Raw genomic sequence first — 60948 nt, 5'->3', positions numbered from 1 at the left:
TCCGCCTGCAGTGCCAGCATCCCATAAGGGCACCGGTCCAAGTCCTGGCTGCACCACTTCCAATCCAGCTCTCTGCTATGGCCTGGGAAAGCAGAAGATGACCCAAGTGCTTGGACCCCTGCACCCATGTGGGAGACCCAGAAGAAGCTCCTGGCTCCTGGCTTTGGATTGAGTCAGCTCTGGCTGTTGCAGCCATTGGGGAGTGAACCAGCGGATGGAATACCCCGTCCGCGCCTCTCTGTGTAACTCTGACTTTCAAATAAGGAAATAAATGTTAAAAAAAAGATGCATTTCAGAAATTGCAGAGCATCCTTTCTGCTGAGTTCCACTCATCCAACAGCTAAGGCTGGCCCAGATTCAGGGGCGGGGCGTAGACGGCTGCTAACGCCTGGAAGTGACGGTGATTGCCCCGGGAGCCTCTGAGCCATAGCGTGCTCACCTCCTGCCCGAGACTCCCGGGCTGTCTCCTCTCATGAAGGCGTCAGCGAAGCCCAGGAGCTTTGTGCCCCGGGCAGGTGCAGACGTGACCAAGGCTCCCCAGGTGCTGAGCCCTCAGTCTGGCTCCTTGGCTCCCAGAGGCCTCTGGGGAACACATCACCATCTGAAGGTGATACAGAGCCTGTAACCGCAGTGAACACTGCTTGCCACGGGTGTGTGTGTGTGTGTGTGTGTGTATGGGAGGCGCCACTGGGCATTATCCGAAACCACTCTGAGTCCAGACACGTGTCACCGGAGTCCCTGCCAGGCCTAGCACTGCTCTCCGTAAATGACGTGTCTTGGCTGTTGGCTTCACGTTGTGAGCTGAGTCTTCCTTTTCCATAAGAAATGACTATGTTTATAGCTAAGCTTTCTTAGCCTGTTGCCTGCCCAAAGAAAGGTGAAGTCCCTGGGGCCGGCACCGTGGTATAGTGGGTAAAGCTGTTGCCTGCAGTGCTGGCATCCTAGATGGGTGCCGGTTCAAGACTCGGCTGCTCCACTTCTGATCCAGCTCTCTGCTGTGGCCTGGGAAAGCAGTGGAGCATGGTCCAAGTCCTTGGGCTCCTGCACCTGTGTAGGAGACCTGGAAGAAGCTCCTGGATTTGGGTCAGCCCAGCTCCGGCCGTTGTGACCTTTTGGGGAGTTAACCAGTGGATGGAAGACCTTTCTTTCTCTCTCTGCCTCTGTCTCTCTGTACTCTATCTTTCAAATAAACTAAATAAATCTTCAAAAAAAAAAAAAAAAAAAAAAAAAGAAAAGAAAAGAAAGAAAGAAAAAAGAAAGTTGAAGCCCCAACAGCTTCTTTTTGATTTGAGCTACCTCTGTCCCTTTAAAGATGATTTGTTTAAAATGTCATGTGAGTGTGTGTGTGTGTGTGTGTGTGTGTGATGGGCATTTGGCACAGTGTTCAGGACACCACCTCTGACATCTGCACCCCACACTGGGGATGCCTGGTTCAAGCTCTGATCCTGCAAATGTGCATCCTGGGAGGCAGCTGGGGATGGCTCCAGTGCTTGGGTCTCTGACTTCCATGTGGGACAACCAGACTGAGCTGCAGGGCCTGGTTTCAGTCTGGCCCCGTCCTGACTTACTGTGGGCATTAGGGGAGTGAATCAGTAGACGGGAGATTGTGTGTGTGAAATAAATAAATAAATAAATATGAGAAAAAGGAAAGATCTGAGTCAGTTTTAATATTTTTTTTAAATGCTGAGGTCTTCTATTTGCTCACTCAATGAGACAAAAGCGGCATCCACAAATCCCCTTGAGGCTGCAGACTGAGAGCCAGGGTGCTGTGAGAAAGCCCTTAAGATTCTGAAAGCTGGGGGCTGGCGCTGTGGTGCAGCGGATTGAAGCCCTGGCCTAAAAGCGCAGGCATCCCATATGGGCGCTGGTTCTGGTCCTGGCTGCTCCTCTTCCGATCCAGCTCTCTGCTATGATCTGGGAAAGCAGTAGAAGATGGCCCAAGTCCTTGGGCCCCTACACCCATGTGGGAGACCCGAAGGAAGCTCCTGGCTCCTGGCTTCGGATCAGTGCAGCTCCGGCTATTGCAGCCATCTGGGGAGTGAACCAGCGGATGGAAGACCTCTCTCTCTGTCTCTACTGCTCTGTGTAACTCTGTCTTTCAAGTAAAAAAAATAAATCTTTAAAAAAAAAGATTCTAAAAGCCATTTGTCCCGAAGGGTCTGTTTCTTTGAAAGGCAGAGTTACTAAGAGATAAAGAGAGAGGTCTTCCATCCACTAGTTCATTCCTCAATTGGTAGCAAACGGCCTGGGTGGGGTCAGGCCAAAGCCAGGAGCCAGGAGTTTCATCTGGGTCTCTGATGTGGGTGCAGGGGCCCAAGCACTTGGACTGTCCTCTGCTGCTTTCCCAGGTGCATTAGCAGAGAGCTGGATCGGAAGTGGAGCAGCCGGGACTGGAACCGGTGCCCACATGGGATGCTGGCACTGCATTCGGCAGCTTTACCCTGCACCACAGCGCTGGCCCCCAAGAGGTGTCCTTCCAAGGCCATTGGAGCCGTGCAGTTTATCTGAGCTCCCTGGAGCTTGCCCTGCCTTCCGAAAGGGTCTTCCTTCCAACGTCCTCCTTAACCCTAGACCCCTTCCCCTGCAGGGCCTGGGCTGCGCTTTGCCAGGGGCCGTTTATTACGCTGGGAGACTTCGTGGCCGGACAGATCATACTGGGCCTGCTAAATTCTACTGCAAAACAAAGCAGTTTTTCCTTTAGTTCAACTTTACCTTCTCATATTAATTTTTTTTTTAAATTTGAGAGAGAGAGAGAGAGAGAGAGAGAGAGAGATCCTATCTACTGGTTCACCGCCCAAATGTCCACAACTCAGGAGGGGAGCGGGACCCAAAGCTGAGTCAGCAACTCAACCCGAGTCTCCCACGTGAGCGGTAAGAAACCAACTACTGAGTCATCACCACTGCCCCCGGGGGCTGCTTGAGCAGGAGGCTGGAGTCAGCAGCCAGAGCTGGGGACTGAACTCCGGCACTCTGGTATGGGCCTGGTGTTCTCACTGGGCTTTTAAGCACAAGTCCAAACACTTGTGCCCTTGTCTCATAGTTCATCCTAGGCAGCCCGAGGAAGCCGACTGGCACACTCACTCCCTAGGCAGATCCGGAAACTCACTGACAACACTATTTTCCTTATTATTATTTTAAATAAAGATCTATTTATTTATTTGAAAGGCAGAGTTACAGAGAGAGAGGGAGAGACAGAGAGAGAGAGAGAGACAGAGACAGAGAGACAGAGAGATCTTCCATCCACTGTTTCCCTCCCCAGATGGCTGCAGCCGCTGGGCTGGGCCAGGCTGAAGCCAGGAGCCAGGAGCTTCATCTGGGTCTCCCACATGGGTGCAGGGGCTCAATCACTCGGGCCATCCTCTGCTGCTTTCCCAGGCACATTAACAGGGAGCTGGATTGGAAGTGGAACAGCCGGGACTTGAACCAGTGTCCATATAGCTCAATCTGTTGTGCCACAGTGCCAGCCCCAGGAGCGCTATTTTCTACATTACCGCAGGCACCAGTGTCACCACACATCTCATTGCCTTAAATGAGGTCTCTCTGTCTCCAGTCTCCAGGAACCAATTCCTCACTGTCCTTCAAGTCGCTGCTAACAAGCTTCTCGAGGTCCTTCGGTCTCACTGATTGCCTGGCCTGAAAGCCAATGACACCTGCTCTAGTTGTTTTTTTTTTTTAATTTATTTTTTATTTTTTAATTTTTTTAACACCGCATTCTGCTCTTGCAGGGTTTTGGTGCTAGTGCAGGGAGCCAGCTCATGCTGACGTTCTAGACTTGCCCTGCCACCCCCTCGCTCACTCTACCCAGGTTTCCATTTGGTCTCCATCCCGAGATAGGCCAGGGGGTGGTTTGACCAAATCTCTTGTCACCCCAACAAGGGTCCCAGCCTGCACCCACCGGCTCCGCACAGCTCACTGCCTGCCTCCCCCTACTTAGCCAAGTCCACATTTTGGCTTCTTTCACTTGGGGACTGTGCTTTAGGACCAGATTCCCTGAGCCGGGGCTTTGCTCAGCTATCAGTTGCAGAAAACCTGCCTAATGCAGTGGTTTGTCTTCCACAGGGAGTCTGGCGGTGGCGGCTCAGGCTTGTTTCAGGAGCCCAGAGACGCCTCCTGAGTCCTGGTGCCTTTTGATTCATTTGCTTTTTTTTTTTTTTTTTTTTGACAGGCAGAGTGGACAGTGAGAGAGACAGAGACAGAGAAAGGTCTTCCTTTGCCATTGGTTCACCCTCCAATTGCTGCCGCGGCCAGCACGCTGCGGCCGGCACACCATGCTGATCCAAAGCCAGGAGCCAGGTGCTTCCTCCTGGTCTCCCATGGGATGCAGGGCCCAAGCACTTGGGCCATCCTCCACTGCACTCCCGGGCCACAGCAGAGAGCTGGCCTGGAAGAGGGGCAACGGGGACAGAATCTGGCGCCCCGACCAGGACTAGAACCCGGTGTGCCGGCGCCGCAGGCTAGGATTAGCCTATTGAGCCGCGGTGCCGGCCTCATTTGCTTTTTAATCTGCAGTGAATACCCTCCCCTTGCCACCCCCAACTCTCCATGTATATTGCTTCATGAACACAAATGGCTGCCACAGCTCCAGACCTCACCGTTGATCTTCCAGGCTGGAAGGCAGAGGAAGGGTGAGGTGCCAAGAGCTTTTTCCTTGGAAGCCTTTGTCTTTCCACTGTGACAGAAGTGTACTCCCCTTCCACCCATGTCTTTTTGGCCTTAACTATGTAATATGGTTACTCCTGGTGGTAATCAAGTGGTTCAAGCTGGAAATGTTGACAACTTGAAGGTAAAAAGAAATGAGGGTGGGCACTGTGGTGCCATGAGTGAAGCCACCGATTGCGGCACCAGCATCCCGTATCCGAGTGGCTGTTCCAGGCCTGGCCACTCTGCTTCTGCTCCAGCTCCCTGCCAAAGTGCCTGGGAGGTGGCAGATGGTGGCTGAGGTGCCAGCTGGGTGTGAACCTTGGACTGAATTCCTGGTCCTGGTCCTGGTTATTGTAGGTGTTTGGGGGAGAAACTCAGTGGATGGAAGCCCTCTCTCTGTCTCTCTGCCTTTCAAATTAAAAAAAAAAAATCATAAAAAAAAAGAGGGGGTGGGAGTGCACAGGTAACAGGCAGTGTTTTCTTGTTCCCTGGGGGACTCAGGTGCTTGGGAATCACAGAGCGGTGGAGATGGAGTCCCCGGGCGGGCGGACGTGGGAGGGCCCCGGGCGCCCTGCTGGCTCCTGCCTACCCATCTGCCTTAATCTCTTCTCACAGCGGTGACAAGAGAAGCAAACCTCCCAACCCCAGCCGCAGAGGGAGCCGGTAGTGCCGGCAGGGAGTGGTGGCGGTGGGAATGAACACCTCCGCGGCAGGTCTCCGGGCGCGCATTGTCTCGGCCTCCCCGCCACCGCCAAGTGGCCGCGGGTCCTGCTCGCAGAAGAGGATGAGCGTGTGGTTAGCTGCTGCTCTTCATACGTGCGGGATTGGACGCGGGGGACGCGGGGGTCGCAGTCTGGGCCTCCGCCCCTCCCGCGGACAGAGGGGAGCCTGACCGAGCTGAGTTCGGCTGCCCCTGGCCGCGTGGCTGCATCAGTGCAGGCCGATCGCTTTGGGGCCTCAGGCTCACGGTGGGGCCCGGCTTCTCTTGGGCTCAGTTCCAAGGGCCTGGGCTGCTGTGGGCCCTGGGGAGACCGGCCTCCGCGGCTGCCTCTGGGGCTGCCCCCAGCTCGGGCGCTAACTTCCTTGCTCCTTGGGCGTTTGACAAAGTCGCCAGCACCAGACTTCCCTAGCAGTCCCAGCCATCTGCCTTCGGCCCCTCACGGTCTCCGGCAGACAGGAGGCGGCTCTGCACACAGCACTGCCGGCTTCCCTCCCTTCCCCCGGGAACACACCTCTCTCCTCCCACCCCGGGCTGTCCTCACGCTGGCCTTGGGTTTTTGGGTCGCCCACTGGCTGTCTATCAGCGGCAGGTTCTTAGACAAAGGAGTGACTCACATAGGGCGCCCGGGCTCTTGTCATTGGGCCACTGGGTCTCCACACTGACTCAGTGCTCTGATCTGTGAAATGGGCCCGCACAGCCATTGTCTTGGCTGTCAAAAGAAGTAGTAGGTCCAAAGCCCGCAGGCTGTCAGGTGCTGTTCCACCTGCTGCCCCCACTGTAGCAAAGGCTCCCCTGCCGTAGTCCCAGCCCCAATGGCCAAACGCTCCCTCCCATAATTTCTTCCTGTCCCTGGGCCCAGGCCCTTTTGGCACAAGCACAGGGAATGTGCAGGGCCCACAACGTTCATCTTATCTCTCCCTAGGGGCAGAGCCAGAGCCGACCTCCAGGTAGTTGATGGAGGCGACAGTGGAGGGCAGAAGGAGACTCTGTCCTGTAAGAAGCCCTGGCAGTCAGGGTAGCGGCTGCTCTCCTGCGGCGCCAGCCCCATGCTGCTCCAGGGACGGGCACTGCCCAGTGGTCAGCTCCACATCTGCCAAGGTGGGAGGTCACCTGCCGGGCAGGCCCACGGCCTGGGGATTGAGTGTGTGGATGGTGGAGGGGGAGAAGGAAGGAGGCTGGCCTCCATCCGGCCCAGGGGCTTGCATTTGGAGCCACTGCAGGAAACAGGGACTTGGGAGGGACCTGCAGCTGGGCAAGAGGACTCTGGTCCCTCCACGGAGAGTTTAGGCAAGGCGGCAAGAGAAGCTACGCTCCATCTACACGGAGGCAGGAGGCTGGACGAGATGACCCGGTGAGGAGGGGCTGCCCCTCCACCTGCACCAGGTGACTCAGCAGGGGTTGTCCATTCCAGCTCAGAGACCGCAGCATGGACACAACAGCAAGTGGCACAAAGCACTTTCACGCGGGGTTCTTAGGGGGAGGCATCTCCCAAATCCTTTTGGAGACGAGGAATTGAAGGCGCTAGCAAGGTTGAGGATGGAACGTGCCGAGCGAGGCTGGGTGGTGGGGGATGGGAGGCTTGGAGGGAGGGTCCAGGTAAGGGGTCAACACACAGTGCCTGGAGCCAGACCTTTCTGTTTCTCCACCTGTCACTCAGGGGTCATCTCCTCCAGCTCTCCCAGTGGACAAAGGTGCTATTCCAGGGAGGTGCAGCTGCTCTCAGGAATGTGGAATCCGGTGGGTAGGGATGTGGGCTCAACGGCTGGGCTGTACGGCTCTTTCCCGACTAGCCACATCACATGCCCCCTTGGCCAGCACCGTGGTGCAGCAGGTTAAGCCGCTGCTTGGGACGCCGGCATCCCATATAGGAGTGTCAGTTCGAGTCCTGGCTGCTCTGCTTCTAATCCAGCTCCCTGCTAATGTGCCTGAGAAGGCAGCGAAATATGGCCCCAGTGTTTGGGCCTCTGCACCCTTGTGGGAAGCCCAAATAGCATTCCCGGCTCCTGGCTTTGGCCTGGACCAGCCCCAGCCACTGTGGCCATTTGGGGAGTGAACCAGGGGATGGAAGATTCTCTCCCTCTGTAAATCTGCCTTTCAAATAAATAAATAAATAAATAAATCCTTTAAAAAGGTGTCCCCTCTCCAAAATATTTTTCTTTCTTTTTTTTTCCCGGACAGGCAGAGTTAGACAGTGAGAGAGAGAGAGACAGAAAGAAAGGTCTTCCTTTTTCCATTGGTTCACCCCCCAAATGGCTGCCACGGCTGTCATGCTGTGCTGATCCGAACCCAGGAGCCAGGTACTTCCTCCTGGTCTCCCACGGGGTGCAGGGCCCAAGCACTTGGGCCATCCTTCACTGCCTTCCTGGGCCACAGCAGAGAGCTGGACTGGAAGAGGAGCAACCGGGACAGAATCCGGTGCCCCAACAGGGACTAGAACCTGGTGTGCTGGCGCCACAGGCGGAGGATTAGCCTAGTGAGCAGTGGCGTTGGCCCCAAAATAATTTTCTTTTTCTCAGCTCTGCCTTATTGTTCTTTGTAGCATTTACGTTACCACCTGTTAACCCTGGACTTGCTCTTGTCTGTTTCCCCTGCTAGATGGTCATGTGTGCAGAGCAGGGCCTCTCTCTGTTTATGGCCAGGCTCCCCATGCCTGGTAGCTGTCCCCTCTGGTCATGGGAAGCATGAGTGGCTGCTGGGCCTGCCACTCACCAGTTCCATGGGCAAGTTGCCCACCTCGGAGCTCATTCCGTGAACAGGTGAGAAGTCACCCATTCAAGCCCCACAGCAGCCCTGCGGGGAGTTACTACTATTATCCTCCACTCTTGGCAGGTGAGGAAAATGGAGCCGGAGAGGCCAGGTGACCTGCTTAAGGGAGGTGGCAGCGCCAGGTTGGCATGGGTGGGGAGCAGTGGTTGCCCTGGAACTGAGTTAATTGCTGGTCTGCGGTGGCCCCTACTTCTGCTGCATCACTGTCCTCTGTTCTCTGCCCCCCACTCCTTGCCTATAAAACAGGGCTAATCACAGCTCTTCCTTCCTCTCCTGCATCCAGAGCCCGCTCCCCTCCCCAGCAGGGGCTGAGTCTGTGAGTGGGTGACAGCCCGGGCACAGCGGGTGCTGGGTGCCGAGCACGAGGTCAGGGTATCATTAGCAGCCTGGCTGCCTCCGTGGCACCAGGCCCCCCCCCACACTACTGGCCTGGGAGTCAGAATTTCCTCCCCACCCCACCCCACCCCACCCCACAGTCTTCTGGGTCTTGGGTTCTCTTTCTGTGGAATGGGGAGGGGTCCCTCAGGCTTAGGGAAGAGGGAGAGAAGAGAGGAGAGGCGTGACGTGAAGGGTTTCCCACTTCTGGTCGTGTGGTGGTCTCTGTCTGCGCCAGTTAAAAACAACCACAAATTCTGGGCAGCACTCAAAACCCCTTTCTTGGTGACCCCAAGAAAGCGTAGTAGATTACGCCGCCACCTGCAGCGCTGGCATCCATTGAGCACGGGCTCCAGTTCTGGCTGCTCCGCTTCCCTTCCAGCTCCCTGCTAACGCACCTGGGAGAGAAGCAGACGATGGCCCAGATACTCGGGCCCTGCAATCCACGGGGGAGATGGGAAGAATCTCCTGGCTCTTGGCTTCGATCTGGCCCAGCCCCAACTGTTGTGGCCATCTGGGGCGTGAACCAGCAGGTGGAAGACCTCTTTCTCTTTCTTCCTCCCTTTCTCTGTCTCTCCCTTTCAAATAAATAATAAAATAAATCTTGAAAAGAGAGGCTTTTCAAAGCACCAAAGAGCTGCCCGTGGTAGGGGTGAGCAGGGTCAGAAGCTGAGCGGGAGCTGAGTCTGGGAGGGGAGCCCCGCGCCCGCAGGGTGTTGGCCACGCCAAGCTCAACCTCAGCGTCGGCTTTGATGGTGTGACGAGTGAGGAAGACAGAAACGGAAGCCCAGTGCTTCCCTGAGGAGGGCACTAGAGTGGGGGACACCCCCGCACCTTGTGATGCGGGGCCCCCCAGCCAGAGGAAACTGCCCCCACCCCGCAAACAGCCAAGACAGTTCCCTTGGTGCTGAACAGGGCGGGGGAAAAAGAAAAACCCAAACATTTTCCAAAGAACTCCAGCTCTCACTCGAATCTGTAGCTCACAGTCTCTGACATCACTTGGAGCGCGGGGTGGGAAAACCCACCTTGCTGGGCACCGCTCCCCCGACAGCACGCGCCCCAGAGAAGCAAGCAGCTCACAGCCCAGAGCCACGGAGCACCCGAGTGACTTGGCAGTAAGGCTCGGAGGGTGCCCGTGAGCCTCAGATGCTCTCCAAGGTCCCTCCACCCAGACCCCGCACAGGGACCCTCAGGGGTGCAGCCTAAGTGAGGCTGAAGTGCGTCCCCCCACTGAGTCTCCTGGGCGCCTCTCAGAGTGAAGAGCTGGGCAGAGGGATAGGGTAGCTTAGCCCAGCAGGAGGCAGGGGGGGATGCCTGGGTAGTGGTGTCTGAGGCCCAGCCTCGCCTTTGATGTGTGCGTGGGTAGGTGGGCGGGGGGTGGGGGGGCTGTTGAGGGAAGGAGGTAGACAGCCCCAGGGCACCCTCAGCAGTGACCTACTTGGGTTCCCATAATTGCTGCCCTCCTGCCTTGGGAGGCTACATATAGGGATGGCCCGGTGCTGGGCTCCCACAGCTGGACGCCGACACCAGCGGTGAGTGCCAGCTGCTCGGCTCCTGCCTGGGTTGGGGTCCCTGTCCCAGCAGGGACTGGCCGGGTCAGGGACGTCAGGAGCGGTGGCCTTGGGGTTCTCGGGTTCTCTTGTGCGGGGGACGCCTGTCTAGGAGCTTGGGCTAGGGGGAGTGAAGCGCTGAGGTCTGGTCCCCAGGTGGGGACAGTGGCTGGAAGTTCTCGGGCTGCCTTGGTCGGCCCCTCCTCCTCGCCTCCCTCCACACTTCATTCTTGGGGACAGGTTGAGACAGGCCAAGGCAGCAGGGAAGAGAGGATTCCCACCCGTCTCCAGCCTGGACAGAGGTGGCGCCAGGCAGGCCGGTAGGAGCACCTTCAGGGATAGAACCCTCTATTGTCTGGGAACACAAATGCCTTGCTCCAGGTCTGTCCCAAAGACTTAGATAGGCCCCAGGCAGTGCTTTGTCACCCTGCCCCCTCCCCGACCCCACCCCACCACCATTGGCTCCCTGCAGAGGTCCCAGAGGAGGGGAGGTGCCAGGGAGCCCTGTGGCAGGCCTCCCTCCCTGGGGGTGGGGGATGAGGGGGCAGGAGTGAGTCACTGGGCTCACATGGAAATTCTTGCTTTCCGGGCTGCCTGCCGAGGGTTTCCCCATGCCAGAGCTGTGTCCCAGAAGAGCATGGAAGGGGGCGGTGGGATTTAGGGGAGGCGGGAGACTCTGGGAAGGGCTCCCCCCCGCTGACAGACAGGGCTCAGAAGGAGGGCGCCAGCCTGGGGCAGGGCCCTGGTGGTTAACCCCTGAGCTGGCTCGCTCTCAGGACTCCACAGGGCCTGAGCCCAGAGCAGGCCTGTGAGGGGGTGAACCGGATAAGGCCCCGGGGACTCAGAGAGGGTGAAAGGCCCACTCAGGGTTGCACAGCCAGCGAGGCACAGAGCAGATCCCAGTGTTCCTCCTGCTGCAACATCCTTGGGTTGAGGGCAGCAGGCATGGTGAGACGGCGGCGCTCCTCTGACACCTGGGCTCCTCCGCTCACGCCCAGCTTCTCCCAGGGCCTGAGGGTGAGGAAGCGCTGAGCAGGGATCCCCGGCCTTCCTCCAGCACCCCCCTCCTCCATACAAGTCCCTGCAGGAAGGGACAACGGGATCCTGGAGGGAAGGAGGTTTCTAGGTTCAGGAGGCTGCAGATGACGAGACAGCCTCTGTGGGCGTGGGCTAAGGTGGGGCAGAGTCAGGCGCCCCACTGTGGGGCGTGCAGGTGGAGTGGGGGGTACCTCTCCCCGAGAACTTGGCAGTGACGCTGGGGAAATGAGACCTCTGTCCAAGAAAATACGACGAGGAGAGCAGGGAGTGAACCAGGAGGGGCTGGTGCCCGCAGGGAGAGCTGCTTGCATGGGGACACCTCTGAGGCCTGAAGCCAGGCTAAGGCGGGTCTGGGAAAAGCCCCTCAAGGGCACGGGAGAGCAGGGGGCTGGCTGGGGCCTCTGTGGGTCACACCCTCGTCTGTGGCAGGGAGGATGGCCAGGCCCCTGGAGCAAGCAGTAGCTGCCATCGTGTGCACCTTCCAGGAGTACGCAGGGCGCTGCGGGGACAAGCACAAGCTCTGCCAGTCGGAGCTCAAGGAGCTGCTGCAGAAGGAGCTGCCCACCTGGACCCCGGTGAGCACCTGGGCGCTGGGCCTTCCCCTTCCCGCGGGGAGACACTGCTGGGCCTCTACAGAGACCTGGGACAGCAACAGGGGCCGAGGCTCGCGTGCAGCGGGGGGTGGGGGTGGGGGGACAGCAGGAACACAGTTCTCATCACACCTGCTGCCGGGTAGACCTGCGGGGAGGCTTGAGGGAGAGCCCTGGGAAGAATGCCCAGCACACAGTAGGCCCTCAGCGGCACATAGTAGGTGCTCAACAAATGATCTGGGGTGGGGGAGTTGGGAGGAGGCTTGAGATGGGTGCCTTGTCAGGACAGGAAGGTTGCGGGCTGGGCTGGGGCCACTCAGGAGCAGAGGGAGGGCCAGGAGCGAAGCTGTCCTGCCTGCTGCATCCTGCCTCTCCCCCCACCTCCCTGCACAGACCGAGTTTCGGGAGTGTGACTACAACAAATTCATGAGCGTCCTGGACACCAACAAAGACTGCGAGGTGGACTTCGCGGAGTACGTGCGCTCGCTGGCCTGCCTCTGTCTCTACTGCCACGAGTACTTCAAAGACTGCCCTCCCCCAGAGCCCCCCTGCTCCCAGTAGCCTGTGCTGTAGTAGGGGGGGGGGAGCGCCCCGGCAGGGCAGGGTCTGCCCCAGGCCGTGCCATCTCTGCCCCCGGGTGGTCCTGGCTGTGCCTCCCACACCCCCTTCCCTTGGCCCTGTGCCCCCTGCAATGTGGAATCGTGCAGATCAGCCCTGCTGGAGGACCAGGGTGCCCAGCCAGTGAGGCAGCTCCCGCCCTCTTGTCTGTGCAGCGGACGGAGGAGGCGGGGATGTGCGGTGGGCCCTGGAGGCCCAGCACGGTGCGTGCCAGCAAGACCAGGACGGGATGGGCCTTTCCGCTCCTAATAAAGAACTGGTGTCCGTGTGGCGTGGTTTGGTTCTTCTGAGAGGCACAGGGCCTCGGGACACAGCCCTGTTGATAGCTTTGCTCTCCTCTGGTCTTTTCCACTGGGGAGCAAGGCTGAGGGCAGGAGCCAGAGCTCCCATGGGCCCTGGGAGCAGTTTCAGAGCCCGCAGAAACGCAATGGTTACAGCACAGGAACTCCCGTTCTGTCCATCTGTCTCTCAGGTCTTTGAAGGGGGGTGCTGTCAAGGAGGGCAAGAGGGCAGCCCGAGGTCCCAGGGGCGAGGGAGCTGCAGCTCGGGCCTCGTGACCGGATGCGCTGAGGAGGAGGGTAGGGTGGGGCGCTTGTTCCCTGCCCCGGGCTGTGGCAGCCCAGAGAGCAGCACTAATGGGATTAGGGTGTCTCAGGGGTTTGCTGCCAGCTGGGGAGGGGTCCTGTACTGGAGGCGGAAGGGGAGGGGGACAGCTTGAAGTGAGCCCCATCCCTGAAGCCACAACCCCCTGAGGCCCTTAAGCCCCCTCGGCTGCCCCTCACTCACTCCTGGACCCCCTGTGCCCTACCCTGAGGGGGTCAGCCCTGAACCTGACTCCCCCGTGTTGTGCCATTTCACCTCTACCTCTGCACCCCAAACTGGAATCTTCATCCCTGACACCCCCCTCAACCCCACACACCCCCTCCTGCCCACTCTGTGAGTCACAAGCCATACTGAGCCCCACACCTCACTCCCACCCCCGCTCCACCAGGACCTCGCCCCTTGATGTACCTGGGCCACTTGCCACCAGCCACCTGCCACCCCTGCCTCTCCTTTTCTCAAGGCCACTGGGACTACTTCCTCTGCAGCCCCCAGCCCCAGGCACTGCCCTCCCTCCCCGGCTCCCTGAAACTCTTGCTGGGCTGTGTGCACTGGGTGGTGCCCGCTCCATCAGCTCCCTGCTGGTGCCCACTGGGGCTGGCCCACTGCCCACGGGGGCCTGGCCGGGTCAGGATGCCCGGCTGCCGGCTGAGGCCGTGGAGGGGCTGTCCTGCTCACCACATCAGCCCACAGCAGGAGGGCAGTGTGCGCTCCCCCATTCCCTTGCCAGGGGCAGGGCCTGGCTGGGGTATAAATAGTCAGACCGCTGGGCTCTCCCCACTCTTCCTCTCGCCCCAGCCCTCCTCCTCTGTGCTTCCTCTCTCGGCTTGGTGAGTTCTGTGGGCCTGACTGGCACGCGAGGGTGTCACGGGCTGAGGCTGGGTGGGGGAAGGACAGGCTGGTGGGGGCCAGATGTGCTGAATGGACCCAGATGCACAGGCTCTGGGGTGCATGGAAGAGAGAAAAGGCAAGAAGAAAAGTGTGCAGCAGCTGGGTTTGAGCGCCCCCTCCCTGCCTCAGCCCTTCTGAGAAACTGGGGCTTGTGCGTGGTGTGGTGCGGTATGTGCCCGAGCCGGGGATGTGCACCCTGCTGCGGGGTTGCTGGGCTGCACCTGTGCACCCTCGGGTGCAGGAAGAAAGCAAAGGCAACTGAGGGCTTCCTTCTGCTCCCGCCCTGCGAGCCCCCGCTCTGCACCCAGCAGCTCAGCCCAGGAGAGCCTGGCCTCCCACCCAGCCCTGGCACCCCTGCCTCCGCCACCTCACCGGCCCCTCCCAACGACGGGCTGGGTGCCAGGCTGCCGGTTTTTTCCGCTGCAGGCCCCCTTGCAGGCCTCCAGCTGCCGCGCCCAGCGCTGGGAGGGAGAAGAATGGGCTGGGGCGGCCGTTGTGGCTGAGCTGTGGGAGTGGACGGGTGAGGGAGGGGTGGAAGAACGCTGTTGTTGGGACGAGGCCTGCAGCCGCCTCCGGAGCTTGGTGCCTGGCTCCCTGGAGCCCGTGCCATGGGCCCCACAAAAGTCCACGGTCCCAAGCATGCATTCCCCCCCCCGCCCACCCCCTCCTCACCAAGAGCTGTGCCTGCCTCTCTGGGTGTCCCCAAGGGCCAGAGAAGTGTCACCAAGGGTCTCTTGAGGGATGGGAGTGCAGGCAGGCATTCGGAACACATGGCTGGGGAGCAGGGTAGGATAAGGGTGCCCGTGCCTCCCGCCCTCAGATCCTGACCGCTGCCATGGCGTGCCCCCTGGAGAAAGCCCTGGACGTGATGGTGGCCACCTTCCACAAGTACTCGGGGAAAGAGGGTGACAAGTTCAAGCTCAACAAGTCGGAGCTAAAGGAGCTGCTGACCCGGGAGCTTCCCAGCTTCTTGGGGGTGAGTGGGTCCCCTGGGAGCAAGCACCCTCCCCCACCCCCACCCTCCAGCCCCCGGCAGGGGAGGCGCAGGCTCTGTGAGGCTGCAGGCTTTTTGTGGAATATCAGCTAAAGCTGGTGTTTCTGACTGCGTGGGGAAACTGGGGAGCAGAGAGCCTGCTTGGGGTGCAAACACGGCCCCAGCAGAAAGAAGGCTGAGAAAGATCAGGGAGGTTAGGGGCCCGACCCTCTGCCAGGTGCTCTGCACATCTTAAGTGGAAGGGAAAAAAAACAAAAACAAAAACCTCAGAGTTAAGTATTTCCCAAAGTAGTGCATGTACAAAACTGGTCTGGACCAAGACCGCCGACTGGCCATTCTTCACTCCAACAGTGAAGGGCTGGAGTTTCCATTTGGCTCGTAGATGTGAAGACACAGGTATAGAGACTCAACACACCTAAAGTGTTCCCCCCAACAACAGCGTCTACACCTGCATCTAGCAGTCCACTGTTTACAAGAGGGTATTGCAAAAGTTCATGGAAAGTAGTATGAAAAAGCAAGTTTATTTTGGTGCAAAATTTTGAAATCTATAGTTTTAAAAATAATACTCATTTTTCATGAACCCTTTGGAGAGTCTTGGGAAGCATGGGTTTCAAACATTTTTGTACCAAAATAAACTTATTTTTAAATTCTATTTCCGGGGCTGGGCATGGTGGTACAGTAGGTTAAACTTCCGCCTGCAAGGCTGGCATTCCATATGGGCACCGGTTCAAGTCCCTGGTGCTTTGCTTCCAATCCAGCTCCCTGTTAATGTGCCAGGAAAGTGGCAGAAGTTGGCCCAGGTACGTGGTCCCTTGTCACCCATGTGAAAGACCCAGATGGAGTTCCAGGCTCCTGACTGTGGCCTGTCCCAGCCTTGGCAGTTGAAGCCATTTGGGGAGTAAGCCGGCAGATGGAAGAGCTCTCTGTGTCTCTCCCTCTATAACTATGCCTTTCAAAAAAAAAAAAAAATTCTGTTTCCACACACTTTCTGCAGTAGCCTGGCATATGCTGTCATGATCATTACCTCACTGGATCATGAGGACAACCTCTAGGGAAGGTGTGTGGTCACTTCGTTTTGCACCTGCACCAGGTCCTCAGATGTCCCCATCCAAGGAGTACTCCCGTTGGCGCTGGCGTGGCCCTGAGGGTTGGGGTCCGAGGCTGGGCCCCCCACAGGAGAGCTGCAGGTGCCGAGCTGGTCCAGCCCGGGCTCTGCCCCCGCGGCTTCTGCTTTCTCCCTCCAGAAAAGGACGGACGAAGCCGCGTTCCAGAAGCTGATGAGCAACTTGGACAGCAACAAGGACAACGAGGTGGACTTCCAGGAGTACTGTGTCTTCCTGTCCTGCATCGCCATGATGTGCAATGAGTTCTTCGAAGGTTTCCCCGATAAGCAGCCCCGGAAGAAATGAAGGCTCCTCAGATGCCGCTGGGGGGCCCGCCCGCTGGGGTCTTCCCTGTCTGCAGTGGGCACAGCACCTTAGTCCCGCCCCTTGAGACATGTGCACCACGCTGAGCAACCTTAATAAAGAGTCTTAACACCTATGAGGCGCTCAGGCTGTGACTCTGGGGGCGGGCAGGGTTGGGTGCTGAGGGATGAGTGTGTGGTGGGTGGGGGGTAGGGCTGGGGGTGCTGGGACTTGAGCTGCAGGGTTGCAGAGCCCAGGAGTGAAGGCTGGGAGGGATGAGGAGTGACTGAGGGTGTGTGTGTGTGTGTGCAGGCATGCGTGTGACACAGAGGACAGGGGTGGGGCCCAGGCTGGGAAGGAGACCACCAGGGCTTGGAGGGCGGGGCTGTGGCACTGAGCCAGTCCACTCACCCTTTCCAGCTCCCACCAACCTTGACTCTGGCCGGCCCCTGAACCGAGGCTAGATGGGAAGGTCACATCTGTTCCTAGTTGGGGTCTGGAGAGAAGAGAACGGAGCTGAGTCAGGCAGAGGGAGTAGCCAGGCCAGAGGAGCAGGGGGAGGGGGCTAGCGCTCAGCCCCGACATTTGCAGCCCACGCCTGCCTGTCCTGCCTCCCCTTCTAGCTCATTGGCTTCACACCACGGGGCGGGTTCATCCTGGCCTGTGCCGGGTCGGTCGGATCTGCAAGGGCAGGATGGAGGGGCAGCGCACGGCCTCCAGCGCCCGGGATGTCTCTGGGGCTCTCCGACCCGCGATCCCTGCCCCCAGGGGTGGGGCTGGGGCAAAGACAAAAGGCCGGACTTGAGAAGAGGGGACCCTAGGCTGCCTCGGCTTAGAGTCTTGGGCTGACTGAGGCTGTGCCCGAAGCGAGTGGGCGTCAGGCCCCGAGGCCCGGGCGTTTGCTCCCCCTCTCCTCTCACCCCACTGAGCTGTCCCCTCAAGTTTCAGGGGAGGGGGCGGTGACTCATATGCTGCCCCCACCCCAGTGGGACTGCAGCAACCTGGGTAGGACCTCGGCGCTCCTCCTCCCAGCCTGCCCGCCTCCCGCCTCCGCACAGTCCTCCCGGGGCAGCCTCCCGCGCGGCTCTCTTCGGAAACTCCTGCTGCCTAGCGACCGACCGAGGTGGGCACTCACCCTCAGAGCAACACCTGAGTGTCCCCCAGGATACGACCCCACCCCATCCGTGACTGCGCCCTGAACCCAAGCCCCAGCTCCATCCCATCCTGGGGTCCCCGTGTGTCTACCTCCCCTCCTTAGTTCCTAGCTCTCAGCCGTCTGTGACAAGACTCCAGCAAGTCCCCATGAGACAACCATTTATTTAAAGCTTTGTAAAAACCACACTGGCTGATGGATGACCTTGCCCTTGACAAGGAACTATCTTCCTTCCGGGGATCCCCACCTCCAGGTGGTCTTCTCTGCTCCGGAGGTGGGTGGGAAGGTCTCCAAGAGGAGAGTGGCGGGGGTGGGGGGGTGGGGGGGGACGACGACGACGACATGGGGCACATCCGGTGTGTGGCTCTAGGCTTCCTGTGGTTCAATCAGACTGTGAATTCTGCTTTTTGGTTGAGAGTGGAGTGTGTGCAGATGAGCTCAGTGTGCCCCACACCCCTGTTTGTAAACAAGGAAAGGGAAATTGGCAGAGGGGTTTCTCCTGGCCCATCCCTGGAGATTCTGACCGGGGCCTCCTGATGTCCCTGGCCCCTTTTCATTGGCCCTTTCTCTCCCGTGGGCTCCTGGGGACTGGGAACAAGGAATAAAGTGAGAGCAGGGGGTGGGAGGCTGCTTCTGCTTTCAGTGGAGTCTCTGGGCTGGCGCTCTCCTGGGTGGGTCCTTCCTTCTTTCTCCCCGCCCGGCTCTGGTGGCCGTGCCGAGTGACTAGCCGGTGGGTGACAAGCTGTGGTGACCTCTGCAAGGAAGGCCTGGCCCCTCGGGTGCTCAGGGAGGACAGGGCAGTCTCTGGAACGGTACTTGTCTGCATCTCCTGGGAAAATGGCTCCGAGGTGGAGCTGGGGTCGGACCCAGCCAGGATGCTCTGCAGGCCCCTCGAGGCCCTCACCCTTCCACGGTGGTCCTGGCTGGGTTTCCTCGAGGTGGGAGAAGCTGAGGTTTCTGGGTAGTGGGAGATGAACAACAGGTGCAGTTCAAGAATGGCAGGGTGGGATTTGGGCTGGAGGGGAGAGCTGGAGACTTCTTTCCCCCAGCTAAGGACTCTCTGTAGGACTCACCTGCGGCTGAAGTCTGGGTGTTGCCATCTTCCTCCCTGGGGGAGGGAAGTGGTTTTCAAGCCTGAGTCACGCGAGCTCCAGCAGCCTCTTCCCTCTGTGGAGGTGGCTGTCCTGATGGCTCGGGGTCTCAGGGTGATTCCATCCCCAGCCCCTGGCCAGTCTGCAGGTGCACAGTTCTCAGCCTAGCCAGGCAAATCCAATCGCCTCCCTTCTGCTTCCTCTTGGGGATCTTATCTCCCAGCTGCAGCCCCAGCCTCTGGCCCTGGACTCTCTCTTTGCCCTGTCCCCCACTTTCACAACAGGCACTCCTTGAGAGCAGGAGATTCATGCGCCCGGGCCAAGGAGGGTGACTAAGGTGGGAGCTGCCTCTGGTGAACCAGTGCCCAGGCTGGAGGGGCACTGTTCCCCGCCTGCCACCAGTTCTTTGGTGTTTTGGCATCGTCTTGTCCTCCCTCCGTCCCCCTGTTAACAAATCCTAAGCAGGAGAGGCTGCTGTCTCCTTTGGGGGCTGGCTGGTCTCACAGCACAGGTCCTCTGCTTGGTGGGTTGTGGTCTTGTCCTGGGTTCCAGCCCCTGGACCTTTGAGCGAGGGGCCTTGGAGGTGGGCGGTGCTGGCAGCGGGGAGCTCAGGCCCCCCGAGGAACGTGATGCTCCGCTCTCCCAGCTCTAGAGCTGCATTGTGATGGAGACCCCTCTGGAAAAGGCCCTGACCACGATGGTCACCACTTTCCACAAGTATTCGGGGAGAGAGGGCAGCAAACTGACCCTGAGCAGGAAGGAACTGAAGGAGCTGATCAAGGAGGAGCTGCATCTTGGGGAGGTAGGAGACGCTTCCCTCACCCCCACCCCAACGCCCTTACACAGAAGGACGAGCGTGGCCATCTTGGGCCAAGAGAGCCCTAGACCCCGTGCTGGGGGCCCCGCCAAGGTCTCCCTGGGAAGGAGGAGGCTGAGCCTGGGGGTGGATCTCAGACTCTCTGAGGGTTAGAGCCTTCCGTGGCAGGGCCAGGCTCTTGCAGTAGTGGCAGAACCCATGCAAGGGATCTCAGGGGACCAAGGGGTCCAGGGCTCTGCTGTGCACTGCTCGAGGGCAGGGACCCCTCCTGCTTCTTGTCCCCGTGCCCGCACAGCCAGGGCTCTCAGACTGCCCTGGCGCATGAACCACAAGGTTAATCTGTGAACGTGGGTGGGAAGGGGGCAGAACCGACAGGTGGAGATGGGGCGAGGGAGCTGACCGGCAGAAAGCCCAGGAAGGAGGGCATTCTGTCCTTTTACAGGTAAGCAAAGCGGGGCTCACCTGCATTCTGGGACTTGTGCAGTGACACCAGCTGCTGAGAGGCTATGCTGGACCCCAGGCCAGGCCCGGGTCTCACCCAGACTTTGCCCTTGGACAGTCAGCTCGAGGGCCGTGGCCATCACCATGAACCCTGGCGGGCCTCCCAGGCAGAGGGTGAAGCAGGGGAGGGTGTCCCCAGGCATGCTCTCTGCCCTTCCTGCCAACCAATGCTTCCTGGAGTTAATGAGGCCAGAGGGAGGGGCTGTGGCTCCAGCAGGGGTTAATTACACTGGGACACAAGCCCAGGGGAAGGCCTGCCTATAATAGAAGCTCCAACTGGGGACCAGGATCACGTCACAGAGAGGCAGTTTCCATCTCATAGGTCCCAGCATCCGTCTCCTCTGAAAACCTGCACCTGAGGGCGGGATCTGCCTGTCTGAGTTTCCCTCCTGTTCTGCCCCAAGGCCCTGCTGTCTCCTGCTGGTAGAGCCAGGCCAGGAGGGCAGGAGGGAGCTGGATCAGGGCCAGGCACCAGGCTGGGCCTGGGCTCTCCCGGCAGGGGAGCCACGCACACTGGCTTCTTGCAGCCAACGCCCCCTTCTCAGGGGAGATAAATGGCCTGAATCCTTTCCGGCTGGCCCTGCAGAGTAAATCAGAGACGCAGATGAAGCGCGGTGCCACACGTTATTATTTTCTTTTTGTTTCTTAATTTGAGAGGTAGAGAGACACAGAGAGCTCCCATCCTCCATGCACTCCCCAGATGCCCAGCTGCAGCAGGGGGCTCAGTGCAGACCTTGGTGACAGGGACCCAGCTGCCTGAGCTGTCCGTCACCTGCTGAGTCAGAGGGCCTGCATTAAGAGGAATCTGGAATTGGGAGCAGAGCTGAGGACTTGCACCCTGACGCTTGGATGTAGGATGGGGTGTCCTAACCGACAGCCTGACCACCACGCCAAATGTCTGCCTCCCCAGCCAGCTTTGCTAGGTTCTGGTGTAAAGTCTGAGTCATTATTTCTTTTCTTTTTTTTTTTTTTAAAGATTATTTATTTATTTATTTGAGAGGTAGAGTTACAGACAGTGAGAGGGAGAGACAGAGAAAGGTCTTCTGTCCGTTGGTTCACTCCCCAAATGGCCGCAACGGCCAGCACTGTGCCAATCCGAAGCCAGGAGCCTGGAGCTTCTTCTTGGTCTCCCACGTGGGTGCAGGGGCCCAAGGACTTGGGCCATCCTCCACTGCCTTCCCAGGCCATAGCAGAGAGCTGGACTGGAAGAGGAGCAGCCAGGACTAGAACCGGCACCCATATGGGTTGCTGGCGCTGCAGGCAGGGGATTAACCCACTGCGCCACAGCGTCAGCCCCTGGGTCATTATTACTTAGGATGTGGGAAGGTGTGTGTGGGGGGGGGGGGGAGGAAAGGAAGGCGAGTCTCATTTTCCTGTGTAAGTTACTAGTGCCAGGCTCTGCTAAGTGTGGGCCGGGGGCAGATCTGGGGTCCAGACGTACACAGTGGTGGCATAGAGGTTGACATCACCCTCAGGCTGCTGGGGCGGGGCGGGGCAGGGCGGGGCGGGGGGGCAGTGGTGGGGCAGGGCCTGCAGGTGAGCTGCTCCTGCCTCTGGGCCCTTGCAGAAGATGAAGGAGAGCAGCATCGACCACCTGATGAGGAGCCTGGACAAGAACAGCGACCAGGAGATCGACTTCAAGGAGTACTCGGTGTTCCTGAGCACGCTGTGCATGGCCTACAATGACTTCTTCCTGGAGGACAGCAAGTGACCCGGGGCTCCCCTCTGCCCGCACCGTCGGCTCCTGCCCCCCGACAGGCCCCCTTGGCCCCTTACCCTGCACTTCCTCCCACACAGGAAATAAAGATTTTTCCTGCCAGGTGTTTTGAAGGCGTCTTGTGCACCTTGGTGGGAGAGGGAGGTCCTGAGACAGCCCGTGGGTGTGAGGGACCTGGGGCTCCCACCCCACTTCCTGTCCTCCAGTGCCCATGTCCTGGAGCTTTGTGCTGACTCCCCTGCTCCCCGGGAGATGGGGGAGTTGGGCCAGGCGTCTGCCCAGATGCATGGCAAGCTAAGGGAAGGGCCCCGGGAGCCAGGGTGCAGGGTTGTGGATGTGGCTCCCAGTGGTGGTCTCACCCCGGGGGCAGTGTGGCCTTCAGGCCAGCCCTTCGCTGCCCTCCATGTCCCCCCAGCACCTCCACTCCCCAAATCGGTTTTGGGGGCCCCTGCTTTTTTCTCTTCTCTCTCCCTGTCAAAATCTCTCTGGCGGTAATCTGGAAACTTTCCACTCTAGTGTGAACAACTAATGATGCTTCCTGGGCTTGGCTCCCGCGTGTGGGCACAGTAACTGGCAGAGGCTCCAGCGCCATTCCTGGCAGTGGGGGAAGGGATTCGCTGTTGGTGGGGGGAGGTGCACCTGCAGATCACCTGCCGCTCTGCCTCCTTCCTCCAGGCAAGGCCGGCGCTGTACACACCTGGGGGGGGGGGCACCTGCACACTGTGAGATTCTCCACCTTCGACCCTCCCCACCAGGGACCCTGCCTCTGGGGACACCTTCATGCTTTGGTGCTTAGGTGGCTAAGGAAGAAGCAGGACTGACCAGGGGCTTTTTCCTCTTCCTCCTCTCCCCTCCCCCACGCTGTGTCACGTGTCACGAAAAGCACACCGAGCTACAAAAATTAGGGAAACTCCCCATCACCGCTTGCAGTGGTCCCCACTAGGCCCCCCATACTTCCCCAAAGTATCCGGCTACCGGTCCCAACTAGGAGCAGAAGGCGCGAGGAGCCGTGGCGGGGGGGGGGGGGGGGGGCGGGCGGGGGCGGGTTGTGCAAGTCCGGGCGCAGGGTGGGGCTCGGGGCGGGCCGTGGGCCCTGCGGTGGGTCCCGCCCCGCCGGCCTCCCCGACGCCTGCCGCTATAAGGCCGCCCGGCCTCGGCCCAGCCTAGGTCCTGACCGTTCCCTCCGCGCCGCGCAGCCTGCAGTACCGTGAGTCCTCCCTCCCCTGGGCGGCCCCGGACCTTCTCCCTGCCCCGGCCCGCGGGCGGTAGGCGTTTACGTCCGTACCGGGCGCGTCTGTCTGTGGAGCTCCTGGGCAGGAGCGTCTGGACCACGCCAGGCAGGCCCCGGGCTAAGGCATCCGCTGGCTCCCGGTAGAGTGCTCTCCGGGCGCGGGAGGGTGTGTCCCGGGCGTGTCACTACCGCGGTGTGTGGCCCGGCCGGCTGTGCCAGAGGCCGAGTGTGCTGCCGCCCTCCGTCCTAGCCCAGCCACACTCCGCGGCCTCCCCTGGAAGCCCTGGAGGGTAATTCACAATTCCCCACCTGGGGGCACCTGCTCCCTGGTCCAGGCCTCCCCTCACCCCCTTCCCCTAATGCTACCCCAAGTGGCCAAGGCTGGGTGTTGGGGCAGGCAGCGTGGGGAGTGCAGAGTCTGCTGCCCTGGCACTGACCAGCCCCTCTGCTGCCAGTCCCTGACCAGTTGAAACCATGGCAAGCCCCCTGGACCAGGCCATTGGCCTCCTGATCGGCATCTTCCACAAGTACTCCGGCAAGGAGGGTGACAAGCACACCCTGAGCAAGAAGGAACTGAAGGAACTAATCCAAAAGGAGCTCACCATCGGCTCTGTGAGTAGCTGTCCCCAGGCCCCGCCCGTTTGCACCTGGTAGGAACAGGGTTCTGAAGGTGTGTCAGGTGCACCTGACTCCCACGTGGCCACATCCCAGGGTCCTGGTCCATATGCTTTACTGAGCCTTGGTCCCACTCTCCTGCGCGGGCGGGGCAGGGGGTGCTCTCAGCCTGGTATTCACGCGGCTGAGTGAGGAGCAGGAGCCTAGAAGTCAGGTGGCTGCTGTCCCTGGTGATAAGTGGGCAGGGAACCCTTGAGGGCCGCCCGGGAAGGGAGCGAGTGGGGGTCCTCCTCACCACTGAGCGGCGTGTCCCCTCTGCCTCCTCAGAAGCTGCAGGATGCTGAGATTGTCAAGCTGATGGACGACCTGGACCGCAATAAGGACCAGGAGGTGAACTTCCAGGAATACATCACCTTCCTGGGGGCCTTGGCCATGATCTACAATGAAGCTCTCAAGGGCTGAAGACAGACTGGGGAAGGTGGAGGCACCCCTCAGGGGCCTGTCTGGGTCACACCCAGTGTGGGTGATTGTAAGATAAATATATTTTTGTTGTTGTTAACCTACCCTGTGTCCTGGCTTCCCAGTGATTTCTGACTCCTCCTGGGCCTGGTGATGCGCCAGCTGGCAGAAGCACTTGGGCACGGTCAGCCTCTGAGAGTGACTCCTGCACCCACCAGGCCCGAGGAGCCCCCCACCCCCTCCCAAGGCTGCTGCTCGCTCCTAGGGGGCCTTTGGGCAAAGCCATCTTCAGGAAAGGCTCTGGGATGAGCTTGGAGGAGAGGGAGCCGGGCTGGGCTGGGCTGGGCTGGGCTGGGCTGTGATGGGCTGAGGTCTTCCCGAGTGGGACAGAGAGCCTCGCGGGCTCCCGGAAGTGTTCCGGGTACCGGGAGAGGGGAGGGGCTGGCCAGGCCCTGGGTGGGGCCCATTCACTTTCTCTCCACCGCGAGCCTGGGCTGTCTGAGCCTGTCCACTTTCTACCGCGAGCCCGGGCTGTCCGAGCCAGGCTTGACCGTTCCACGATCATGGAGGCCACAGTGTGAAAGGGGTGACTGTGGCTGCCCGTGTCCCGGGTGCGGAGAGCTCTTAGTTGGGGGTGGTGGTCGGAGGAGCTGGCAGCACCATGGAAACGTGGATCAGAGGGTGCGCCCAAACAGGGCGGGATGAAAAGAACAAACAAATAGAATACAAAAAGTAACAAAACCCCAACAAAACCAAATAGGGCCGGTGGAGGTCGCTGGGGCTGGGCCGAACGAACGCAGCTTCCAGGCCTGCAGTCAATATTGACCCAGCCGGTCCCCAGCAGAATGAATCACCGGGTTCCTCGGGAGCCAAGCCCCGCCTCCGGCCCCGTGCAAGAAGGCGGAGGGCGACCCAGCCGCAGTGCGCCGCCGCGTTCGCTCTGCCAGCGGCGGGGTGCGGGAGGGGGCGAGCGTGGCTCCCCTGCCCGTGCGGGCCCGTGCCAGCCGCGTGAGGCCCCTCCAAGTCAGCGCGGAAGATGGAGACCACGGGCCTCCCCGCTCCGACTCGCCGCCCCCCGTCCCAGGGGCCCAACGGGGTGGAATTAAGTTGTCTTCTTTTCCCATTGGGTGTGGCCTGGCAAACAGCGGGCAGCCACACCTTCTGGAGCCTCGCCCCCTCTGGGTGCCGCTCCTGCGCCGCAGGGACTGGGAGTCACCCGGCTGGGCCTGGGGAAGCCACCCGGGACCCGGGCTCCCCGCTGCACCGCCGCGACCGGGCCTCGGCTTCCCTCTTGGAAAAGTACCGCTCCGCCCGCCCGGTGCCTGCCGCTGCCCAGCGGCGCGCGGTCTGGGGCGCCGAGCCAGCGCCCTCGCGTGGGCAGAGCGCGGGACGCTGCGGGGGAGAATCGGCTCTGGGCCGCAGCCTCCGCCCAGGGGATGTCAGGGTCGGGGGGCATCTTGTGGCTCCCAGGAATCGACTTCATCTGAGACGCGCGTGCCAAGAGCAAGCCCAACAGGGGAAAAGCTGAGCACCGCAGTCGTAGGCGAGGGCCCGGGAGCTGTTTTGGTGCGGGGGCCAGGCCCTAGCCTCGTTATTTCCTGGGGGCTCTGCCCAGAGCTGGCAGAAAAGAGAGGCGCACCGTCCCGCTGCTGAGTGCACAGGGCTTTGCCCCTGCGTCTGCACAGCAGTGCGGGGGAAGCAGCAGCGTGGACGTTGAATAAAGCAACGAAGAGCAAACAGCGAATCGTTTGTTTTCGGGGTGCACTGTGTGTACAATGTGTGTGTTTGGAGGGGAGGGCAAGGAAGCAGACTTTACCATGGAATCCAAGGGTGCGGCCGTCAAGGCGTGGGGTGGCCAGGTGCACACCGGCTGTTTTATTGCTCTAATTGACTCAAGTCGGAACGGAACCTTCTGAGCACGACCTGGGCTTCGAGGGGAAGGGGGTGAGCAGCTGTGGTTTGTGAGGGTGGCGCTGCGCCCCCTGCCCTCCCCTTCTGCGTAGCTGAGGTTAACCCTGCAGTCTAGTTACCCGGATGCCCCAGAAGCTAACAGCAGCCACACAGCCGGTTCTGTAAGCTGGGGCGGGCCCAGGTAACAGGAGCTTAGGACTGAGTCAGGGGCTAGACCTCTGCTCTCTGCCAAGCAAACGTGAACTAGAACACCACCGTTTTCATTTGTGCTGCGTTTTATTTTATTATTATTTATTTATTTGGAAGGCAGATAGAAGCCTGGGGCCCCTTCCAGGTCTCCCAGAGGGAGTGGCAGGAGCCCAAGCACTCAGGCCGTCTGCTGCCTTAGGCGGCTGGATCTAGAGCCGCGAAGCCAGGACTCACCCTGGTGTCCTGATACGTGAGCTGGCGCTGCAGATGGCGGCTTAGGCTGCAGTGCCACGGCGCCAGCCCGGCACCTTATTTTTATAAGACATATCTGGCCCATTTTCTCTTGTCATAGGCAGAATTCCATGTAGTATGTACTACCAACCAGCGAGAAGGCTGAGTCACAGGGACGTCAGAGCCTGCACCCAGGTGGATCTGTCAGTTCAGAAGCAGCTGCAGGGGGCGGGTGGGGCGGGGCACGGCGGCTGTGGCAGTGGGTTGACTCCACCTTCCACACCGGCTTCCCATCTGGACTCTATTCGAGTCCTGGCTGCTCCACACAGGATCCAGCTCCCTGCTAATGACCTGAGAAAGCAGTAGAAGATAGCCCAAGTCCTTGGGCCTCTGCACCCTCGTGGGAGACCTGGAGGAAGCTCCTGGCTCCTGGCTTCGAATCAGCCCAGCTCTGGCTGTTGCAGTCATTTGGGGAGCGAGCCAATGGATGGAAGACCTCTCTCTCTGTCGCTCCCTCTTTGTGTGACTCTGACTTTCAAATAAATAAAATAAATCTCAAGAAAAAGGAAGAAAAATTGAAAGATAAGTTAATTTTGGTGCAAGAAATATGAAATCCGTGCAAATATTTTTGTAATATGCATTTCCATGAACTTTTTTAAGACCCCTCATGTATGAATAACACAAACCCCATTCAATTTAAAAAATGAGTAGGGCTGTTGTAGCTCAGCGGGTTAACCTATCACATGCAGCGCATGCATCCCATATGGGTGCCAGTTGGAGTCCCAGCTGCTCCACTTCCAATCCAAGCCCCTGCTAATGCTCCTGGAAAAACAGCAGAGGATGGCGAGTCCTTGGGCCCCTGAAACCCACGTGGAGACCCAGATGGAGCTGCTACTCCTGGCTTTGGCCTGGCACAGCCCCAGGCGTTTTTGGGGAGTGAACCAGTGGAAGGGAGATCTCTCCTTCTCTGTCTGTCTCTCCCTGTCTGTAACTCTGCGTTTCAAATAAATAAATACATCTTAAAAAGAAAAATGGACGTTAGCATTACCTTTCACCCCCTGGCTTTCGGTCCTGGCCATTGCGTGTATCACTTCCTTTCTTAATTTTTACGACATACATTTTCGGCTCTAAATGCTCTGTGGGTTTGTATGCATTGTGAGCTTTGCATAAATGGAAGAATATTGCATGCATTCTTGCGGTGGTGGCTTCTTTTCACTCCACATCTTTGACACTGACCCAGGGTATCTGGTGTAGCTCTAATTCATGAAGGGTTACTGCTCTACAAGAGCTCATCCTGTGACTATAATCTACTTTATCCTGCCTACTGCTGAATGTCATTTTGGGTTATTTCTGTTTTGCCCAGTTGCAAACTGCTTCTGTGGGCATTCGTCTGTTTGCCTCCTAGGACGCGTGAGTCAGTTGCTCAGATTTATAGCTCTGAGCAGGATTGCTGAGCTATGAAGTTTTTATACCTTCAGTTCTACTAAAAAGTGCCAATTTTTATTTATTTATTTATTTGAAAGAGAGAGGGGGAGAGACACAGAAAGGCCATTAGCAGGAGCTGGATTGGAAGGAGAGTGGCTGGGACGCAAACCCTGTGCCACAATGCCAGGCTCTCTCTTTTTAGCTGAAAAGTGTATTTACTTATTTATACAAGAAGAGGGACAGAGAAGAGAGTGTTTCCATTTGCTGGTTAAGTCCCCGCAAAAATGTCTGCAGTGCCTGGGGCCGGGCCAGGCCAGAGCTGGGAGCCAGGAACCTAATCCAGGGCTCCCCCATGTGTGGCAGGAACCCAATTACTGCAGCGGTCCCCACTGCCTCCCAGGATCTGCGTGAGCAGGAAGCTGGGATTGGAGGTGGAACTGGGGCTCAAACTCAGGCATTCTGATAAAGATGCTGGTGTCTCAACTGCTGTCCTAGCCACTAGGCCACGTACCCACCCTGCCAACTTGTTTTTGTCTGAATTTATACTCTCTCCAGCATGGCATTAATGTCCTAGTTACTCTGCATTCCCCCTTTTGTTTTGTTGTGATAATGTTGTTGCCAATCTAGTGGTACAAATGTTGGCAGAGTGTTTAAGTTTGTGTTTTTCTCATTACTGATGATGCTGAACATCTTTTCACATGTTTGTTGGCTATACATTTCTCTTTCTGTGAGGTTTCTGCCTTTTTTTTTTTTTTTTTTGAGATTTATTTCTTTTTTTGAAAGGCAGTGTTAGAGTCAGAGAGAGAGGTCCTCCATCCACTGGTTCACTCCCCAAATGGCTACAACAGCTGGAGCTGTGCTGATCCAAAGCCAGGAGCCAGGAGCTTCTTCCAGGTCTCCCACACTTTCATCTACTGCTTTCCCAGGCCATAGCAGAGAGCTGGATCGCAGTGGAGCAACCGGGACTTGAACCGGGGCCCACATGGGATGCTGGGGCTTTACCCGCTACACCACAGTGCCAGCCCCAGTTTCTGATTTAGATTCCTGCTCTCATCCTTACATGTGTTGCAAATACCTTTCCTAGTTTGTGGCTAGTTTTTCCATTCTCACTGAGGGTTGAGAATAGAGAAAGCCTTAATTTAAATGTAATTAACTTAAATGTGATTAAATTTGGCATTCTTTTCTTGCTTTGTGCTGTTTGTATACTACTTGGGAAATATTTTCCTATCGTAATACAATGTTTTCCTATAATATCCTTTTTTTCCCCCTAAAAATGATTTATTTATTTATTTGAAAGGCAGAGTTAGAGGCAGAGGCAGAGGCTGAGAAAGAGAGAAGTCTTCATCTGCTAGTTCACTTCCCAAATGGCCAAAACCAGCCAGGACTGGATCAGGCTGAAGCCTGAAGCCAGGGATTTCTTCCAGGTCTCCCACGTGGGTGCAGGGGCACAAGGACTTGGACCATTTTCCATTGCTTTCCCAGGTGCATTAGCAGGGAGTTGGATTGGAAGTGGATCAGCTGGGATTTGAACTGGCACCCATATGGGATGCTGGCACTGCAGGCTGTGGCTTAACCTGCTACACCATAGCACTGGACCCTCCTATGTTACCTTTTTAAAAATATTTATTTATTTATTTGAAAGAGTTACACAGAGAGAGGAGAGGCAGAGAGGCAGGGAGAGAGAGAGAGAGAGAGAGAGAGAGAGAGAGAGAGAGACAGAGAGAGGTCTTCCATTCACTGGTTCACTCCCCAACTGGTTACAACAGCCAGAACTGCACCGATCTGAAGCCAGGGGCCAGGAGCTTCTTCTGGGTCTCCCACTCAGGTGCAGGGGCCCAAGGACTTGGGCCATCTTCTACTGGTTTCCCAGGCCATAGCGGAGAGCAAGATCAGAAGTGGAGCAGCCAGGACTGGAACTGGCATCCATATGGGATGCTGGCATGCAGGCAATGGCTTTACCTGCTACAGCACAGTGCTGGCTCCAGTCAAATATCTTTTTAAAAAAATTTATTACACACACACACAGATCCTCCATCCCCTGGTTCACTCTCTAGATGGCTGCAACAGCTGGAACCCGATCAGGCTGAAGCCAGGAGCCAGGGGTGGCATTCAGGTCTCCCAGGTGGCTGGCAGGGGTCTAAGCACTTGGGTCATCTTCTGCTGCTTTTCCCAGGCCATTAACGTGGAGCCGGATCAGAAGCAGAGAAGCCAGGCATGAGCCAGCACTCATACTGGGTGCCAGCCTTGCAGGTGGGGGCTTTGCCAGAAATGCCACAATGCTGCCCCCCAAAGTCAAATTTAACTATTTTCCACACAGGTAAGCAATTATTCCAGAAAGATGTGTTGAAAAGTCCCTCCTTGTGTTGCTTTGTGGCAGCACCGGAGGAGGAAGATGGCGGCCACCTTAGTAGCCGCTCGGGGAGCAGGTCCGGCACTGGCCTGGGGGCCAGAGGCCCTAGCAAAAAAAAAAAAAAAAAAAAAAAAAAAAAAAAAAGTCCCTCCTTTTTTACCACTCTGCAATGCCAGTTGTATAATAAATGTATGTGTGGATGTTAGAGTAAAAAAAAAAAAAAAAAAAAACCAGTGTTTTTCCTTTCCTTTAAAAAAAAGATTTTATTTATTTATTTAAGAGGCAGAGTTACAGAGAGAGGGAGAGACAGAGAGAAAGGTTTTCCATCTGCTGGTTCACTCCCCAGTTGGCTGTAGTGGCCGGAGCTGGGCTGATCTGAAGCCAGAAGCCAGGAGCTTCTTCCAAGTGGTGCAGGGGCCCAAGCCCTTTGGCCATTCTCCAGTGCTTTTCCAGGCCATTGGCAGGGAGCTGGATCAGAAGTGGAGCAGATGGGTCTCGAACCGGCCCCCATACGGGATGCCGGCACTGCACGTGGAGGCTTAACCTACCACGCCATGGCACAAGCCCCCTCTTTTCCTTTTTTAATTTTTTTTGTTAAAGTTTATTTAATTTTATTTATTTGAAAGGTAAAGTGCCAGAGAGCAAGAGAGATCTTCCATCTGCTGGTTCACTCCCCAAATGCTGGCAACAGTTAGGGCTGGATCAGGCTGAAGCCAGGAGCCAGGAACTCCACCCGGAACTCCCATGTGGGAGGCAGGGACCCAAGTACGCGAACCATCATTGCTGCCTCCTAGGATGCACATTAGCAGGAAGCTGGATGAGAAGCGGAGGCCGGATTCCCTCCCCGGTGCTCTGACGTGGGATGTGGGCGTCCCGAGTGGTGGCTTAACCACTTGTGCACGTTGCCTGCCTGCTTTCCCTTTCTACTCTCGAAGTTGTTTTCCCCTTCTCACACAGCAGTCCACACGGACGACTTCTGGGACCTCAGCATGTGGGGTTTTCCACACACACACACACAGCCAAGCAACTGTGCAGCGGACACCAGCCGGCATCCTGTAATTCGATCTGATTCTGGCACTGCCTCCAGGTGGAGAGAGGCAGCTCCCACACGCTGAGGGCACCGTGCACAGGTGGAGACCTGTACTTCTGGGTTGTAAATAGGAGTTTCCCAGGCCGCGGCCTTGGGTTTGGTTATTGCACAACAGTGGCTCATAGAGCTCACTGGTGTTTGCTGGTGTTTCATAAAGAATATTACAAAGGGTATGGATGAGTAGCCAGATGGAAGCGATGCACCGGGTGAGTGTGCGGGAAGGGGCGTGGGGCTTCCGCGGCCTCTCTGGGTGCCGCCCTCCAGCACCACCACGCACTGGGTCATCCACCCGGAAGTTCTCTGAACCCAGTCTTCTCCTGTGTCCTTATGGGGGCTTCCTTATGTTGGTGCGATTGATTCCACCCCTGGCTGCTAGTGATCAACTCAACTTCAGCTCCCCTCCTCTCCTGAGGTGGGGTGGGACAGAAAGCTCCAGCTCTTGAACCCCACCTTGGTCTTTCTGGGGAGCAGCCCCATCCCAAAGGTCTCCAGTGACCCCCATGACCCTCTCACCAGTCCTCTCATTAGCTTACCAAAGACACTCACCACTGGGATTCCAAGGGTTTAGGGGCTATCTGTCCAGAAAAGGGGATGAAGACCAAAGGTGCATTTCACAGGCAGGGGTTGTGGTACAGGGGCCACGTTGCTGCTGGTGATGCCAGTATCCCATACGGGAACGCTGGTTTGAGTCCCAGCTGCTCCACTTCCTATCCAGCTTCCTGCTAATGCACCTGGGAAGGCAGTAGAAGATGGCCCAGTGCTTGGACCCCTGCCTCCACATAGGAGGCCCAGATGGAGTTTTAGGCTCCTGGCTTCAGCCTAGACCAGCTCTGGCTGTTGTGGCCATTAGGAGAGTGAGCCAGAGGATGGAAGTTCTCTTTTTCCCTCTCTCTCTCTTTCAAATAAATTAATACCTTTTTAAAAAGATACATTTCACAATCATCACAGTGGGTGTGTTTCTGAGCTTCCTTTTCTGTTCCACTGATCTGTTTCTTTGCCAATACAATGCCATCCTCATTGTTATACTTTAATAATCGTCCTTGATTTCTGCTAAGGCCAACCTCCCACTCGCTCTCCTTTTTTTCAGGAATATCTCGGCTGTTGCTGACCCTTTACTTCGAAATACACACTCTGTGGGTGATGTTTGTTGTGGTTAAGATCCCATGTGGGGTGTCCACAACCTACATCAGAGGGCCTGGGTTAGACTTCGAGCGCCAACCCCAATTCCAGCTTCCTGCTAATGTGCACCCCCGGAGGCAGCAGTTTTATTTTATTTTAAAATTTTTATTTGAAAGGCAGAGTTAGAGAGAGAGAGAGAGAGAGAGAGAAACAGAGAGACAGAGAGAGATATCTTCTATCCACTGGTTCACTTCCCAAATGGTCACAATGGCCAGGGCTGGGCCAGGCTGAAGCCAGGTGCCAGGAGCTTCATCTGGGTCTCCCACGTGGGTGCAGGGGGCCCAAGCACTTGGGCCATTCTCCACTGTTTTCTCAGGTACCTTAGCAGGGAGCTGGATCAGAAGTGGAGGCCCCAGGACCTGAACTGGTGCCCACGTGGGATGCCGGCACCTCGGGCAGTGATTTAACCTGCTGTGCCGCTGCGTCAGTCCCATGAGCTTTATTTTAAAATCATGACACAATAATGATTTTTTCAAATGTCCCTCCCTCCTTTCCTCCCTTCCTTCCTCCCTCCCTCCCTCCCTCCCTCCCTTCCTTCCTTCCTTCCTTCCTTCCTTCCTTCCTTCCTTCCTTCCAAGATTTAAAGGCAGAATTACAGAGAGGCAGAGGCAGAGAGAGAAAGGTCTTCCACCCACTGGTTCACTCCCCAAATGGCAGCAATGGCTGGAGCTTCACCGATCCAAATCTGGGAGCCAGGAGCTTCCTCCAGGTCTCCCACACAGGTGCAGGGGCCCAAGGATTTGGGCCATCCTCCACTGCCTTCCCAGGCCACAGCAGAGAGCTAGATCCAAAGCAGAGCCTCTGGAACTCAAACCAGTGCCCATATGGGAACCGGCACTGCAGGTGGCGGCTTCACCTGCTATGCCACAGCGCCAATCCCAAATGTATTTTATTTATTAAGATGATTTTAATTTTTCTGTCTTTAATTTATTAAATGAAATAAAATTTTATTTTCTAATGTTAAACCAGACTTACAAATCTGAGATAAGCCCAGCTGGTCATGGTATATGTGTTTTTATATTTTTATTTCAGATTTTTAGATCTGTATTCTTGACTAAGATGGTTTTATAGTTTTTCTTTCTTGTATTGTCACTGTCAGATTTGTATATGAGGGTTATATGGGTCTCATAAAATGAGTTAGGGAGATTCTTTTTTTAAAAATTTTATTTATCTATTTGACAGGTAGAGTTACAGAGAGAGAGAGAGAGAGAGAGAGAGAGAGAAAGGTCTTCCTTCTGTTGGTTCACCCCCAAAATGGCCTCTACGGCCGGCACTGCACCATTCTGAAGCCAGGAGCCAGGTGCTTCCCCGGTCTCCCACGCAGGTGGGAGCACTTGGGCCATCCTCCACTGCCTTTCCGAGCCACAGCAGAGAGCTGGACTGGAAGAGGAGCAACCAGGACTAGAACCAGGTGCCCATATGGGATGCTGGCGCTTCAGGCGGGGGATTAACTAAGTGAGCCACAGGCGCTGGGCCCTTGGGGAGATTCTTCTCCACTTCTAAAGCTGGATGAATTTTGTAAACAGCAGAAACTGTCTGTTCCTTGAATGCCTCTTGTTTCATGGGTAACATTTGCCCAGGCCATTAACAAGGAGCTGGATCAGTAGTGGAGCAGCTGGGACTCCAACTGATGCCCATATGGGATGCTGGCAGTTTAACCTGCTGTATCACAATGCCAGCTTCCAAAGCTGTTCTTACATCTTGGGAGCCCTGTTTTTATTTACCGAATTGTTCACTGGTGCACTTTAGAAAGGATTTTCATGCTTTGTGCGGCATTGTGAGCTGTTCCGGTTGGCCAAGTTCCCTATATGCCATTATTTATTTTTCTAGTCAATAAATATGAGCTCAGGGAGTGTCTTCAGTGTGCTGTGCCAGGAACCACCTGCATTGCTGGCTGCTCTGAGGGATGAGTTGCAGCTTCTGCCCTAAGGGAATCCCCTGCCCGCTGTAACACAGAGGAACTCATTTCCGTCTACTTCGCTACTTTGAGTTAATGGGTTTCATAGCTGCACTAAGATCTCCCCTGGGAACACACAGCCCAACCGCCATGTCCAGGAGCTGGCCTGCAGGCTTGCAGGAGCGTGGAGCCCCAGTGCTCTGTGGGCGGCTCGGTCTGGGTATTCAAGCCGTGCTCCCTGGAGCTACCCTAGGCAGCGCTGCTGAGAGCAGTCGTGCAACGTGTGCGCTACAGAGAGGCCCTGGGGGCTGATAGGCAGCCTGCGCTGAGCTTTCTAAGCCACCACCCAGGTGCTTGGCTGCATGTATCTGGAGGCTGAGGCATGTTTTCCTCTTTTGCCCGTAGGTGGCGTATAGGTGATGTCATGTAGCTAAGGGAGTTAGGGGGATACCTGGGAGCCAGAGCTCTGGGACCTCTTCCTAGTCAGCCCAGCCATGATCAAGGCAAACTCCATCTTCAGCAACCACGGGAAGCCGTGCCTCTCCAAGTTCTACCAGTCCCACAGTAAAGACACCCACCAGCAAATCATCAGGGAGAAAGGGGAAAAATAGTACACTGGATGTTCCATGAGTTTCTTTGCATTGTTTTTTATTTAAGAGACAGAGAGAGCTCCCGCGTGCTGGCACGTTCCCAAAATGCCCACAACAGCTGGGGCTGACCTGGAGCTGGTGTCAGGAGCCAAGAATGCAGTCCAGGTCCCCTGTGAGCAGGGGCCAGAGTGGCCTCAGGATCTCGCTGGCTCCACTCTGTGGCAACCATTTCTACATGCGTAGGTCAGCAGTGTTCAGCACATTCACAACCAATCCCAGAACTCATTTCGTTTTGCAAAGCTGGAAGCAAAGCTATACGCATTAATTAACAACTCCCCATTTTCCCTTTCCTCCAGCTCCTGGCAACCACCATTCCGTGAAGGTACAACAATTAGGATGACAGCAATTCAGAAAGTGCCTTTCAAAGCGGGAGTGAGGAGGCCATCAGGAAATAAAACTTTCGCACAGTTCCGGCTGCAGCCTGGAATGTAAGTGCTGCTTCCATCCCCTAGTGCAGGGTGCCCGGGGAGAACAGAGGGCTGGACAATCACCCTGTGCCCACAGGCGCAAGAGGCGCATGGAGGGGTCATCTGGACATTGCTTTAGGGACAGCTCCCATCCATCATGCATCCGTTTCTTGATCTTCCGTCTGCCACACCGCTGATGTTCCTTGTAGGAGCACAAGCTCCTATAGTTCCTGCATACTTGGAATACTGATCCAGAGCTGCCTGCACCTGTGTCTCCCGAGTGGCCGTTCCTCAGATCTCCAATCAAGTTCTTTTGCTTTTGCAGTTTTGGAGTTTGGATCGTGGGTTCCACTCTGCCTCTGAGTCTGATTTCTCTGGGTACCTAAGTGAGTGGGGCCACAGGGGGTTTGCACTCCGTGGGTGGCCTGTCTCACTCCGGGGCCTCAAGGTGCAGCCACGCTGGAGCAGGTGTCAGAATTCCCATCCTTTTGGGCCGGTGCCAAGGCTCAGTAGGCTAATCCTCTGCCTTGCGGCGCCAGCACACCAGGTTCTAGTCCCGGTCGGGGCGCCGGATTCTGTCCCGGTTGCCCCTCTTCCAGGCCAGCTCTCTGCTGTGGCCAGGGAGTGCAGTGGAGGATGGCCCAAGTGCTTGGGCCCTGCACCCACATGGGAGACCAGGAGAAGCACCTGGCTCCTGCCTTCGGATCAGCGTGATGCACCGGCCGCGGCGGCCATTTGGGGGGTGAACCAACGGCAAAGGAAGACCTTTCTCTCTGTCTCCCTCTCTCACTATCCACTCTGCCTGTCAAAAAAAAAAAAAAAATTTCCCATCCTTTTATAAGCCAGCGTTCCTTCCCTTTTCTTACTTCCTTCTCTGTCTCTGTCTTGTGTTCTTTTCCATTTATCTGCTCCTCTGCTTCTCCTGAGCATGGGGTTTTAAATGTTCTTCTAGTAATTTTAGCCTGGATGCACACATGAGGTGTTCTGGACAAACTTCCTATTAACCAGCTCACAGTAACCAGTCAGGTGTCAGGGTGCACCCCTGCCAGGGGCTTAACCTGGGACAATAAGGGATGAGCCAGGTCCTGTGTGGAGACCAGACACTCAAAACAAGAAATGACTTTTCCCAACTCACAGAGGGACAGAGGCCAGTTGTATTTCTCTTCTTTCGAAATCGTTTCCTTGGAAATGTCTCCAGCCTGCATCCCAGCACAGATGCTTCGGGACGTAATCAGATGTGCCCAGGAGCCAGGTCTCCCCTGGCTTTTCCATCCTGAGCGCCAGAGTGTGAGTGCTTCCAGTATCCCAGGGCTGCGGGGCTTAACCGAGGGACCCACTCCAGATGACCACCCCAGACCCTTTCCTGAGAATCAGAGAGGGGGTTAGCACTGTAGTGTAGTGGGTAAAGCCGCCGCCTGCAGCGCCGGCATCCCATATGGGTGCTGTTTCGAATCCTGGTTGCTCCACGTCCAATCCAACTCTCTGCTATGACCTGGAAGGCAGTGGAAGATGGCCCAAGTCCTTGGGCCCCTGCACCCGCGTGGGAGACCAGGGGGAAGCACCTGGCTCCTGGCTTCAGATTGGTGCAGCGCCGGTCGTAGCGGCCATTTGGGGAGTGAGCCATCGGATGGAAGACCTCCCTCTCTCTGCCTCTCCTCTCTGTGTAACTCTGTCAAATAAATAAATAAATAAATCTTTTAAAAAAAATCCCTTCAAGTCAGGCCGTAGAGCTGGAGCTAAGCCCTTCTCCTTGATGGTTGCATGTTATTCCAAGAGAGGAAAGCACCACAATTTCTCAGACCATTTCCTTTAACCTAGGGATGGGCCTTTCCGCTTCAATTTTTTTTATTGGTGTCTTTAAAAAAAAAAAAAAGATGAACGTATTTATTTGAGAGAGGGAGAGGGAAATCTTCCATCTACTGGTTTACTCCCCAAATGACTGCAACAACCAAGTCTGGGCCAGGCCAGAAACCAGCAATTGGAACTCCATCTGGGTCTCCCGTGTGGGTGGCGGGGACTCAAGTACCTGATTCTTCGTCTGCAGCTTTCTCAGGTGCATTAGCAGGGAGCTGGATCGGAAATTCGGTGCCAGGACTTGAGCCAGTGCTCTGATATGGGATGGATGCCAGCATCAGTGCTACAGAGACCTAGGGTGGGAAAACTCCCTTTGTTCAAACATGCACCAGCAATGGAAGATCCAGGGTAGTTCATTAACACCCGAGGACCCAGCTGGACTCATTTCCTGAGACTGAGCGGCAAACCCAAGTCTCTTGTGGTATATACAGCCTCATCAGCATCAGACTTCAACCTTTCGGCATCCGTGGGTTTCAGTTGTAATCCACGTGACATGAGACCACACTTCCAATGGTCAGTGGGCCCGGTGTGTTTATAAGAGAGCTACCCGGGGCCCATTTATGACTGCAGTTACGGAAAGCAGCGCCCAGGACATCTTCCCTCCCTAGACAGGATACCTGCGGGCAGCTGCATCACCGGATAATGGCAAGCAGCCACTTCTCAAGGTTAGCACGGGGGGGCGGGGGGGGCGCCTTATTTCCTCTACAAGCGGTGGCTCAGCCTGCTGTGCCCCGATGCCTGTCCCCTCTGCTCTAATTTCTTCCCCCTGTAAGCAAGAATCGCACTGCTGAACACACACTTAGGGACTGAGGCTTTTATGAGGAGGGAGGGAAGCCGCTGAGCTGCCGGGCATATGTATATTTGATTTAAATAGCTATTGCTGCATTCCTTTCCAAAAACCGGCAGTGACAACTCACCCTCCCCATTAGCTACAAAATCGTGAGCAGCTGAGCCTGCTGGTAGGCGCCAGTGGAGTTTGGACTACGGAGCCAGGGTGGATCCTCAGGACGGGGGTGGGGTAGGGGGGTGGGGCTGGGGCGGGGGTGGGGGGTGGGGAGGGTGGGGCGGTTCGGCTGGGGGTCTCCTGGCCCCTGTCCGGTTTCAGGCAGAGCCCTGCATTCTTCACACTTTTCCCCCCAATGCCCTTAAGGAAGGGTCCTAGGGACAAGGGTGGTTTGAAAGCCCCTTCCGTGGGCTGGAGAGGGAATCAGTGGGCAGGATTTGAACAGGGTGTTGCTCCGCGGAACGCCGGGGCTTGAAGGAGGCTGGAGCCCTGAGGAGGCCCAAGGAGGAGGAGCAGAAGCCTGGAGCGGAGGCCGAGGACCTGCCCCCCAGGGCCGGCAGCATGAGGGTGGTCACGCGCCCAGAGAAGGCCCAGGGTTTGTTGGGTCTGAGGGACAGGGGCGGTGGCGGGGGGATGGAGGCCAGGGGGCTCCTGGGTGTCAGGTGCGGACCTCGTGCAGGGGTGGGCAGGAGCGAGCCAGAGGGCCCGGGGTAGAGCAGGCTCAGGGAGGGGCTCTGGCCGTTGCGCAGGGGGATGTCCGAGGAGACCTTGCCCTGTCCGCTCGGTGCCCAGCGGCCTTGCCTGTGTCCTCGGAGTCCAGGGCAGTGCGGCCCGGCCTCTGTCCCGGGAAGGAGGAAGGGAGCCGGCGGCCTGAGTGAGCCCCTTCCCAGCCTCCCTACAGGAAGGCAGGAGCCTCCTCCTCTGCGGACGCGCTCCTCCCTCGGGTGCCCCACGGTGCTCCTCACCTGGGGAGCGCAGGCCCTGGGCCCTCGGCTGGTCAGCGTGCGCATGCGCTTTCCCCCAGGGCTCTGCCCGCCTGAGGGCCTCTGGGGAGGTGGCTCCTGGACCTCAGGGCTCAATGCTGAGTCTTCACTGTGGGAGGCCGGATTTCCTGGAACGACAGGAGCAAGGCAACTTTTGCCTCTGCAGGCCCTTTCCTCCATAGACAGACACCAGGCACTCATTTGTGATTGCGTTGGTGTAGACAGAAGCCCAGACAGGTTCGTCATTACAGAGTCATTATTACCACTTTAAAAATGTTTGTTTTCATCTACTTGAAAGCAGAATGACAGGGAGAGAGAGTGAGGGGGTGAGAGAGAGAGATTTTCTATCCACTGGTTCACTCCCCAAATGCCCATGATAGCCGGGGCTGGGCCAGGCCAAAGCCAGGGTCCTGGGACTCTCTCTGGGTCTCCCATGAGGGTGGCAGGGCCACAAGCACTTGAGTCACCATCTGGTGCCTCCCAGGGTGCATTAGCAGGGAGCTGGACCAGAAGCAGGGTAGTTGAGGCCTGAACTGGCGCTCCCATATGAGATCTGGGTTTCCCAAGTGTGCTGCAGTGCGTGTTCCAGATTCATTGTTACAATATTCAAACTTCTTCTGCTTTTGAACAGACATGAAAGTTAGGACATTTTCGTGGGTCCTTGGTGTTGGGTGTCCAGTGACTAACGGGTGTTCACTCCCCTGGAGGCCTTTGCACACCACAGGGAGGGTTTTCTTCTGGAGAAAAAATAGCCCATCTTTTCCTAGAAAAAAAAAAATAAAAGAACAGAAAAGCTTTATTGGGATATAATTCACTTACTACAGAACTGACCCTTCTTAAGCGTATGGTTTGATGGTTCATAGTATGTCCAGAGTTGTAAAACCGTCACTACCGTCTCCTTTAGAACATTTTCATCATCCTCTAAAGATGCCTGGTGCCCATTAATAGCCACTTCCCATCCCTTCCTCCTCCTGGCCTCTGGCAGCCACTAATCTTTCTGTGTCTGCGAATTCTGGGCGTTTCATGGAAATCATGCAATAGGTGACCTCTGTGACTCCTTCCCCTTAGCATTCTGTTTTCAAGGTTCAGCCTCCAAGTGTGTGTCAGTACTTCACCCCCTGCCTCCTTTTGTGTTAAAGGCAGAGTTATAGGGAGAGAGAAGAGAGACAGAGATGGGGAGAGGGATAGAGAGAGAGAGAGGGAGAGGGAGAAAGAGAGGCTCTTGCCATTGTGGTGGGCATTTAGGGAGTGACCAGTGAATAGGATTTCTGCCTCATATGTGTGTCCCTCTGCCTTTCAAAAAACCAAACCAAATCAGCCAGCAGAGGACAAACTCCCAGTTCCTCTCTGAGCCATTGCTGGAGGCATGACTGGGCAGGCTCCTTAGGCAGTCTAGGTCCCTGCTTTGTCCCTGTAAATACTTCCCTGTTGGAGATGCTGTGAGACTGAAATGAAATCATGTATTTACCACACTGGGCGCAGGATGATAGTGATAATAATGGTAATAACTATTAGCACAGTAAAAATAAATAGTAATTAATAGCTTAGTAAATACTTATTAGGTAGTGATAAGAGTCTGCTGAAAGAGGAGACAGACATCTTTGCATTACCCAAATCCTTCTGAGGCCGAGGGTGTGGGCAGCGAGCAACCAGGCACCCGTGACCTCCGCAGGGGCGGGGTGGAGGGAGCCCTGGCTGGCGGCCTCCAGGGCTGGGGTGAGGATAGGGCCTGGGACAGAAAGTGAGCGGTGGACTTGCTGAGAGAGATCAGCTCTGGGAAGCAGGACTAGCGAGCAGCATTATAAAGTGCTTGAATTCTTTGTTTTTAAAACTAAACATCCATTTGTCAAAACAGTAACAACAGCACAGAGCCCACGGATTAACAGGGGAATGAAAGTAGTAGCAACGAGGGCACTAAGGTAAAAACAGAAGTTTTTTTTTTTTTAAAGATTTATTTGTTTATTTGAAAGTCAGAGTTATATAAAGAGAAGAGAGAGAGGGAGAGAGAGAGAGAGAGAGAGAGAGAGAATCTTCCATCTGCTGGTTCACTCCCTAAATGGCTGCATTGGCCAGGGCTGAGCCAGGCTGAAGCCAGGAGCTTCATCTGGGTCTCCCATGTAGGTGCAGGGGCCCAAGGACTTGAGGCCATTTTCTACTACTTTTCCCAGGCCATTGGCAGGGAGCGGAATTGGAAGTGGAGCTGCTGAGACTCGAACCGGCGTCCATATGGGATGCTGGCAAAGCAGGTGGTGGCTTTACCTGCTATGCCACAGCACCAGCCCCAGATTGAAGAAGTTTGCCACAGCAGCTGTGGGAAGGGAGAAGGCACAAGTTGGTTTGTCGCTGCTATGGTTGGGTGAAAGCTGGGGGGGTCCCCAAAGATCCATGTATTTGGAGCTTGTTCCCCTGAGTCTTACGGCAATGGTTTGATGTTAGTGGCTGGCGGATTGAGTGACTTGATCTAATTATGTCATCTATGTTTTTTTAAAAACATTTGTGTTATTTATAAAAAAAAAAAAAAGTATTTATTTTCTCACTGGGCAGAGAAGGAAGTTGTCACTCACAGGAGGACTCCAATAGAGACCACTGGTGCCGCGGGCGACATGGTGTGAAGGCTGAGGAGTTACAGCCTGAGTGTGGAGTTCCGGGTCCTCCCCTGGGCGCTCCTGCAGGCCCTCTGCCTGCCTCCTTCCCTTGCCCTCCCTGCACGCTGGATGGCCGATGGCCGCCTGCCTGACAGTTCCTGCCACTCTGCTCGCCCCATGCCCGGCGACAGGCTCCCCTTTCCTCCTTCCCTGGCTCTCCCTACCCCAGTGCCTCCTGCCAGCCCGAGGCCCTGTCCTAGCTACAGCTTAAACCAGGAGTAACAGAAAAACCAGTTGAGCCTGGGAGGGCTCATTCTGGCAGTTATTGTCTGGGAACAACAGGTCAGTACCCGCGTTTTGTATTCGTTACACACTCTGGGAACATCTGGGCTGCTGCAGCACTTAGCGATGAGCGACCTTGGGACCTGCTCTGCGGCCAAACCCTTTGCAAAGGGCGATTGCTCCATATTACCCAAAACACCTCTCGCTGTGGCTCAGGGAAGCAGCTGACAGAGACAGAGCAGCAGGAGCTGGGGAGGCTCAGGACGGGGCCTGAGCTTCAGCCAATGTCCTGGGTGTTTCTTTTGTCCGACCTGGGTATGTGCAGACTCACCATATATCAATATCATGCTCATTCCCTTGCCAGCAAACTTGGTGGCAATTGCCCTGTCCCAACTCAAACAATTGCTCCTTTGAAGAGTAAGAATTTAGGAGCTGGCGCTGTGTTGTAGCAGGTAAAGTGGCTGCTTGTGGCACTGGCATCCCATATGGGCACCTGTTCGAGTCCTGGCTGCTCCACTTCCCACCCAGCTCCCTGTTAATGCACCTGGGAAAGCAGCAGAGGATGGCCCAGGTGCTTGGACCCCTGCATCCATATGGGAGACCTGGAAGAAGCTCCTGGCTCCTGCCTGGCCCAGTGGTGGCTATTGTAGCCATCTGGGGAGTGAACTATCGGGTGGAAGACATTGCTCTCTGCAACTCTGCCTTTCAAAAAAAAAAAGTAAGAATTTTCCCCTGAAGGTAACAACTTACAGGCTCATCCTAAGAGGTTGAGGGATCTGACAGGGAAGGGTGGTGTGGCCCTGGGTACATTCTGATCTCTGTTAGATAAGATTTCTATGTTGAGAGATGTATAAGGTACACAAAGCAATAACAAGATAACAAGGTGAGAAAGTGAGCATGCATGCATGCGGGCATGTGGGCTGCCCCACATGGAGAAATACATGAGTGGGCCAGAGCTTGCCCGGGGGTGGGGGTGGGGTGGAGGGAGAAGCATCGGTAACAACTCCTCCTGTCTCTGGGCTCTTTTATGAGGTAGGGGGTGGTGCCTTCACCTGCGTGAGACCCTCACCTTCGGGAAGCCATCTGGGAATTTTATGATGCCTCCATAAATTCCACATGGAGCTTAATTTTCATGGTGTGTCCCCTTAATTTTCATGGTGTGTGCATCCAGGGAAAGGGGCATTTTGACTGACAGCTAAAGGGCGAGCACGACATGGGGGTTTGCAGGGACTTCCGGCTGCCTCCGAGGGAGGCCAGAGGGAGAAGCTGGGCCTCGTTAATTCTGGGGACTCTGCCGCAGGGTGGACGCCTGCATTCTGTGTCCGGACTTCCGGAATTTAGAACATTAAAAACACTGGAATGACGGATTCCCTGTATTTCAGAAAAATGAGGGACACACTCCAGAACATGAAAGAAAATGCAAGAATTCTATGCCGGTGTTGACTTTTTGCGCCTGAGAAATCATTGCTAAGAATGAGCTCTCCCAGGCTCAACCGGTTTTTTCTGTTGGTGCTGATTTAAGCCCCAGCCAGGCAGAAAGCACCATGTGTTCCTCGGTGTCTCATGAGGGAGGTGGCAGCCCTCTGCCCAGCCCCCAGGAACCGTCATCTCTTGCCCCCACCCCCGCCAGACAGGCATCTCTGTTTTCTTACCAAGTCTTCCTACAGGTGTGCTAATTACCATTTAAGGACAACACACAGCTCCTCCCTGCTGCTGGTCGACATTTGCTGATGTCCCTTAGCTCTGGTCATTTATAGATGGTCTCTGGGCGGCCTTTCCTCCCTGTAACTGTATTAGTAATACGTGCGGCCTTGGGCTGGTGGCTTATTCCCAGGTGTGTGGGCTCTCAGCTCGTGGCTCAGCTCTGTTGTTTTACCTTCCAACAAAGGGTCCTTGGGTCAGAGCCATGGCGTTGGTTTAGGAACAGGCACATCCAGGGGCCCACACTTGGTGGGGAGGTGACTGAGTTTGGTAAGTAGAAACTGCTCCAAGGAAACTGGGAAGAGCCTTAAGCAATGCTGTGTGTGTGTATGCGTGTGTGTGTGTCTAGCTCCCCTGCCTGTTTCTTGTCTGTCTACCTGCTTGAGGTCAGTGCATTGGGCAGGCTGTGCGGGGCCTGGGTGTCTTTTCTCCACATTGCCGGAGGACCTGACCCGCCTTGGGGCCGCTTGTCACTGTCCTCTGGCTCCCCCTGCTGACCATCTATCCCTGCTCAGGAGAGCCCAGACACTGGCGGGGTGGCGTTGTCAAGGGACTGCCTGGGAGAGCTTGAGGGCCAGAGGTTTGCATGACAGCTGGCTGGAGCAGAAGCCTGACTCTCTTCTCTCCTTAGGGTCAAGTCACAGGGGATCGGCAGCCCCGCATGTAAGGCAGAAGCTGAGCTGGGCATCTTGGCTCGCTTGCCTTCCACATTGCTGTTGTATTGTCTTTTTAGCGAATAAAGCCAGCCCCATAACTTAGCTTCAATCCCCTATATTATCTATCCTGTAATGCCTGCAGAGCAAATTCCACTTCTAGGTTTGCACTCAAGGCCCCCTCCCAGTTTGGCCTCAGCCTCTCCTTCGCTTTCATTTTTCTGCAATGTGTCCCCTTCCCCAGGGCTGAGTCCGTGCCCTGGGCGGAGAGTTTTCTGGCGACAAAGGGAACCTTGGCTGCAGCTGTGTGTGTGGGGAAGCCTGGCACTGTGACAAGCTGTAGGGGCTCAGTGCCATTTGGCCTAATAGTGCAGGCAGAGGCATCGCTGCTAATGTGGGGATCTATGAATGATTGAACAGGAAAGAAGCGAAACACACGCAGCCTCCTGCCAGCGTCCTGACGTCACAAAAGGGATGTTGAAGCTGCATTAGCAGGTGAACGTGAATCCGTCCCGCAGAGAAGCCGGCGACCGTGCTGTGTTACGTCTGCTAACGGGTCTTTTAGGGGAAAACCTCATTACAACACCAGAGTAGCCACTGGCTCCTCCTCTGTGGAACCAAACCCTCGCCCCTCCGCGGGACGTTTGCTAAGGGCACCCCCTGCTGGTGGAGAGCAGCACACTTGTGTAGAAGCGTGCCCTGAGCTCCCAGCCATCCCCGCTGGGCTGGCCCTGTCATACTTTCAGGAGAAGCTCAGGCAGGTACCTCTGTCTCTGGCACCCCTCCATCCACTCCAGCCTTCTACACTCGGCTCAAATGTCCCCTCCTTGGGGACATCTCAAGTCCCAGGCCCAGGGAAGTGGTCCCTGCTCTTGTTTCTTGTTGCACCTGCTACCTTATCACATTCACCACACTGCAGTGCAGCACTGGGCTCACACACCCATCCCCTCCACTCCCCTCACACCCAGACTTGGCGCTCCTGAGTGAGGCCGTCTTTACTCAGCATTGCACCTGCACAGAGTAGGTGCTCAGGAAGTCTGTGTGACACACTTCCCCACGGGAGGGCTGGGGGAGAGAGGGCTGGGGTGGGGGCTTGGGGGAGGTGTCTTTTTTTTTTTTTTAAATTATCATTATTTATTTTATTTGAAAGGCAGAGTTACAAAGAGACAGGGAGAGACACAGAGAAGTCTTCCATCCGCTGGTTCACTTCCCAAGTGGTTGCAATGGCTGGGACTGGGCTAGATGGAAGCCAGGAGCCAGGAGCTTCTTCTGGGTCTCCTACATGGGTGCAGGGCCCAGGGACTTGAGCCATGCTCTGCTACTTTCCCAGGTGCATTAGCAAGGAGCTGGACCAGAAGTGGAGCTTGAACCAGCGCCCATACTGGATGCTGGCGTTGCAGGCAGCAGCTTAACCTGCTGTGCCACAGTGCTGGCCTGTGGAAGGTCTTTATGTAGGACTCTGATCCACACGAATCTTGGAAGGTGAGTTCTTCCAGAGAGGAGGGATGGATGAATCGAGTATCTGAGATCAGGCCCGGCACGTTCGTCCCCAAGACAGCAGGTACCAGGCAGGAGGTGTCCCCGGGGAGCTGCGCTCACCACGGTGTCCCTCATGTCCAGTGTGCCTGCCTAAGTGCCTGTTCATTGCGACCAGCTTAGCAAAGGCACTGGACTTGACTTTGCAAATGGGAGCAAATCAGCTGCAGACCCCCTCTCGGCCTCTGCTCTCCCCGCCTTGGGTGAAGTCCTGGCAGCTTCCGTGGCTTGCTACCATTCCTTGTTTTGGTTTTCAGGCAGTGCGATGTCCATCTGAAGCCCTCTCTCCCCTCCCACTGAAAGCTCTTCCCCGCCCCCGCTGAGGCCCACCGCGGCAAGGCCCACCACTGTGAGGGTGGGGGGCGGCCTCTTCCCTGCTCCCCTCCATTCCCCAGCCCCCTTCCTCCATCGCCACATCCATTGCTCCCCTAAGGGTGCAGAGAGATGCCGTCTCCCAGGTTTTCTTAGTGGCACGTTTATACTCTGGCCTCAGAGTTCTCGCTGGGTGTGGGTTCATCAGAGCTCCCCCTCCTCATGGCCTCCTTGAGCAGGTCTTTTCAGCCAACCCCCACCCCCTGGCTCTGCCCCCTGGCTTCCAGCAGGCGTCTCACCACAGACCCTGCCAGGGTCATCCTGTTCTGCAGGCGGGCCCCCAACATCGGCCCTGGTGTCAGCTGGAAGAGCAGATGTCTCTCCTCCTCTGTTTGGGGGAAGCCAGCCTCTTGCTTTTAGAATTTTCTAGATGTGGATGTTGGTGTTGTGGTAGGCTAAGGCTCCACTTGTGCTGCCGGCATCCCATATGGGCGCCGGTTCGAGTCCCAGCTGCTCTCCTTCCCATCCAGCTCTCTGCTATGGCCTGGGAAAGCAGTGGAAGATGGCCCAAGTATTTGGACCTCTGCACCTGCATGGGAGGGAGCTCCTAGCAAAGATCAGCCCAGCCCTGGCTATTGCAGCCATTTGGGGAGTGAACCAGTGGATGGAAGACCTCTCTGTCTCTCCCTCTCTCTATAACTCTGCCTATCGAATAAATAAATGAATAAAAAATAGATTTCTAAAAAAAGAGAATTTTCCAGGTGTGAATCAGGAACCATTCCTGCCTCCTCCAAGTTCAGGGGCAGGGCCCAAGCTCTCCGAGTGGGTCTCTCCTCTCCTCGCACTCGGCTTCAGGGAGCGGGGGCTCTTCTCCCCCTCTGTCGGTATGGGGGGCCTAAGCTCTCTCCCCTCTGTCTGAGCGTCCCCCAGTCTTTTCTGCCCTTGAGGGGTAAGATTGATACAGTCACTGGTTTGTTTTTGGTTCACTTCTGGCACAGAAAATTCTCTGTAGTTGGCTGAATGTCTCTGTTTAGCCCTTGTGGGAACTTGACACCCTTTGTCCTCAACTTTGGGGCTGCAGTGAAAAAAGAGACAGGGAAAAATTCTGTTACACAGCGTCCTGTTACACAGGGTTTGTGGAATGGGTAAGTGAATGGATGGATTCAGAATAAGGGGGTCTGGGGGCGTGGGATCCTTCTGGGAGGCTTCTGGGTGGGAAATGAGACGGGTGGGAGGAAGGAGGGCAGCTCTGGATCCCCAGGGAAGACCCGGGTTTGAGTCTTGGCTCTTCTGCTTCCTGGCCGTGTGTTCTTGGGAAAGTTATGGGTTCTCTCTCCCACTGTTGGCTCCTTGCCAAGATGGGGACAGGTATGGAACCCACTGCACGGGGTCAGGGTTCAGGAGAAAACGTGGGACAGGGCTGGCCTCCGCCCTGCTGGCATCATCCTTGCTAGTCCCCTGTGCCGCCCTAGGCCAGCAAGGGGCGCTGTTTGGGCTCAGGCTCCCAGCTTGGCTGGCAGCCGCTGGGGCCGTAGGTAGGTGGGAGACACAGGGCAGAGCTGAAGCTGGGTTCCTGTCTAGGGTTGGAGGGCAGGCGACTGCTGGAGGAGAAAGCCAGAGACAGCCCTTTCCTGTCCCACCTGGTATGGCCTGCAGCCGGCCCATGATCAGCCATGATCAGGCTGCACCCGGCGCCTTCCCACTCTGTGCGGTGGGGAGCGAGAGGACCAGCTCAGCCCCGTGCCTGGCCCTGGCGAGTGGCCTCTGCGGGCAGTGTCCTGTGCCCTTTGCTCCCAGGGCCAGTTTCTCCCTCCACCGCCTCTCCCCAGGGCCAGCCCTTCCTCTCTGGCCAAACTGCCACTGGTACAGGAGCAGGGCCCGGTGTCTCCGAGTCTCAAGGCCTTTCCAGGGGCTACAGGGCCAGCCGGTGTCCCAGAAGCAGCTGGGCTGTCACTGTCTCGTCACCTTCACCAGCCCTGGGCCCGTTCTAATACGGTCAGCACTGTGGTTTCCACTCTGACCCAGCTCCAAACCGCTGTGATGGATCCGAAAGGATTTTATCAGGAAGGCAAAGAGGGGTGCCTCCATCCAGGAAAACCTTGCTTCATTCCTACAAGTCTCCGCCCTGAACATTCCCGCCTCAACAACACAAAATACAAATAAAAGAGAAACTTACTAAGCCCACCCACCCTCCTTTTTTTTTTTAAATACATTTTATTTAATTATCTATTTATTTGACAGGCAGAGTTAGACAGTGAGAGAGAGAGAGAGAGAGACAGAGAAAGGTCTTCCTTTTCCGTTGGTTCCGCCGATCCGAAGCCAGGAGCCAGGTGCTTCTCCTGGTCTCCCATGCGGGTGCAGGGCCCAAGGACTTGGGCCATCCTCCACTGCCTTCCCGGGCCATAGCAGAGAGCTGGCCTGGAAGAGGGGCAACCGGGACAGAATCTGGCACCCCAACCGGGACTAGAACCCAGGGTGCCGGTGCCGCAGGCAGAGGATTAGCCAAGTGAGCCGTGGCGCCGCCAACCACCCTCCTTTCCTGAGAATGGCTTTTGCTGTGCTGACCCCTTCTTGGACTCCACCTCAATGCAGCAATTCTTGCACCAGCGTCAAGTGCCCGGACCCACTTTCTGGGAGCTCTGTGGGGATAGGGGCCTGGGCCCGGTCCCCAGCAGCTGACTCATGCGCTCTTTGCATTCCCTGGTGAAAAATTCTGCAGCCTGCCCCGCCCTGGCCTTGCAATGGAAGCTCTTGCTCACAAGTGCGCTGCCCGAGGCTGCGAGGGCATCACAGGACCTGGAGGGCTGGGAGCACCTGCCGAGGGCCGAGAAGGCCAGCGTGTCCTCGGTGTCGCCTCCTGGGCACAGGGCTGGTCGCTGTCCTCCCGCCTCGGACAACCTCGGCCCTCGTGCCTAGGAGTTCTATTCATTTCCCTGTGGTGCTGCTGGGGCTCCCTATGAGACCGCCTGGCTCCTCCCGGCTGCAGGCCTGGCTGAGCCTGTCCCCTCCCATGCCCCAGCCCTCTTAGCCCTGTGATAGCTGCACGTGGGCCGGCTGGCTTTGCGGACCCGGCTGGATGTGGCTCTGTGCAAGCGGGGCACAGGGTGAGCCGGGCGCACAGCTGAGAAGAGACGGTACCGGGAGCTGCAGGTCTCGGTGATGTGGTTTCCTCGGGGCACTGCGTGGGCATTCCAGGGTGACAGAGCTGGGGATGTGAGAGGGACATGGGGTGACTGTTCGGAGGCTGGCCTCTCGAATGTTCTCAGAAACAGAGGCCTCCAGGTTTCTTGCAATAAATACCAACTTAGCGCAAATGCAACCCTACAGTGCTCTTCTGGCTGAGCCTCAGCTCCGGCTCTGTGGATGCTGTCACCCTGGCCATGGCGCTGTTGGACGGTGGGGAGAGTGCGTGCTCTCTCTCTCTCTCTCTCTCTCTCTCTCTCTCTCCCTCTCCCTCTCCCTCTCTCTCTCCCTCCCTCCTGGTACTGCCATGTGTAGATGACAGAGGCCAGGAGCTTTCTCTCTTCTCCTGGGTGGAGAGGGGGGCATCTCCCAAGAAACAGTGTCACCTGGTCCCCCCATCCACCTAGAGACCCAGTGATGCCATGAGTCTTGGCGTTTACCCCGTGCTTTCCCATGTGTGATTGGCAGGCAGAGTGACAGAGAGAGAGAGACGGAAAGAGATCTTCCATCCCTTGGTTTAGGAGCCAGGGGCTCCATCTGGGTCTCCCCCATGGGCTGTCCTCTGTTGAATTGGAAGTGGAGCAGCCTAGGCTCGAACCTGTGTTCCCATAAAGGATTTAGCATTGTAGATGGTGGCTTAATCCGCTGTACCACAGTGTTGGCTCATCTTTTTATTTTATTTTATTTTTTTGAAGCTAGTCTTAGTTTTGTTCTTTCAGCCCCAGGAGTCCTGCCTGAGACCCCCCCCTTCAGGAGCCCGCACTTACACTGTATCCCCTGGTGACCTCCCCTGTCTGCCACTGTCCTGCCCACCTGTCCACATTGCATACACACAACAGGGGGCAAGGAAGCGGGGACTACGCCATCACCGTCCTTTTCTCCCACTTGGCTCCCTGGATGACTCTGGGAGGAAGGTGGTCGGGCAGGTGGGAGTCACCTTTATTTTTGGAGGTGAGGAGGTGGAAGTTCGGAGAAACAAAGTGCTGTGCCCGCTGCCCAGGCTTCCTGGCTGGGCTGCTGCGCTCGGGCTGGGGTGCTGGTGCCCCCAGGAGGCAGCGTGTGGCATTGCAGCGTCTTAGAAAAAGACGCTGACTCTGAGACTCAGTTTCTTCACCTGAAACACAGGGAGAGCAGCCCTCAGCCCACAGAGCTGCTGTGAGACGTAGACAGAGCTTCCATTCTGAAAGGCACCTGCCGCCCGGCCCCTGCACCGCCACCTTCCAGTGAGATGGCTCGTGAAGGTAGGGAGAGAGACAGCCCCCACCCAGCCCAACAGACACGGAAGATGAGGGAATGCAAGGACTCGGGCCCGTGTCCCACTCTCTGTCCCCTCTCTCACCTGCTTCTGCAGCCGGGGTCGTGCGGGGACACCTGGCGTTTGAGCATCGGTTTCTAAACGGGAGTGTGCATCAGAATCAGCTGAGGCTAGCTGAGCTCACAGCACCGGGGCCACCCTCCCAGCCGGGAGCCCTGATAGCGCAGGTCTGTGGGGCCCGAGCGCTTGTCTCCAGCATGTGGCCAGTCGGGAGTGCCCAGAGCTGGGGAGCAGGGTCCTCTTGTGTTTTCCTCCTCCTCTGAGCTTCGTTTACTCTACGGTTCCTTGGAACCACTACCCCACCCCCCACCCCACCCATCCAGGCAGCTGAACTGGAGTCATCAATACTTTACTGGACATGGTTAGCGTAGAACAGAAAAATACACCGGAGTTGCGTTTTTGATGCTTGAGTTTAAAAAATTCAGGGTGGAGATTCAAGAGCATAAAATTTGGAAGCACATGGAATTCTTACTACAGCTTCACCAACCTTTCCCTCCCACCAGCGTCCCCCAAGCCAGACACTCCGTGTGGGGCAACGACGGGGCAGAGGCAGAGGGCAGGAGTCGAAAGAGCAAGCTCCAGTGCCTCCACTGCCTCTCTCAGCGCTGACCTGGGCCAGTACCCCTGGTCCAGTGGGGGACGGCCCTGGGCCCGGAGACCTTGCTGAGCTCCCCCCCCCCCCCCCCCCCCCGCACGTGGAAGCACCTCCTGCCGATGGTCCACACACAGTGAGGACCTGGGTACTGTCCTCCGTGGGTCTTCCATGGGTACCCTCCAGGGGGAGCTACTTCTCCTCCTGTGTAGCCAGGGGTGGAGGCTCCACAGTAGGCAGGGTTGCTAGCAACTAGACAACTCTTGGCAAGATTTGTTTGATTTGATTTTATGTGATTACCTTCCTACCTATATAAAAAGATATATTTACTTATTTATTAGGCAGAATTACAGGAGAGAGAGAGAGAGAGAGAGAGAGATCTTCCATCTGCTGGTTCACTCCCCAAATCGGGGTCTCCCACATGGGTGGCAGGGCCCAAGCACTTGGGCCATCTTCCACTACTTTCCCAGGCACATTAGCAGAGAGCTGGATCAGAGGTGGAGCAGCTGGGAACCGAACTGGTCCTTGTACGGGATGCCAGCATTGCAGGTGACAATCTGTTGTGCCCAACATTGGCCCCTTAACATCATTCTTGACAGAGAGAAAAATTATTAGTGCAATTATTCCAAATATGGTTGATTCTGTATCAAGCAGTAGTTAGGTTGAAGCAACTCTGAAGTTATAATCATAAGAAATTATGTCCTTGCTATTCATGTATTTTTTTCCCCACTTGATTTTGAACAGGGAGGTACAACTCCTATACCCTGCCACCTAATCGTTCTCCGGTTCCAGTGACCGTGCCAGTCACATCATCGACATCGTGTTTAATCCTTGCACGGTGTCATTATCCTCTTTGCACACATGAGGAGGCTTTGCAAGGTTGAGAAACACAGCCACGATCACAGGGTGTGCTGGGTGTGGCCCAGGGGGGCTGACTCACACCTGGGCTCCGGGCTGCTGCGCCGGGAGAGATGGAGCTGACCATGACCTTTTATAGCACAGAGAAAGAAACCCTCCCTGCATGGAGAAAGACACTGTGGGGTCCCAAAGGGCTCGCGGCAATCCAGGCATGACTACGAAGCAGAGCCCGGAGGAAAAGCTTGTTGCCCTGTTCTCACAGAACACGTTGCTCCATAGCATGTGTGGTCCCCCCACTCCCCTCCCAGCTCAGTGCTCTGTGACGACCAACTGGGTGCCAGCAGGTTACAGGGGATGACGTGGGAAATAGAGCTTAACACTCCAGGCTTCTAATCAGGGCTTGGTTTTTCTGGAGACAAAATCTCTGTATTAATAAGCCCATGTGGGTTCTTGCCCAATATTCAGAGAAGAATTCTGAATACCGGCATAAATGAACGAGGCAGCATGGTACAGTTTAAGCTTTTATTCAGTGAGAGAAATGCATAGGAGAGTGGAGGCCCTGTCTAAGGGAGAGAGGTAGATCTGGGTTCATACTGAATACCAGGAGCCAGCCACGTGGTGGAGCATGGGGCGGGTGGCCCGAAGGCCACGAGCCCTGAAGGCGCAGGGCTGCAGGAAGCCCCGTACTGGCAAGAGGCCAAGGAAAGGAAGGGTGGACACACCGTGTCCCTGGCTTTTAATCCACTTCCACAGGGGAGTGGTTAATTAACCTGATTGGCCGGTGGGTGCTTAGAAGGCTTGGGCTTCCAGCTCACAAACCTGTATGCCTGCCTACATCAAGGACACTTCAAAGAGCTCACAGGAGATGAAATTAAATCTGGGCTTATTTTAAAATTTTGTTCACATATTTTATTTGAAAGGCAGGGACATACACATGAGGGTGAGGGGAGGGAGAGAGAGAGAGATTGTCCATCCACTGGCTCATTCCTCCAACGACTTAAACAGCCAGGGCTGGCCCAGGCTGGAGCCAAAAGCCAGAAACTCCATCCAGGTCTCCCATGTGGGCAGCAGGACCCAAGCACTTGAGCCATCACCTGCTGCCTTAGCAGGAAGCTGGAGTTGGGAGCAGAGCCAGGCTCTGATGCAGACGCTCCTCTGTGGGGTGCAGGCATCCCAAGTGAGGTCTTATCTGCTATGCCAAATGCCCTCCCCGACAAGCCCATTTTGGTGTAAAAAATTTTGAATCCATACATAGATTTCTTTTCATAATATGCATTTCCCTGAGCATTTTGAAGAACCCTCATATGCATGGATTTCAAACTTTTTTGCATCAAAATAAGCTTATCTTTTAATGCAATTTCCATGGCTTTCTAAAGTGCCCTCACACACATTTCTTATTACTAAAGGACATGTTGCATTTCCCCCCTCCCTTTCCTCTTCCTTCCCACCCTTATTTCCTCCCTCTTGTTGAGATTCTTGATGCCCAACCAGACCCTTCTCAACTCCTTGCAATGCAAATAGAAAAGCAGATAAGCTGACCCGGGCAGCTGTGAAACAGATCAGAGGAAAGTTCCCTGAGACTTCAAAGAGCCCCCACTGTTCTGCCAGCCACCTCCTACCCCTCCCCCAGGTAGTGGCAAATTCCCTCCTTAGTCGGATAAAAACCTGAGTTCTAAACGTGCCCAGTACACAGACTCCCGCCAACCTCTGCTTCCAATAAAGCAACCTGTCTCTGTTGAGGTCGGTCTCCGTCTCTCCTTTCTGGGGGTACGAAAGGCCAGAACCCTGAGCTATTCCAGACCCAACCATTACTTCACACAGAGATGCTTAGATAGTCTCTGGGGAAAGAACTGTGTCAGAAAGAAACAGCACGGGTTCCCGACAAAGGAACAATTCCAGGGGCTCTCCTGGGTCTCAGAGGTTACACGGGAGGCTCAGGAGAAGAGTGAGTGGGCTCTGGTTCTGAGGGAGGGGACTGTGGCTCAGAACCCCGGAGCTCAGCTGGTAGGCGTCTGTGAAGGCACCGCAGATGTTCTCAGAGCTGTGGCCACTCTCTCGGAGTGAATGACTTGCAGAAGTCCTGGCCCTGACCACAAGATGAATCGAAGTTCAGAACTGGGGTAGTGAGTTAGAATTCTTGGTGGCAAACCAATAAAACCAGCTAAACATACAGTTAGGTCTACATTCTTGAAATGGAATAGTAGGATTTACTGTAAGTTGAAGAAAAAGATTTCAAGAAACCCTCCAATGTAAACACAATAACTGCTTAGCAACAGTTGGAGCTGAAATGACAAACCATGTTCCGGAGAACGGAATGGAAAGAGTGGACTGGAGAGTCACCGTGTGTTCATTTACTTGGGTGAGAAGGGTGAGAGGGTAGGATGGTATTCTCGATGTTTAAGACTAGAACACGGCGCCGTGGGTTAACAGGCTAATCCTCCGCCTTGGGGCACCGGCACACCTGGTTCTAGTCCTGGTCGGGGCGCCAGATTCTATCCTGGTTGCCCCTCTTCCAGTCCAGCTCTCTCCTATGGCCAGGGAAGGCAGTGGAGGATGGCCCAAGTGCTTGGGCCCTGCACCCCATGGGAGACCAGGAGAAGCACCTGGCTCCTGCCTTTGGATCAGCGCTATGCGCCGGCTGCAGCGGCCATTGGAGGGTGAACCAACGGCAAAAAGGAAGACCTTTCTCTCTGTCTCTCTCTCTCTCACTATCCACTCTGCCTGTTTAAAAAAAAAAAAAAAAAGACTAGAACACAATCTTTGTAAAAAAGTGTCAGAAAACCTTTCAAGTGGCTGCAAGAAAAGTGGAAGGTAAGACATGTTTCCCAAAGGGGGAACAACACAGAACGCATGCGAGGAAGGCAGGGAGGGGAGGCAGAGGCAGAGGCCGCAGACACGGCCGAGAGGAGAGGAGCTGTGAGCTGTCCGCTGCCGCCCGCCAACGTCCCCCAGCGGCAACAGCAGGTCAGGCACAGGAAGGGGCGGAGCATCCGAAACACCCTCCCCTGAGCGTTTTCAGAGAGTGTTGGGGGAGAAGACCCCAGTTAACCAAGGACAGTTGCCAGGGAGCAGGCTGAGTTCTCTCTCTCTCTCTCTCTCTCTCTCTCTCTTAAAGATTTATTTGAAAGGCAGAGTTACAGAGAGGCAGAGACATAAGAGGTCTTCCATCTGCTGGTTCACTCCCCAGATGGCTGTGACAGCCGGAGCTGTGCCAATCCGAAGCCGAAGCCAGGAGCCAAGAGCTTCCTCCAGGTCTCCCACATGGGTGCAGGGGCCCAAGGACTTGCGCCATCTTCTACTGCTTTCCCAGGCCATAGCAGAGAGCTGGATCGGAAGTGGAGCAGCCGGGACTCGAACCGGTGCCTATCTGGGATGCTGGCACTGCAGGTGGCGGCTTTACCCATTATGCCACACAGCCGGCCCCTGAGGCAGAGTTTTAAACACACAGTGTGCAAAGCTGTGTGGCTTGAGCAGGAAGTCCCCTCGCAGCCCTCCTCCCCCCCACACTTTTGGGCATCCGAGACACTCTCCTAACTGTTGCTATAAAAGCCCTGGCAAGTGGCTTCTCAAGAAAGCAGTTTCCTTAGTGAGCCGGGCCTTCCCACTGTCTCCTGCAGCTCCTGCTGGGGCTGTTGGCTGACACCCCAAGCAGGCAGACTCTCTGTGTCCACTAGGAAAAGCTGCACCCTCAAAGAGACCCGATGCGGGAGTTTTCAGAAAAAACGACTGCGGCGGAAAACAATTCATGGACTGGAATGAGAAGCTGACGGCATTAGTGATAACATCAAGAGCACAGATGTCATTTTAACAAAGAAACAGCTCCAGCGCAATTAGAGCTGAGACGATAGAACAGACCAGAAAGTCACTGTCCAGGAAGAAAGCACCCCGAGAGGGCGGCTTGATTTTGAGCAGCTGACAGGGTCAGAGAGACAGAGTGTGCTGGATGTGGAAGCTTGGACTGAAATCCCTTCGGAGACCCGAGGTCGTGACTGGGCTGGAGGGGCGTCATCCGAGCACCAGGTCGTGACTGGGCTATTAGACAGAGAGGTGTCACCCGAGCTGTGCGGTAAACAGTGATTTCGCTGCCTTAATAGTGTAAACACCTTCTTCGGGTTCCAGTGGTTTGTAACGCGCCTACAAACAATGCCGGAACGTTTAATTATGATTCCACGGGCAAGACCTAACAGGGTGGGAGAGGAAGGCCGAGAGGGAACTCGGACGGGAGGGTGAGGAGTTACAGAGAGGAGCGCGGCAAGGTGGGGCTCCGTTTATTGTGAAAAGGTTGGGAGTGGGCTTTTGGCCGGACAGCTAACCGCAAGCTGGCGATGGCTCCGAGTTTCCAGCTCCCGGCTTGAGCCTCAGCCTAGCCTGGCTGCTGTGGGCATTTGGGGAGTGAACTCATGAATGGAAACTGTCTCTGCTTGCCAAATTAAAAACATAGATACACAGGTAGTTTAAAGAGGAGAACGAAAATAGTATCATTGTGAAAACTTCACACGAGCAGGCCCCGCCCACAACAGCCCACCACCCCAGAGAAGCTGCCCCTTCCCGGGGGGTCACGATGGCCAGGAAGATGGCGTCTGCCGGCTGGGTCGCTCAGGCAGTGGAGCCACGTTCCCCATAATAAGGTGCCCTGGCAGGAGAGACCACGTACCCCTTTAACAAGGTTTCCTGGCAGGAGAGCCGATCCTAAACCCACCGTGTCTGAAGCCCTGAGACCAGCCGGACTGCTATGTCACTATTCTGCAATTGCACAGCGTGCTAAGGAAGTAAACCACCAGATTTGCTGATGTGTCCGGGGCCACCGGATGCTGCCGGAATCATTAAATTGTTACCTGAGATGCAGAAGGAAACCTGTACCTCAGGAAGAAGTGGAATTGTCCCACGGGGAGGTCCCGAATAACCACTGTGGCTGCTGCTTGTCATCAGATAAAATAATCGTCTTTGTAATAAAGGACCCTCAAAATGACAAAAATTGTATATTGAATAACTTTAATAAATATTCTCTGGCATCCTATATGGGCACCGGGTTCTGTCCTGGTTGCTCCTCTTCCAGTCCAGCTCTCTGCTGTGGCCCGGGAGTGCAGTGGAGGATGGCCCAGGTCCTTGGGCCCTGCACCTGCATGGGAGACCAGGAGGAAGCACCTGGCTCCTGGCTTCGGATCGGTGGCCATTTGGGGAGTGAACCAACGGAAGGAAGACCTTTCTCTCTGTCTCTCTCTTTCACTGTCTATGACTCTGTCAAATAAATTAAAAAAATATTCTGTAAAAAAAAAAAATCTTAGGAAGACAGAGAGAGGAGGGGGAAGGAGAACATGGGGGAGTCAGAGCCCTGATCACTGGGATTGGACAGCTGTGTGCGTTAGTGACAGAGCGCAGCCTGGTTGTTTGTGTAAGCCTAGTACACAGAACAAACAGGGAGAAACCGAGGTGATGGCGGCGTGGCTGGGGGCGGCGGGGGGGGGGGGGGGGGGGAGGGAGGGGCATGGTGGGGCAGGGCCCGCGGGGGGGGGGGGGAGTCGGTGCTTATCTTTTACCATAAACTTAACAGATCTCACTTTTAACAAATGATGTGCATGCATTAATTTCATGAAATAGAAAAAACTAAAGCAGTGCTATGAAAAGTCAAAGTCATTTGTGACGTAACAGATGGCTCCTCCTGTCTAATTAATGTGCTTTTGCGCTGTCCAGATTTTCTGTAATGAAGACAGTTTACTATTTACAATGAAAAAAGGAAAAGTAAGATGAGAAAAAGACAATTTGAATCCTCAGACTGTAAACTCTGAGAGGACGAGAATCCTGGCTGCCTTTGCTTCTCTGGCCCCCAGCAGGTGCTAAGTGAGTTGAGTCCTGGAGGAGACTGGGGAAGAAACATGTGGGAGCGGGACCCTACCCTGCTGGCCTCTCAGAGGGTTCTGGGTCCTCCTGCTGAGGTCCCCCAAAGCTGCCCAGAGCCTGCATCTGCTCATGAGCCCAGAGGGATACAGGAAGGGGAGAGGGTGTGGGTGAGGGGCGAGGCACAGGGTAATAAAGGCCCTGGGCCCTGGGCTGGGGTGAGGCCAGGGCCTGCTCTGCAGGGAGGCAGGTGGGGAAGCAGTGGCAGCAGGCAGGGAGGGGCTTAATCCCTGGGAGAAATTCGGCACTCCTTGGGAGAGGTGCGGTTCAGAGCAGGTGTGACCCCAGCCACCCTGTGCCCCAGGACTGGCCTGCGCTCACCCGCTGGGAGGCCACCTACAGTGTTCACCCCTGCTTGTTGCGGCTGGGTGGTCAACTTGCTGGCTTCCCTCCCACTGGCCTGAGGAGGGAGGGAGGGAGAGGCTAGGACTCTAAGCACAGGGTGAGCCCAGGAGGCCCCCAGTCTGGGGGACAGCAGCCTTGGGCACTGGGCTTGCTGGTCTAATGGTGATGCTAGGGCATCACGCAGCTTCTCTCTGGAAGTGTCAGGGACCCCAACAGGGACCCCTCCCTTGCCCTCCTGTCTGATGACAAGAGGTAAGGATGTGTCCCAGGGCCTCCTGGAGCTGAGGTTGAGAGCTGGGCTAGCGGGGAGGGGTGGTGACATCAGACCCATGAATTCAGAACCCAGAAAAGACAGGGACATCTGGCTGGGGAGCAGACAAGGCCAGCAGAGGGCAGCAACATCACAGCAAGAGAGGGGGAGAGAGAGAGAGAGAGAGAGACAGACAGAGACAGAGAGAGAGAGAGAGAGGGAGAACGAGCCAGAGGGAGGAAAATATTGAATTTCTCAGGAAGCTGAAGGAGGGGGGAATTTCATGAGTGGAGATTTGTAGGAGTCTTGGGGGAAGGCTTTGGACACTCGTGGGTTGGGTGGAATTGGGGCACTGCTGGTGTTGTGCTGGACAGGGAGGCCCCTGGGGACATTGGGGCTGTCAAATGCAATCAGAGTGCCTCACGGATGGATTCCAGCTGAGAGAAACACAGAGCGTGAGCGTATTTTGGAGGTAGGTGCTGGAAAATTTGAATTTTTAAAATCTTATTTATTTATTTGATAGGTAGAGTTATAGACAGTGAGAGGGAGAGACAGAGAGAAAGGAAGGTCTTCCTCCGTTGGTTCATTCGCCAAATGGCCTCTACAGACGGTAATGAGCCAATCCAAAGCCAGGAGCCAAGTGCTTCTTCTGGGTCTCCCATGCAGGTACAGGGGCCCAAGGACTTGGGCCATCCTCCACTGCCCTCCCAGGCCACAGCAGAGAGCTGGCCTGGAAGAGGAGCAACCAGGACTAGAACCCGGTGCCCATATGGGATGCTGGCGCCTCAGGCGGAGAATTAACCAAGTGAGCCACGGCGCCAGCCCCTGGCTGTGGTTGTTGGACCCCAGCTATCAGGGTGGTACGGCTGAAGCTGCCCTTGGATTGTAGGGTGTAGACGTCAGGTGCTATCTGTGGGCTGTGGAGGCCTGGGCCTGCCCCGGGGGTGGTATGAGAGCACGCACTTTCCCAAATCAAGTTTCCATGAACGTGTCCTGCTTCTGAGTCAGAACGGAGCTGGGCAGAGCCCTGCTTCCCCGGGCTGGGGCATCCGCCAGCCACGGGGGTGTCCGTCCTGTCTGTCCTCTGAGGGCCCCTCCAGAAGCAATGGTCATACCTCCCCCAGGACTTCATCAGAAGCAAGAAGTGGGGGCAGGGAGCTGTCTTGCAAGCCCCCAGCCCAAGTCTTCTGTGCCCTAGAACCCTCAGGGGCGAGGCAGGCTTGGGAACCAGGTCTCCGGCATCTGCTGCCCCTGGTGTGGAGTGGAGGGCGGGGTCTGCCACGGGAGGGACGGGTCGGGGCCAGGAGTGACTGCTGCTGCTCTGAGGCGAGAGGAGGTGGAATCACTGCAGATGGGGGCCAGAAGGCCGAGTCCTTGGGGCTCCCAGGAGGAAGCGGAGGAGAGGTCTGGGTTGAGGAGTGGCCTGCGTCTTGGGGTCCAAAGCGCGCCCTGGATTGTGTGTGGCACAAGGGCTGCTCCACCTGTGTGTGCCAGGGCCGGTGCTTACTTAGGTGTGAGAGCGAAGCCGCCTGGGTCTCTGTTTGCCCTCCTGCCGGTATCGACCACAAAGCCTCACCCTGTATGCTGCCGCTGATTTCTTGGCAGAATTCCTCCCCTCCCCTCTGGGGAAGCTCTCCCCACAGAGCAGGCACTCCCGGCCGTGGTGGAAATGAAGAACCAGGAAGGGGCAGGGACCAGGCCGCAGCTCCTTCTCTCCCTCTCTCTTTTATTTAAAGATTTATTTATTTATTGGAAAGGCAGTTACAGGGTAGAGGGAGAAAGGAGGAGATAGATCTTCCATCTGCTGGCTCACTCCCCAAATGGCTGTAGCACAGGGCTGGGCCAGGCCGAAGCCAGGAGGCTGGAACTGCATCCGGGTCTCCCACATGGGTGCAGGGGTCCAAGCTCTCGAGCCATCTTCTGCCACTTTCCCAGGCGCATTAGCAGGGAGCTGGATGGGAAGTGGAGCAACTGGGACTCCGGCTGGTGCTCCTATGGGATGCTGGTACCACAGGCGCTGGATTAACCCGCTGGGCCACAGTGCCAGCCCCGCCTCCTTCTCTTGAGTGTACAGATCCCAGCTTTACATTGGGGGTGGGCGTGGGGCCTGGCTCAGGGGTCAGCAGCTCCGGGTTAAGGCTCACTTATGTCCCTCGCCAGCCACGTGGCCTTGGGGCTCCATTGCACCTCCACCCTCTGTGGGACTGCAGCGCCGTTCAGAGTGGCGCGGGCAGGCTGGCCGGTGTGGATCGCAGCTCCGCCTCTGCCGCCCTGTGACCATGGGCACACACGCGGCCTCCGTCTCTCGTCAGTTTCTGGTCCACACACGGGCACTGAGTTCCCGGAGTTCCATTGGGGCCTGGAACCCGCGGGCACTCAGTGGATGTTGGTCCTCCAGTTTTCTGGCTGAGTTTTTGTTGAGAGTTCGCAGCCATTCACCCCCGGTGTGTTCGTGCTTATTCTTTGCCAGGTGCAGGGTTAATGGCTGCAGCAGCAGCAGACACAAAGCCAAACCCAACGGGCCACATCTCGCTGTCACCGACGTCCGGCTGTGAGGTTGGCGGGGACCTGGGACTAGGTAGCCCTGTCATGCTACTGTCATGGGAGTGAAGTGGGGGAAAGAGGGCTCAGGTATCTCCCGGGACAGGTGCGAGGAACGAATCGCTAGGCAGGAAGCCATGTGGTGGGTGACAGGTCGGTGAGGGGCCTCCAGCCTC

The 60948-nt window shown here is 56.4% G+C and overlaps 4 protein-coding genes across 9 annotated transcripts; all 4 read left to right on the top strand.

Annotated features, from left to right (window-relative positions):
• The first annotated feature begins 10683 nt into the window (after positions 1–10683).
• On the top strand, positions 10684–12561 carry S100A3 (S100 calcium binding protein A3). Of its 2 annotated transcripts, none has more exons than XM_062193626.1 (3): positions 10684–11070; positions 11577–11666; positions 12075–12561. In XM_062193626.1, the coding sequence occupies exons 1-3, from the start codon at positions 10999–11001 to the stop codon at positions 12240–12242; spliced, it is 330 nt and encodes a 109-aa protein (XP_062049610.1). In that variant the 5' UTR covers positions 10684–10998; the 3' UTR covers positions 12243–12561. The 2 variants fall into 2 exon arrangements, with proteins under 2 accessions (XP_062049610.1, XP_062049611.1); XM_062193627.1 differs by having other exon boundaries at positions 11521–11666.
• A 1058-nt stretch (positions 12562–13619) lies between these two features.
• On the top strand, positions 13620–16326 carry LOC133760989 (protein S100-A4). The gene is made up of 3 exons (XM_062193625.1): positions 13620–13729; positions 14611–14766; positions 16029–16326. The coding sequence occupies exons 2-3, from the start codon at positions 14626–14628 to the stop codon at positions 16191–16193; spliced, it is 306 nt and encodes a 101-aa protein (XP_062049609.1). The 5' UTR covers positions 13620–13729; positions 14611–14625; the 3' UTR covers positions 16194–16326.
• A 631-nt stretch (positions 16327–16957) lies between these two features.
• On the top strand, positions 16958–21564 carry S100A5 (S100 calcium binding protein A5). 5 transcript variants are annotated; one of them, XM_062193620.1, is made up of 3 exons: positions 16958–17313; positions 19081–19236; positions 21320–21564. In XM_062193620.1, exons 2-3 carry the CDS (start codon positions 19099–19101, stop codon positions 21461–21463), a joined length of 282 nt encoding a protein of 93 aa, XP_062049604.1. In that variant the 5' UTR covers positions 16958–17313; positions 19081–19098; the 3' UTR covers positions 21464–21564. The 5 variants fall into 5 exon arrangements, with proteins under 5 accessions (XP_062049604.1, XP_062049603.1, XP_062049608.1 ...); XM_062193619.1 differs by having other exon boundaries at positions 16958–17617; XM_062193624.1 differs by lacking the exon at positions 16958–17313 and adding an exon at positions 17969–18014.
• Positions 21565–22588: 1024 nt separating this feature from the next.
• On the top strand, positions 22589–23878 carry S100A6 (S100 calcium binding protein A6). The gene is made up of 3 exons (XM_062193618.1): positions 22589–22676; positions 23156–23312; positions 23643–23878. Exons 2-3 carry the CDS (start codon positions 23175–23177, stop codon positions 23775–23777), a joined length of 273 nt encoding a protein of 90 aa, XP_062049602.1. The 5' UTR covers positions 22589–22676; positions 23156–23174; the 3' UTR covers positions 23778–23878.
• Positions 23879–60948: the final 37070 nt, after the last annotated feature.

This window comes from Lepus europaeus, chromosome 5 (assembly GCF_033115175.1).
Source record: "Lepus europaeus isolate LE1 chromosome 5, mLepTim1.pri, whole genome shotgun sequence".
Taxonomy (NCBI): domain Eukaryota; kingdom Metazoa; phylum Chordata; class Mammalia; order Lagomorpha; family Leporidae; genus Lepus; species Lepus europaeus.
This window is presented reverse-complemented; position numbering and strand designations above follow the sequence as displayed.

Excerpts from the sequence above, each read along its gene's own strand:
- S100A3 (XM_062193626.1), top strand. The coding sequence starts at position 10,999 with ATGGTGAGACGGCGGCGCTCCTCTGACACCTGGGCTCCTCCGCTCACG. Across the intron at positions 11,071-11,576 it reads GCTTCTCCCAGGGCCTGAGG|GAGTACGCAGGGCGCTGCGG; the intron begins GTGAGGAAGCGC and ends TGCACCTTCCAG. Across the intron at positions 11,667-12,074 it reads AGCTGCCCACCTGGACCCCG|ACCGAGTTTCGGGAGTGTGA; the intron begins GTGAGCACCTGG and ends CTCCCTGCACAG.
- S100A5 (XM_062193620.1), top strand. The coding sequence starts at position 19,099 with ATGGAGACCCCTCTGGAAAAGGCCCTGACCACGATGGTCACCACTTTC. Across the intron at positions 19,237-21,319 it reads AGGAGCTGCATCTTGGGGAG|AAGATGAAGGAGAGCAGCAT; the intron begins GTAGGAGACGCT and ends GGGCCCTTGCAG.
- LOC133760989 (XM_062193625.1), top strand. The coding sequence starts at position 14,626 with ATGGCGTGCCCCCTGGAGAAAGCCCTGGACGTGATGGTGGCCACCTTC. Across the intron at positions 14,767-16,028 it reads AGCTTCCCAGCTTCTTGGGG|AAAAGGACGGACGAAGCCGC; the intron begins GTGAGTGGGTCC and ends TTCTCCCTCCAG.
- S100A6 (XM_062193618.1), top strand. The coding sequence starts at position 23,175 with ATGGCAAGCCCCCTGGACCAGGCCATTGGCCTCCTGATCGGCATCTTC. Across the intron at positions 23,313-23,642 it reads AGGAGCTCACCATCGGCTCT|AAGCTGCAGGATGCTGAGAT; the intron begins GTGAGTAGCTGT and ends CTGCCTCCTCAG.